The 71,282-nt window shown below is 42.8% G+C and overlaps 3 protein-coding genes and 1 long non-coding RNA gene across 4 annotated transcripts in view; all 4 read right to left on the bottom strand.

Moving 5' to 3' along the window:
• Nucleotides 1-10,679, bottom strand: part of NOXA1 (NADPH oxidase activator 1) — a 20,805-nt gene extending 10,126 nt beyond the window's left edge. The window contains exons 1-3 of the mRNA XM_070758539.1: nt 10,405-10,679; nt 2,371-2,453; nt 1,228-1,336 (exon numbers count right to left, since the gene is read on the bottom strand). Coding sequence (XP_070614640.1) covers nt 1,228-1,336; nt 2,371-2,453; nt 10,405-10,578 — 366 coding nt within the window. The 5' untranslated portion in view covers nt 10,579-10,679. The remainder of the gene's footprint in view (nt 1-1,227; nt 1,337-2,370; nt 2,454-10,404) is intronic.
• A 5,913-nt stretch (nt 10,680-16,592) lies between these two features.
• Nucleotides 16,593-44,518, bottom strand: LOC139170924 (discoidin domain-containing receptor 2-like). The gene is made up of 17 exons (XM_070758540.1): nt 44,267-44,518; nt 37,563-37,707; nt 35,818-35,920; nt 34,354-34,582; nt 33,054-33,201; nt 32,815-32,920; nt 32,300-32,486; nt 29,753-29,999; nt 27,875-27,979; nt 27,585-27,745; nt 25,208-25,403; nt 23,078-23,322; nt 22,782-22,903; nt 21,664-21,861; nt 19,753-19,987; nt 19,066-19,215; nt 16,593-18,345 (listed from the first exon to the last, which is right to left on the bottom strand). The coding sequence occupies exons 2-17, from the start codon at nt 37,627-37,629 to the stop codon at nt 18,196-18,198; spliced, it is 2,649 nt and encodes an 882-aa protein (XP_070614641.1). The 5' UTR covers nt 37,630-37,707; nt 44,267-44,518; the 3' UTR covers nt 16,593-18,195.
• Nucleotides 44,519-52,902: 8,384 nt separating this feature from the next.
• LOC139170700 (uncharacterized) lies at nt 52,903-56,788 on the bottom strand. The gene is made up of 2 exons (XR_011559655.1): nt 56,611-56,788; nt 52,903-53,820 (listed from the first exon to the last, which is right to left on the bottom strand). It is a non-coding gene; the product is annotated as an uncharacterized lncRNA (long non-coding RNA).
• Nucleotides 56,789-63,849: 7,061 nt separating this feature from the next.
• Nucleotides 63,850-71,282, bottom strand: part of TOR4A (torsin family 4 member A) — a 12,781-nt gene continuing 5,348 nt past the window's right edge. Inside the window, exon 2 of the mRNA XM_070758191.1 lies at nt 63,850-66,323. Coding sequence (XP_070614292.1) covers nt 65,071-66,294 — 1,224 coding nt within the window. The 5' untranslated portion in view covers nt 66,295-66,323 and the 3' untranslated portion in view covers nt 63,850-65,070. The remainder of the gene's footprint in view (nt 66,324-71,282) is intronic.

Below are 71,282 nucleotides of genomic sequence, written 5' to 3' on the forward strand. Positions count from 1 at the left end.
CTCCTCCCTCCATTCCATGGTGGCCCAGTGGTTAGAATGCAGGACTGCAGGCTAACTCTGCCGACTGCTAGCAGTTCGATCCTGACCGGCTCAAGGTTGACACAGCCTTCCATCCTTCCAAGGGGGGTCAAATGAGGACCCAGATTGTTGGAGGCAATAGGCTGAATATTTATAAACTGCTTGGAGAAGGCTGTAAAAATACTGTGAAGTGGTATATAAGTCTAAGGGCTCTTGCTAAGTGCTAAGGGGTTGCCAGGCGCCTGGATTTTGATGGCGGGACATTGGACAATGGCCATAAGTACGAGAACTAGTGGTAAGCCTTTCTTACACCTGTTGTGGTTCAGCCTGAGCAAGATCAAAGACCAGCTGCGTCTTTGCTGGCTCCATGCCCAGGGGAGGCTGAGAGCGAAGAGGAGAGTTCTTGGCAGCCAGACTGGGGAGATAACAATCTGGAAAGTGACGAGGAAGAGGGGCCTGGGAGCCCTGGGGAGGGGCTCTCTCAAGCCAGTAGCTTGGAGTCTCTGGAGTCATTGGATGATGAGGCACAAGCTATCATTAATATGCGACAGAGACGCATAGATCAAAGGAGGCAGCAACTGAATAGATATTATCAGCGTTGAATGAGGAACAACAGGGGTTGGGTGTAGCCCTCATTAGCAGGGAAGGGTTTATAAGGCAGGCGAACCATTCCAGCAGCATGGAGAGTTATCACAGTGGAGTTGGAGTTATCTGCCTTTTCTCTCAGCGTTTTGTTCCTGGCTCGTGGCCCAGCAGTCTTGAAGGCCCGTGGGAGGTTTGTGCCTGTTAGCAACAGCCTCTTTGTCATCAAGGATCCTGTGTTTTTGTATGAACAATTGCCTTCGTGTATCTATTTGGAGTTCCAGTGCTTTCCTGACTTGTAAAGACATTTCCTGTTGGCTTCTTTTCTCTTTACCATTATAAAACTGTGTTTGGATTCAACCGGTGTGTCTGGCTTATCTTTTTGGGTTGGTCATAGCTTCCGGAGTGACCCAGACAGAACAATACCCCAGTGCTGCAATTTCAGAGGGTTATTAAATGAATGTTTGGAAGTTAAGGACCAATGAAAAGTGAGAAAATATATTTCCCCCCACCCAAATTTGGATTCAGCTGAGATGCAAGTTCAGAGGGACGCTGCTAAAGAAACATGGAAATCCCACTCTTCCAGTTTTACTCCAACGTTACTCAATCCTGCTTCTCATCCCTCACCTCCGAGGTGCAGAGCACAAAAGCCAAACCTAGCGGTTTGTAATTGATGCAGGAATTATTCCCAAGAAAGTGCAGCGCCCGCTTCCCATCTTCCAAAGCTTCCTGGTACCTGGGGTCAGAAGAGAGGAGAGAAAAAGGAGTAGGAAAATGATTTATTTATTTATTTATTCATTCATTTATTCATTCATTCATTCATTCATTTATTTATTTATTTAGTCCAATACACAATGAGGGTTTTAGTGGGTATACATCTATATACACATAGTAAAATACATGATGAAGGTTATAGAGGACATACTCATAGTAAAATATATCTAAGAAATAATAGAAAAGAAGATATAGTAATAGAACATATCAATGAAAGAATAGAAGAAGAGATATAGGAATAGAAGAAAGGTAGAGGAGATATAGGAGAACAATAGGACAGGGGACAGAAGGCACTCTAGTGCACTTGTACTCGCCCCTTACTGACCTCTTAGGAATCTGGATAGGTCAACCATAGATAATCTAAGGGTAAAGGGTGGGGGTTTGGGGATGACACTATGGAGTCCGGTAATGAGTTCCACGCTTCGACAACTCGGTTACTGAAGTCATATTTTTTACAGTCAAGTTTGGAGCGGTTAATATTAAGTTTAAATCTGCTGTGTGCTCTTGTGTTGTTGTGGTTGAAGCTGAAGTAGTCGCCGACAGGCAGGACGTTGCAGCATATGATCTTGTGGGCAATACTTGGATCTTCTTTAAGGCGTCTTAGTTCTAAACTTTCTAGGCCCAGGATTGAAAGTCTAGTCTCATAGGGTCTCATTTATTACACTGGGGGAACAGCAATTTCGTTGTCTTAAATCATGACTTATTTTCAACTAACCTTTGGCCTCTGGGTACAAAAATAACCAAAGTTTTCGTCTATCCATATTTATATAGTAATTTATTCCTATTAGACACATGCTTCTATATTGTTTCATTCTTTTTAACATTGTAAGCATTGTAAACATTGTGATCGCTTAAGAGCTGCAATGATGGACTTAAAACCACGGCATAAAGTCACCACATCAGGTATTACTGGAAGTAATTGTGGCTTGTTCCATAATAATAATCCTAGGTTTACCGTGTTATGTGAATGCAACATGGGAGGTGACGATTGCTTACCTGCCCAGCTGCAAATGAACGTAACTTCTTTGGAAGAAGCCGACGGCTAAGCAATTGTCTTTGAAAACAGTTTGATCAAAAGCCTAAAAGGAAAAATAGAATAGCTGGTCAACAGGATTGAAGGCCAAGTAATTTTCCCTTTGCTTTTAAATCATAGTTTGTCTTGGAGGAAGAAATAGGAAGCACACACACACATACCAACACACACACAAAAAAAAAACATTCCGGCATCATTTCTGCATTTCAGAATTGCTTATGGGCTAAGGAACATACCATAAAGAGTTGAGTTATTCTAAAGAATTGTTTTAAAGTTTTATTCTAAAGAATGCTGGGGGCTGCATGAACGGAGGGATAGCATCACAATCAGGAGACATAACAACAACAACAACAACAACACAACAACGAGTTAGCAGGGACTTTGAAGGTCTTCTAGTCCAACCCCTGCTTAGGCAGGAAACCTACACTACTTCAGACAGATGGTTATCCAACATCTTCTTAAGAACTTCCAGTGTTGGAGCATCCACAACTTCTGGAGGCAGGTTGTTCCACTGGTTAATTGTTCTCACAGTCAGGAAATTTCTCCTTAGTTCTACGTTGCTTCTCTCCTTGGTTAGTTTCCACCCATTGCTTCTTGTCCTACCCTCAGGGGCTCTGGAGAACAGCTTGACTCCCTCTTCTTTGTGGATCTTATGAGATGCTGGAACAATGCTGCACACGGCTGGCTCCTATTTAGATGGTTGTCCACTAGGACTCCAAGATCCCTTTCACAGTTGCTACTGTTGAGCAAGGTACCACATATACTTTACCTGTGCATTTTGTTTTTCTTGCCTAAGTGTAGAACCTTACATTTTCCACCATTGAATTTCGTGCACAATGCAGCTGCGCGAGCAGTTATGGGCAGTGAACGGCTACCAAAATTTTTATTACCACACTGTGGACGTGGCTTATGAAGGATGCCCGGCATTTTCTTTCAACTTTCAGTGCAAATTGGGTGCTCTGGGGTGGAACTCCATTTTTGCTACCTCACTGTGTTCCCCCTCCCCATCCGGGCAGCAACCCACCCCAAGTTATTGTTGTGGTTAGCTCTGGCCCAGCTCCTGCCCCAAGGACTGTGGATGTGGGGGAGACATCCCCATGCTGCAGGCTTGTTTTGCCCCCGGTGGAATCTGCTGATGAAGACTCCTCTGACCAAGAAGACATGAGTGACAGGCAGGAGGAGAGTGTGGCAGACAGCCCAGGAGGAGATCAATTCTCTAGCTCCTCCTTGGACTCAGAACAAGAGTTAATGATACAGTCACGCATGCGGAGAGCGATGCATAGGCAGCAACAACTGAGAGATTATTATCAAAGAAAATGAGGCCACCTGTGGTTGGGTGGGGCTGTGGTCATTAGTGAGGCTGCTATAAATAGCAGCCTGTGGGTTTGGCCATTGTGGAGGATTATATGATCATTGTGGTTCATGCCTGCTTTACTCACTTTGACCTTTTGTGTGCTGATATTTCCCCGCTTGGAAACTAACCCAGAGCAAAGTGCGTTTCACTTCGTGAAAGAAGAAGGACTGTGAATTGCCTCACAGCTGCAAGCTAAGTATCGCAGAACTGATAAGGGACTTGTACAAATTACCAGTTTGTTTGGAGACCGGTGCTCTTTGCTATACCAAAAGAGGGCTTGGTTTAAGTGAATTTTCATTATAAAGAACATTGTTTTGAATTTTCAAACGTGTGTGTCTCTGAAATTTGTACCTGTGAATTTTTGGGAGGAGTGTACCAGAACAGTTATGGGTCTTCCCAGATACACCCATGTTTCTCCAACACTCCGCAGGCTGCACTAGTTGCCAATTAGTTTACGGACACAATTCAAAGTGTTGGTGATGACCTATAAAGCCCTACATGGCATGGTACCAGATTACTTACAGGACCGCCTTCTGCCGCATGAATCCCAGCGACCGGTTAGGTCCCACAGAGTCGGCCTTCTCCAGATCCCGTCAACCAGACAATGTCCTTTGGCGGGGCCTAGGGGGAGAGCCTTCTCTGTGGGGGCCCCGGTCCTCTGGAATCAGCTCCCCCTAGAGATTCGCACTGCCCCCACCCTCCTCGCCTTCCTTAAGAGTCTCAAGACTCACTTATGTCGCCAGGCTTGGGGCAATTAGATCTAACCCCCCCCCTGACCAATTAAATGTGATGTATGGTTGTGAGTGAATTGGTTGATTGATTTTAATATACAGTGTTCCCTCGATTTCGGCGGGGGATGCGTTCCAAGACCGCCCGTGAAAGTCGAATTTCCGCAAAGTAGAGATGCGGAAGTAAATACACTATTTTTGGCTATGAACAGTATCGCAAACCTTCCTTTAACACTTTAAACCCCTAAATTGCAATTTCCCATTCCCTTAGCAACCATTTAGATTATTACTCACCGTGTTTATTTATTAAAGTTTATTTTTAAAAAAAATTATTAAAGGCAGACGAAAGTTTGGCGATGACATATGACGTCATCGGGTGGGAAAAACCATGGTATAGGGAAAAAAAATTTAATTAATATTTTTGAAAAACCGTGGTATAGACTTTTGGTGAAGTTCGAACCTGTGAAAATCGAGGGAACACTGTACTGGGTTTTTAGTTTGTAGTTTTTAACTATTCGATTTTATTTTGTACAGATTGTTTTGTATTGTATCTTGTGACCAGCCCGAGTCTTCAGAGAAGGGTGGCATACAAATCTAATACGTAAATAAATAGATAAATTTTGTCTCCTGCCTTGAGTAGAAGGTTGGAGTAGAAGTTGAACGGGTCCAAAGACGGGCTACAAGAATGGTGGAAGGTCTTATGCATAAAACGTATCAGGAAAGACTTAATGAACTCAGTCTGTATAGTCTGGAGGACAGAAGGAAAAGAGGGACATGATCGAAACATTTAAATATGTTAAAGGGTTAAATAAGGTCCAGGAGGGAAGTGTTTTTAATAGGAAAGTGAACACAAGAACAAGGGGCCACAATCTGAGGTTAGCTGGGGGAAAGATCAGAAGCAATGTGAGAAAATATTATTTGACTGAAAGAGGAGTAGATGCTTGGAACAAATTTCCAGCAAACATGGTTGGTAAATCCACGGTAACTGAATTTAAACATGCCTGGGATAAACATAGATCCATCCTAAGATAAAATACAGGAAATAGTATAAGGGCAGACTAGATGGACCATGAGGTCTTTTTCTGCCGTCAGTCTTCTATGTTTCTATGTTTCTATGACCTCCAAGGTCCCTTCCAACCTTATAATTCTATTTCTTTCTTTTTTTTAAGTGAGCTGGCCAACCTCACTGAGCCTGAAGTTCGTTGCCCTGCGAAGCAGTGAATCAGAGGCTGTTGAAATGTTTGGAATTGAGAGGGGGGGAAACGGCTTGGGGTTTCAGTGGAGGCAGCTTGTTTATATTGCATTTCTGGGAAGGGCTCCATCAACTCTTTCAAAACTAGGGCACGGCACGGTCCCAAATCTTTTCTGCGAGCCCAGAGGGATGCTGAACTTAGCAAGGAGCCATTTCAACGGAGTTTGAGACACACTCTGCTTATTGTACGAAGAGAAGTAAATTTGGAACTTTCCTCGTAAAGGGCAGTTATATTAAAATAATAATAATAATAATAATAATAATAATAATAATAATTATTATTATTATTATTATTATTATTATTATTATTTATTAGATTTGTATGCCGCCCCTCTCCAAGGACTCAGAGGTTTAAAAAACATGCATGAGATAAGTAAGAATATAAGAAATGGACCGGAGTACTATGGCATAGTTTTAGTAGAGAAAAGCAAATAGCCAAGAGAAATTTTGATAACTAATAGCATTTTGAGCCCAAATGAGAACAGAAAACAATCTTTGAAATCCGGATGACAAAATTAGAAGAGGAGGTAGCATCCGGGTTTCAAAGATTGTTTTCTGTTCTCATTTGGGCTCAAAATGCTATTCAATTTGGCAATTGAAATTATATTGTATTATATTCTAATTTGAAGGCATGTGACTTTGTATTTCTGTAAGGTGTGGAGGAAAAAAAATAAAAAATTTATACCCCAGGGACACACTCTGCTGCATTGTATCTTTTGTCGGCTGGAAAGAGTTGTGGGTGGGTGCTCTTGAGCATGGACAAAGTGCCTTTGGGAGAAGGGAAAGTATTTACCACTGTCTCTCTTTCTACATCCCTGTGTTGACTCTTTAGCAAGAAGTCATTTCAATGGAGCTTGAACAGAGATAGAGAGAAACGCTGCTGCTTTGTGTCTTTTACCGGTGGAGAAGGTGAGGTGCCTCTGAGCATGGACAAAGCGCCTTTGGGAGAAGGGATCCCAGCTGAGCGGGGGAGTGTTTATTCTACACACTGTCCCTCTTTCTACATTCCTCTGCTAGGTTTATATTTGAACTAAACAGAGGAATAGTTGGTACATTGTGACACACACACCCTGAGCCATTTTTCACCACATGGCAATTCAGAATAAACATACGTTTCAAAATTGCGCAAGGAGAGGAGGCCTAACATTGATGCGAAAGACATATCTTTATTAGCTGAAGCAAAAGTTTGCAAAACCGGGGGGGGGGGGTGTTGTTTAATTTCCACCAACAATTCAGCAATTGAAGAAGCTTTTTTTAAAAAAATCCCAGAATGCAAGCAGGAAAAAGAAACATTTATATATATATATATATAGATTTGTGGTGCTTAAATCATAAGCAACACAGATTGTTATCCTGGATTGTAAATCATAACTGAAGCCTTGCAAACCCCAACTGTTGAGCAAGTCACAATTAACTGGGTCAGCTGTCATCACAAACCATCATCCAGGGGTCACGAATCCAGATCGACTCAAGCCAAGCAAATGACACGACGGCTTAATTTGATGTAAGGACAAAATTGTTTGGATTTTATTCCAGAAATCGCCGCCAGAGAAATAATAGAATATCTAAAATGTTAACTTTTTTTTTTTAGGGCTCCCTTGAGAACACAAGCTTGAGCAGAATTAGGTAATTTGGAATACACTGTGTGGGAGTAACCGTTGCATTTTTATTAACCAGCGTTTAAGGCTTTAGCAATCGGACCCTTGCCAGCGCTTAGAGATTTGGGATTAAATTTTTTCTCCCTTTGCAAACATTCTAAGTGCAAAGTCCATTAAACTTCGTGATAAGAAAAGGGGATTTCGTCTTTGCTTTTAAAATTATATTTGAAAAGGAGGGTTGGCAAACCATGTTTCTTTGACATGGAGAACTTGGTTTGAAGGACCACAACTATTGGTTTTGTGCTGGTTCAACATTGGAAGATTTTAAGAAGATGTTGGATAACCATCTGTCTGAAGTAGTGTAGGGTTTCCTGCCTAAGCAGGGGGTTGGACTAGAAGACCTCCAAGGTCCCTTCCAACTCTGTTGTTGTTGTTGTTGTTACTATTGGGTGTGGCTTGGTGGGTGTCCCCATTCCCTCCCAACTCCTGGGGGAAAGACATTGAAAAATCTCACTCCACTCTGGGGCCAGTCAGAGGTAGTATTTGCCAGTTCTCTGAACTACTCTACGCCAACTCAGGACGTTCAAAACTGCCTAAGAAGCTGCTGACACACTTCTACAGAGGAATCATTGAGTCTGTCATCTGCACCTCCATCACTCAGTAAAAGACCTTGGAATACTAATATCAAATGACCTAAGTGCTAAAGCCCACTGCAACAATATCGCCAAAAAGGCTTCTAGAGTTGTTAACCTGATCCTACGTAGCTTCTGCTCCGGCAATCTCACACTACTCACAAGAGCCTACAAAACTTTTGCCAGACCCATCCTTGAATACAGCTCATCTGTCTGGAACTCATATTGCATCTCGGACATCAACACCCTTGAAAAGGTCCAAAGATATTTCACCAGAAGAGCCCTTCACTCCTCCACTCGAAACAGAATACCCTTCGAAAATAGACTAACAATCCTGGGTCTAGAAAGCTTAGAACTACGGCGCCTAAAACACGATTTAAGTATTGCCCACAAGATCATATGCTGCAACGTCCTACCGGTCAATGACTACTTCAGCTTCAACCGCAACAACACAAGAGCACGCAACAGATTCAAACTTAATATTAACCGCTCCAAACTTGACTGTAAAAAATATGACTTTAACAATCGAGTTGTCGAAGCGTGGAACTCATTACCGGACTCAATAGTGTCAACCCCTAACCCCCAACATTTCTCCCTTAGACTATCCACGATCGACCTCTCCAGGTTCCTAAGAGGTCAGTAAGGGGCGTACATAAATGCACTAGTGTGCCTTTCGTCCCCTGTCCAATTGTCTTTCCTTTCTCTCATATATCATATATATTTTCTTCCTTTCATATATCTTCTCCTCTATTTTTACATATTATCTTTATATATAATACTTCATGTCTATTCTCTTCCATATGTATTGTGTATTGGACAAATGAATAAATAAAATAAATAAAAACTGTCTGGTTCGGTTCTGCAACCCAACAAGACCGACACAGACTTCAGAGGAGAATCAGAACTGCAGAAAAAAACAATGGCTGCCCACCTGCCTTCCATTGAGGACCTATATACTGCAAGAGTCAAAAAGAGGGCTGTGAAAATATTTACTGACCCTTCGCATCCTGGACACAAACTGTTTCAACTCCTACCCTCAAAACGTCGCTACAGAGCACTGCACACCAAGACAACTAGACACAAGAAGAGTTTTTTCCCTAATGCCATCACTCTACTAAACAAATAATCCCCTCAACACTGTCAAACTATTTACTAAGACTTCACTACTATTACTACTAGTTTTTTCCTCATCATTCCTATCCCCACTTCCTCCCACTTATGACTATATGACCGTAACTTGTGGCTTGCAGCCTTAAGACTTTTATTAATATTAATTGTTTCCTCATTGCCTATTTGACCTCTATGACGATCATCAAGTGTTGTACCTCATGATTCTTGACAAATGTCTCTTTTTCTTTTATGTACACTGAGAGCATCTGCACCAAAGACAAATCCCTTGTGTGCAATCACACTTGACCTATAAAGAATTCTATTCTACTCAAAATTTCTATTCCACTCAAAATCTCCAGAACTTGTTAGAACCTGGTGTATTTCACACCTGGCTTGATCCCCTCCTCAAGTATTGGAAGACTGCTATCTTGTCTCCCCTGGTCTTTCTCTTTACTCGACTAGCCATGCCCAGTTCTTGCAACCGTCCATCGTATGTTTTAGCCCCTAATCATCTTGGTTGCTCTTCTCTGCACTCTTTCTGATCTGTTGGACTCGCTGGTAGAATCCTCCCAAAATTCACAGGTACAAATTTCAGACACACACCTTTGAAAATTCAAAACAATGTTCTTTATAATGAAAATTCACTTAACCTAAGCCCTCTTTTGGTATAGCAAAGAGCACTCGTCTCCAAACAAACTGGTAATTGGTACAAGTCCCTGATCAGTTCTGTGATACTTAGCTTGCAGCTGTGAGGTAATTCACAGTCCTTCTTCTTTCACAAAGTGAAACACACTTTGCTGTGGTTTAGTTTCAAAGTGGGGAAAAATCAGCACACAAAGATCAAAGTCAGCAAAGCAGGCACGAAACACAAGGATCAGATAATCCTCCACAATGGCCAAACCCACAGGCTGCTCTTTATAGCAGCCTCACTAATGACCACAGCCCCACCCAACCACAGGTGGCCTCATTTTCTTTGATAATAATCTCTCTGTTGTTGCTTCCTGTGCATCGCTCTCCACATGCATGGCTGTATCATTAACTCTTGTTCTGAATCCAAGGAGGAGCTAGATAATTGACCTCCTTCTGAGCTGTCTGCCACACTCTCCTCCTCCCTGTCACTCATGTCTTCTTGGTCAGAGGAGCCTTCATCAGCAGATTCCACCGGGGGCAAAACAGGCATGCAGCATATGGATGTCTCCCCCACATCCACAGTCCTTGGGGCAGGAGCTGGGCCAGAGCTAACCACAACACTTTCTAGAGTCCCAACATCTTTTTTACAGTGTGGTTGAATCCCAGAGTGCTTGAGAAAGTTGCTTTCCTTACCTCCAGAGCTTGATCCAGATTTCCTTGCTGGAGATACAGAGAGCCAATGTTGAACTCTATCTTGGAAGGAGGATTCTCAATGCCGCAAAATATATCCAAGGCAGAGCCGAGATTGCCTTCCTCAACGGCTAGGACACCTTTGCCCCAGTCTCTTACTAGCTGTTGATAAGACATCAGTCTCCGTTTCTAAGAGGCGGTGATCTGACAATAACCTTGCGTTGGCCGTTGGAGTATTGATATCCAGTCTTTGTTCTGACTGATTTGGCTTCTAGAATGAAACCAACCAGGAAGTTGAATATCTTTTTTTTTTTTTTGCTCACGGAAGGAAGTGTAGCTGGTGAAGGGAGGGAAAGTCCTCCAAGGTAATAACCTTATCTTGATAAAATAAACTGTAAAGGACTCCTGGGGGTTACTATTATCCAGAGAGGCACTAGGTGGCATCAGAGAGAGACACAGAAACCTCTTTGTCGCCATCTAGTGACCGTGTTGAGGTTTTGCAGCCAGTTAGGGTGGATTTAGATGTGTGTAGTTAATTCTGAAATAAACTTTATTAAGTTTAATAAGCCCCAGGCTCAGCTAGTTATTTTTATTTGTGTTTCACCTTTATTATTATTACAGTGTTCCCTCGATTTTCACGGGTTCGAACTTTGCGAAAAGTCTATACCACGGTTTTTCAAAAATATTAATTAAAAAATACTTTGCGGTTTCCCCCCCTATACCACGGTTTTTCCTGCCCAATGACATCATATGTCATCACCAAACTTTCATCTGCCTTTAATAAATATTTTTAAAAATAAACTTTAATAAATAAACAGGGTGATTAATAATCTAAATGGTTGCTAAGGGAGTGGGAAATTGTAATTTAGGGGTTTAAAGTGTTAAGGGAAGGCTTATGATACTGTTCATAGCCAAAAATAGTGTATTTACTTCCGCATCTCTACTTCGCGGAAATTCAACTTTCGCGGGCAGTCTCGGAACGCATCCCCCGCGAAAATCAAGAGAACACTGTATTCATTTACAAATAACTCAAAGCAAGGAACAAATACTGCTTTTATATGTTGTAAGCCGCCTTGAGTCTTCGGGGAGGGGCGGCATAGAAATCCAATAAATAGATAAACAAAATATCCAACACACTTTCCTCATCCTATTTCTCCACAACAACCATCCTGTGAGGTGGACTGAGAGAGCGGGACAAGTCCAAAGTCACCCAGCTGGATTTCAAAGCTAAGGAGGGACTTGATTTCCTCTGTTTGCAGAGTCGGTTCATCTAAATGCCAAATCCATTAACTTAACCGGTTCATGCATTACAATTTACAAATCTATTGGAACGACAGTGCAATTCACCCAGCTATGAACCACAAAGAACGCAGCGCACACAAATTCTGTCCAAACCTTTGTTTACTAAATTAAACACTGCTAATGCGCTTTCTTAGTACTTGGCAAACACAAATACAATGTGAAACAAGGGGAGGGGGTTTTGCTGAACACTGGCTATTAATTCAACTTCATTAACAGCCGGCATGAGTCCATGAAATAATAAATCAAGTCTGAGTAAACTGGCTTGGAGATATCAGGAAGCTTACAATAGTTGGCAAAATGCCCTGAAGCAATTTGCAGGAAGAATGCCAAAAGAACGGGAGCCGAACAGACATTTCTGAATTCAAACCACATATGAAGGCACAGGAACAAACTGTTGTTCCATGCAAATTGTTTGGCTGCATCATCCTTCCTTAAATAGGCTAGGGGAGTGGTCAATTATGGCTCATGATTCTTGTACCTTGTGATTCTGGACAAATTTATATTTTCTTTTTTGTACACTGAGAGCATCTGCACCAAAGACAAATCCCTTGTGTGTCCAATCACACTTGGCCAATAAATAATTCTATTCTATTTTTCTTTTCTATTCTAATTAGCCCTGAGCCTACTCTTGAGGAGACCTCCTCCTGAGGAACCACTCCCGCCTTATTTATTTGTCTAAATGTATATGCTGCCCAACTCCCAAAGTAATAACAATAATAATAATAATAATAATAATAATAATAATAATAATAATAAAATAAACCAGCTGCAACCCACCACTCATAATGAAAAAATGGATATCTCGGTGAGTGATCACCAAGCATTTGACCCCAACGCTGATGTAGCTAAAGGACCTTTGTGCAAAAATGGACAAAGATAGAAAGAAGAGGCAGGTTGAGAAAAAACAACAACAGACTTTATTGGTCATTTGTCAATGTATAAAAATGGTCATCAGAATAAAGAACAGTGATTACAGAGGAATTCCTGGTTAAATTCATATATTATATTATGTACACATCTGAATGCCGTTTCTAAATACAAAATATACAGGGCTGAGGAGCCAAAATAGATTTTAAAAAACCAGGTGGTTAGCAAAACCAGAATAGAAAAAGGAAGGTGTGTATGGAGGGGATCTTTTTTTCAGGGAATCCTATGTGCTCTGCGACAAAGTGGTTACCGGTATATATCCACAGTTTCAAACTTCAAGTAAGATGGAAAGACCCTCAAAAGTTAGAGGAAATAGTCAAAAGAGAAGGGGGGCATCATTATTGCTTTTAATTAGACATTTTGATTGATTGATTGAGATGCACCAGAAAGGTTTTAGAAGTGGCCAGTTGTTGTTGTTGTTGTTGTTATTATTATCATTATTATTTTTAAAAGGCAAGACTGATCTTTGCACAGAATTGGGGAAAAAGAAAACATAACAACAGAACAAAGGGTGATTAGAAAAATATTAGGATGTGCAAAAATGAACAAAATTACACTAGAATTGAGGAACAAACAGGAAAATGTATACTATACCATCTGGGGGAAATTTTACAAATGGACAGAGGAGAAAATGGAAATAAAATAACTAAGAACTAAGTAAAGCAAATGCAGAAACAGAAATGTAAAAATTATCATATTTCAAATGTGCCAATGTTGTTGGAATTTGGTGTATTGTTTACTTTTTGTTTTTCTATGTTTCAAAAAATTCAATTTTTTTTTAAAAAAGGGCGGTTTGATTCTTTTGCATTTTTATTTTTATTTTAAATTAGCTCCATGCAGCAAAACCTGTAGGTGGAATGCTCTTTTGCATGGATCTGATCCTGAAGACACGGGAACAAAGAGTTAGCAAATATTGACCTCTTTTGCTCCTCAAGCATGCTGAGGAATGTTTGCTAACTATCAAGGAAAAGGTGAAAAGCCCGGCCAGTATTTCTGGATTTATTTGGAAGATGGGTTATCGAAGCAAGGAGACTAAGACAGTTGCGGGAAGATGAGAAAGAAAATGTCCCATTCGTAGGACAGTTCTTGAAATGATCTGTAGACCAGTCATATCTAGTCAAAAGCCAAGTAAAGATTATGCATGAGTTTGGATAGATGGGTTGAGGGTTCATTCACACGAAAAAACCTATAATGGTTGCCGATCAGTTTCTGGTCACAATTCAAAGTGTTGGTTATGACCTTTAAAGCCCTACATGGCACTGGACCAGAGTACCTCCGGAACTGCCTGCTACCGCACGAATCCCAGCGACCGATAAGGTCCCACACAGTTGGCCTTCTCCGGGTCCCGTCGACTAAACAATGTCGTTTGACGGGCCCCAGGGGAAGAGCCTTCTCTGTGGCGGCCCCGACCCTCTGGAATCAACTCCCCCCGGAGATTAGAACTGCCCCCACCCTCCTTGTCTTTCGTAAGCTACTCAAGACCCACCTATATTGCCAGGCATGGGGGAACTGAGACACCTTCCCCAGGCTTTTATACTTTATGTTTGGTATGTATGTGTTGTTTGGTTTTAAATGATAGGGTTTTATATGTCTTTTTCTCTTTTAATATTAGATTTGTTCCACTGTAACATTGTTTTTATTATTGCTGTGAGCCGCCCTGAGTCTTCGGAGAGGGGCAGCATACAAATCTAATAAATTATTATTAGTAGTAGTAATGGTTTCTGTTGAGCCAGGTTCCATGGATAGCTTGAAGCTATCAATTATTGGACTCTAGTGAGCCCACCTCAACCAAAGAGATAGCTCAATTCTCAACCAAGTATTGACCTTTCTCGATTCTTTGAATTCCAGTTATCTCCAAAGACCTGTCTCCCTGAATATATCATGCAATTTGGTGATGTCACCAACACCATCCTCGCAGAGGAAGCCACTGTATAAATGCCTCTCTTTCTGAGATCTATCTCTTTCATAGAAACATAGAAGATTGACAGCAGAAAAAGACCTCATGGTCCATCTAGTCTGCCCTTATACTATTTCCTGTATTTTATCTTAGGATGGATATATGTCTATCGCAGGCATGTTTAAATTCGGTGACTGTGGATTTACCAACCACGTCTGCTGGAAGTTTGTTCCAAGCATCAACTCCTCTTTCAGTCAAATAATATTTTCTCACGTTGCTTCTGATCTTTCCCCCAGCTAACCTCAGATCGTGCCCCCTTCTTCTTGTGTTCACTCTCCTATTAAAAACACTTCCCTCCTGAACATTATTTAATCCTTTGAACATATTTAAATGTTTCGATCATGTCCCCACTTTCCCTTCTCTCCTCCAGACTATAAAGATTTTGTTCATGAAGTCTAACCTGATCAGTTTTATGCTTAAGACCTTCCACCATTTTTGTAACCCATCTTTGGACCTGTTCAATTCGATCCATCTCTTTTTTGTAGGGGAGGTCTCCAGAACTGAACACAGTATTCCAAATGGGGTCTCACCAGCGCTCTATACAGTGGGATCACAATCTCCCTCTTCCTGCTTGTGATACCTCCAGCTATGCAGCCAAGCATCCTACTTGCTTTCCCTACCACCTGACCGCACGGTTCACCCATTTTGAGACTGTCAGAAATCACTACCCCTAAATCCTTCTCTTCTGAAGTTTTTGCTAACACAGAACTGCCAATACAATAATTTCAATTGTGGAGATGAGTCTTCATCAAACTACAGCAAGGTTCTTCTTGGTCAACCCAATGGATACAAGGGAGATGTCCCTTCTAAGATGTAGGGAAGAGGTTGCTCTGTTACTTCTTCAATGATACAATGCCGGTCTGTTATACCTGCTGGCCACATCTACCATTTGAGGTGGTCTTTAGGAAAACAGCATGCATGATGGGACTATGAAACGAGATGGTTGGGTCTACAGAAGAGAAAGTAGTCTTCTCCCCTATCAAACTAATTTGAATCTTCATGGTATTAAGGCAGGCGATAAAGTCTTCTGTGTCATCAGATTCCCCAAAACAATTTGCATTTCCTTGATCTTAATTTTAGAAAAAGAGAACAAAGAACTTAATTATTTGAATAAGGCACCAGGTGTGGTGCTTCTGTAAAATCTTTTAAGTCAAGTTTACTCCCTTGTTCCAACCGGTAGTTTGCCTCATTCAAAGTTCACCAGGTGGTTTCCCCAACAAAGTTTATCTGTTTTTCTCCAGGTCGGCTGGGATGAAAAGGGTTGATGGTTAAACAGTTCAAAGGGTCGTTTTCCTTTCCCGAAATAAAAGTCGTAATTTGGAAAGGAATGTTTGCAAAAAAAGTCTCCAGCAAAGACATTTGTCTTCTTCTTCCTCCTCAAAAATCAGTCCAGTTGCCTTTTCAAACAAACCTTTTGACATGTCCCCAAGCAAAGAATTCTCCTGGCATGGGGAAATGGAGTTATTTACCAAACTTCTTTGCCCTAGGTTTGCTCAGATATTGTTTCGTGCAATTAAACAATAACCTTAAGCACCATCCAAAGAAATAAACCAGGTTGTAATGATAATCATTAATTTGAAATCACGGTCTGGTTAAAAAGTGGAAGAGTTTGCAAGATAGACACTGCTCATGCAAAGAAGGGGGGGGAAATGAAAGAAAAATCCATAAATAAACATTTTTTTTAAAAAAAAAATCCCAAATAAAGATGATGGCGTCCATAGACCTGCATTGACAGAACCGGTTTGGTGATGCCATCATGATGTCCCCAGCAGCTTGCTACCAGTTTGGGTGAACAATTTGAACTGGGAGGAGCCCACCTCTTTTGGGGGGATACAGAAGGAGATATTCAAGGCATTAAGGATTTTCTTTTTCTTTGGTCAAATCTTTCTTCTCCGAGTCTTTTTCAAGACTCAACCCCCCCTCCCCCAATTTTCAAGCTTAAATCCTCACGAGCTAGAAACCCAGTTGGCTAATTTTCAAATTAAAAAAAAATACCTAGAAATTAAAGCAACTGGTGTTTAAGAGATTTAAAATAAAGAAGGGAAGAAAGGCTGAAATTGAGATGTTCTATGGTAGGCTAAAAGTTCTTTGGCATCTTCACAACCTCAATACACCATCAGTCCGTTCGGGCTACCGAAGATTCATTTTGCCTTGATATTAATCACAGTGTTGGTTAAGCCTTCCTATGACAATGCCTGTTCCCCCCAAAGTAAATCCCTTCCACTTGGTTAATATCTTAGAAGGCTTTCCTATAGACCTTGACATTCATTTTTGTTTTGCTCTTCATAAAAGTAGTTAAATCCAGTGCAGAGAAACTTCAAATGTCTCTCCTTTCGGTGAATCGGCAGTCGCAAGTATCCACTGACGCCCCCAAATTTGATTGAAAGATAGAAAGGATAGTAGTTGGTGATCCAACAGAAAACAGGAACTAGAGATCTCACAGGATGCACTAAACATTGTGTTAGTATTCTGTCCAAACAATTGGATTGGTAACATATAAAGAAGCCAACAATGTATGGTTGTATGGTTTGATGTAATATAGCTTTAAAATGTATGCTATGTTCTAATTGGTTGTAGTATTGCAAGTTGCCATAAGAGGGAGCTAGAGGTCATGACTCATTCTCTCTGTTGTTTCCTTTCGGGTTGACTCTTTGACTTGATAAGTGATCTCTGTTATTCCGATGCTTTTGGAAGCTGCAATATCTTTGTTGAATGTATATGACAAAGATAAACTGGTAAGAAGATTATTGTACTTCTAGAGATTGACTGATTTGAACATGTATGACTTGAACTGTTTATTTGGACTGTTCTGTTTCTTAAAGTAAATACTATATGCACTTTAGTTTATCTGTATGTGTGACTGGATAATATCTACTGCATATCTACTGCAATACCTCGTTTCTATGCGCATGTTTTTGAAAATTCAAGAGTTGCTCTGCACTTCCCTCCTGAACCTTATTTAATCCTTTCACATATTTAAATGTTTCGATCATGTCCCCCCTTTCCCTTCTGTTCTTCAGACTATACAGATGGAATTCATGAAGTCTTTCCTGATCAGTTTTAGGCTTAAGACCTTCCACCATTTTTGGTGTCTAAGTGTCTTTCAGGAAAGGTGGACAGGTATCTCAAGAAGTTGAGTCTTCTAAAGAGATGGAATGTTATTTGTCTTTCATTCTGGAGACCGTGAATTTTGTTGAGGGCTAGGAAGGTGGCACAAAGCAGAGGAAGAAGATCTTCTCCATATTTCAAGAAAAGAAGGCAAAAAACAATATTCCATGAGATGTTTAGTTTCTCAGCTGTCTGGAACTCCGAATCATGCCTGAGAAAGGAGCAGCTTCCAAGAGGCCCCCGTGGAGAAGGCAATACAGAACATGGATCCTTCTCACCAAGGTGATGTAGTCACCTTAACTTGGGGCCTTGGCTTCTTCTCAGGATGGCCACCCAACCACATGACAAAGAGGCCCCGTCATGCCACCTCTCGAAGAGATCTCAAGACTTAACCCCTTTGGTGGTCCGTCTGACTTCACCTGGTCTTGTCCACAGGAAAAGAAGGAGTCAAACAGAGACCTTTGACCCAACGAGGGCAGTCTTTCAACAGTCCTGCCTTCTCATAAAGGTCCGATGCTTCCATCCATTTGTTCGATGAGAAAGAGATGGATTGCGTCGAAGGCGGGGCGGTCTTTGATATCACGACTCCAGCATTTCATCATCAAGGAAAACACAGGATTTGAACACAGAGGCGGCTGGGATAAGTAAGCCTGTGGACCAGAAAAGCAGAAGGAGGTCACAGAGGGATTTGGGAGTCATTCATTTTTCTTTTCATAGAACATAGAAACATAGAAGATTGACGGTAGAAAAAGACCTCATGGTCCATCTACTCTGCCCTTATACTATTTCCTGTATTTTATCTTAGGATGGATATATGTCTATCCCAGGCATGTTTAAATTCAGTGACTGTGGATTTACCAACCACGTCTGCTGGAAGTTTGTTCCAAGCATCTACTCCTCTTTCAGTCAAATAATATTTTCTCATGCTGCTTCTGATCTTTCCCCCAACTAACTTCAGATTGTGTCCCCTTGTTCTTGTGTTTCTTATTAAAAACACTTCCCTCCTGAACCTTATTTAATCCTTTCACATATTTAAATGTTTCGATCGTGTCCCCCCTTTCCCTTCTGTTCTTCAGACTATATAAATGGAATTCATGAAGTCTTTCCTGATACGTTTTAGGCTTAAGACTTCCACCATTTTTGTAGCCCGTCTTTGGACCCATTCAATTTGATCACTATCTTTTTGTAGGTGAGGTCTCCAGAACTGAGCACAGTATTCCAAATGGGGTCTCACCAACGCTCTTATAGGGTTGAAAGAGACCTTGGAGGTCTTCTAGTCTAACCTATATCACTCTGGACACTGTGGCTGTTCTTTTTCCAACAACCCAAGAAGGAGACCCAAGATAATTAATTGATTTGAGGTATCTTACCTGTCGGCCTTGATCTCGGAAGAATTCCCCCGTATTCTCAATGACCTCTTCATCGGAAAGCCAACTATAGGGCTGCTCTTTGCATAAGGTGTACATCTCCCACAATGTCACACCAAAGGCCCACACGTCACTGGCGGTGGTGAACTTTCCCTAAAGAAAAAACAACAGTCCCTGATTATTATGTTTGATGGAAAAGGAAAAGAAGAAAGGAGAAAAATGAGAAAGATGAGTAGAAGGAGGAGGAGATAGAGACAGGATGATGATGACAGATGGAGATGATTGAGAAGAAAAGTTAGAAGGTGAAGGAGGAGAAGATGGAATGAAGATGGTTGTTGTTGATGATGGTGGTGGTGGAGGAAGAGGAAGAGGAAAAGAAAGGAGAAAGGAAAGGAAGAGAAAGAGATGGAGCAGGATGACTATGTTTGAAGGAAAAGGAAAAGCCAGGAGAAGAATGAGAAAGATGAGTAGAAGAAGGAGGAGGAGAAAAGGAGATAGAGACAGGATGGTGATGGATGGATGGAGATGATTGAGAAGAAAAGTTAGAAGGTGTTGAAGGAGGAGAAGGCTAAGGGGAAGAAGAAGGTAGAGAAAGAGATTGAGATGAGTTGATAATGACCAATGAAGAAGGAAAAGAAAGGCGAAGGAGAAGAACACAATCTTAGTTGGTCTACAATTCCACCTTCTTACCAACAGAATGCTCTCCCAGGCCATCCAACGGATCGGTAACACAGCCCTGCCCTGTATCCGGTAATAATCGCCGCTGTACAGATTCCTGCTCATGCCAAAATCGGCAATCTTGATGGTGTAGTTATTTCCAACCAAGCAATTGCGTGTGGCCAAATCCCGGTGGACGAAGTTGAGGGACGCCAAGTATTTCATGCCGGAAGCAATCTGAGTTGCCATGAGTAAGAGATGGAGGTTGCTGAGGAAAGAAAGAAGAGACAACGCAAAGGATCAAGCAAAGGATCTCGAAGATCTCACTGACGTCTGTCTTCAATGCTATGGATTCTTCCATCAAGTAGATCTTCTCAGCTTTGCATAGACCTCCTGGTTTCTCGCACAGAGACAACCTAAACTTTGCATCCAAAATATCGGCTCTTAGTTGAAATGCAAACTTTATCACATCTCCCCAAAGTCCTTAGAAACCAATTATGAAGACCTTAATTAACCTTGGAAATTTTGGTATCAATGGATAAAGGAAGTCTATGCTAAGAGTTAGAAACGTGGAAATTAGTCCTACCAACTAGCCACAGATTAATAAGAAACTCTAAGTAACAGACGTCTTCAAAGAAAGAAAACACTGCAACGGGCTTTCTTGTAAGAAATATACATTGCTCAAACAAATAAAGGGGACACTTAAACAACACAATATAACTCCAAGTAAATCAAACTTCTGTGAAATCAAACGGTCCACTTAGGAAGCAACACTGATTGACCGTCAATTTCACCTGCTGTTGTGCACATACAACTTTGTACAGAACAAAGTATTCAGTGAGAATATTTCATTCATTCGGATCTAGGATGTGTTCCTTGAGTGTCGCCTTTATTTTTTTGAGCAATATACAAATAAATAAGATAATGAATTGCCACTGAGATAGATAAGTTAAAGAACCAATAGTATTACCGATATAATGGGTTTTTAGCCCTTTATTTTTTTTGGAGCAATATATTTTACTGTTCTTCTTACCAAAAAAGTGTGTCTTTAAATAAATGATCACTTTTACTCTATATCACAAACTCTTTAACTATTAACCAACATAACAAACCACCCACAATACTATCATACGACTACATGTAACTACTAAACAACTATTACAAGTACCACACACATGCAAGAGTGTATTTTACTTTTATATAGTTCCCAACCAATCAGGTTGCAACACAATTAGTAAACCTATGAGTACACACAAATTATTGCTTACAGCAGTCACCACTGTGGTTACAGACCATTTTTCCTGCATTGTAATATTATCTCAGGGCTGTACTTACTTCTGACAGTCAACAAGCAAACTAACCCTAACCAGGTGCTAATGATCTTCCCAGCTCTTACCACTTGCAAGCTCTTTCATTGTTACTCTCTGCTAATAGTATTTTCCAAGCCATGTCTTTGCAGTTTTTTTCCATTGCTCTAACTAGCTCCAAATGTTTCTTTCCAGCTCTAACCAGGTGCTAACAATGTTCCCGGCATTTACTGGCTTGCAAGCTCTTTCATTGTTACTCTCTGCGAAGAATGTTTTCCAAGCCCTAAATCTTTGCAGGATTTTTAAAATTGCTCTGCTTGCTCCAAATTTTTCCTTCCAGTCCTAACCAGGTTCTAACAATGTTCCTAGCTCTTACTGGCTTGCAAGCTTTTTCATTGTTACTCTCTCCAAATGTTTTTTTTTAAAGCTCTAACCAGGGGATAAAATAATGTGCTGAAACTGACCAGACTAAGGACGCTGGCCAGATGAATACCTGGTAAGCAGAGTCTTTTCTCTATTTTCCTCCCCAAAAACTAAGGTGCGTCTTATACTCTGAAAAATCCAGTATTTAGTTTTATCCCACCTTTATTGTTCTCGATTCTAGTTTGGGCCCACTCTTCCCCTTCCCCTCTGTCACCTGACACAAGGAACATTGCTGGAGCGTGTGAAAGTGCTTCTACTCTGCCGTTGCAGGAGGAATTGATGAAGGTCCCCGTTTTCCATGTATTCGGTGATCATGCAGAGCGGATCATCCTTCACGCACACCCCCAACAAACGGATGATATTTGGGTCGTTCAGCCGAGACATGATCTTGATCTCTTTTAGGAAATCATTCCTAGGAAGGGTAGAAGAAGAAGGATAGAGGGCCAAACGTAGAAAGTGTAGAAAAGCTGATAAGACATCATCCGGAGAGGGGCGGCATACAAATCTAATAAATAATAATTTAATTTAATTTAATTTAATTTAATTTAATTTAGTTTAGTTTAGTTTAGTTTAGTTTAATTTAATTTAATTTAATTTAATTTAATTAATTTAATTTAATTTAATTTAATTTAATAACTTAACTTAACTTAACTTAATTCAATTCAATTCAATTCAAGTAGTACCTCTACTTAAGAACTTAATTCATTCCGTGATCAGAAAAGTTTGTAAGTAGAAGCAATTTTTCCCATAGGAATCAATGTAAAAGTAGTGCAAACCCATTAGCTCGGAATTTGGGTGGGAGGAGGAGGAGGAAGAAGAGGAGGAAGGAAGAAGGTGAGGTGAAGGGAATAAAAAATATCCAAAATTTTAAGGCTTAAAAAAAAAAGAGGGACTCCGAGGCAGTGAGGAGGAGCACCCGCCTCCCATGCACCCGACATGAGGCTACCTCCCATACACTGCGCCAGAGAGAGAAACTCAGGGGGAATGGCAGGAAACTGGCCGGGCCTTCATGCCGCTCTCAAACTTCCTGGGAAATTTTTCTGGGCTCGGGTTCTTAAGTAGAAAATGGTTCTTGAGAAGAGGCAAAAAAAATCTTGAACACCTGGTTCTTATCTAGAAAAGTTCGTAAGTAGAGGAGTTCGTAGGTAGAGGTACCAGATTCTGGGAGTTGAAGTCCACAAGTCATAGAAGAGCCAACTTTGTCTACCCCTGACCTAGGACCATCTCTACATCTCCATACCATAGGATGATAGACAACAGTGAGCAAGAGAGACTGGCGTGAGATCTTCTCGGGTCTTTGAGAATTTTACCGATTCTGTCACTCAAGCTTACCTGGCTGTCTTGGTGACATCAGCTCTCAACATTTTCACAGCCACCAAAATTGTCCGGCTGGAACTTTCTGGAGAAGCACGGCCCAAGAATTCAGGAAGACCAACAGCTTCACAAAGGTGGACCTGTCCATGTGAAGAGCCAACCCATGAAAGCAACAATTAGGCTAAGCTACAAAATATCTGCAGAGTTCGACCTAACCAAATGGTGGACAGCCAATGATGTGCCTTACGTCTCCTTGGGTTAACTGATTTCTCACTGGGAAATAGGATCTGCTCACTTTACCACACTGCCCTCACCTCGCCAAATTGTCCTTCTCCCAACTTCTCCTTGAACTGCAACTGGTGCCGGGGAAACTCAGCGATGGAGATGTCCTTCTTGGTCAACGAATCAACAGTGATGGCCGGCACGGAGTATGTATTGTTTCCAGTCACCCCTTGCAAGTTAACGATGTCCGTCTCGGCGTAATGGGGAACGTTATTCTGGAATCCTTGGTGCGGGGTGCACTTTGTGACGTCGGGCTCCGCATAATCACCACTGCAGGCTGAAAGACCACGGGAGACAAAATGGGTTTATATCAAGACTTAATGTTGAGAAGAAATTTCTCAGAGATATAGAAAAATAGAAGATTGGTGGCAGAAAAAGACCTCCTGGTCCATCTAGTCTACCCTTAGACTATTTCCAGTCTTTTATATTAGGATGGATCTATGTTTATCCCAGGCATGTTTCAATTCAGTTCCTATGGATTGACCAACCACGTCTGCTGGAAGTTTGTTCCAGGCATCTACTCCACTTTCAGTCAAATAATATTTTCTCATGCTGCTTCTGATCTTTCCCCAACTAACCTCATGTTGTGTCCCCTTGTTCTTGGGTTCACTTTCCTATTAAAAACACTTCTCTCCTTAACCTTATTTAACCCTTTAACATATTTAAATGTTTTGATCGTGTGTCCCCCCCTTTTCCCTTCTGTCCTCCAAACCAGAGGTCTCCAACCTTGGCAACTTGATGAAGCGAGGTCTTCAAATCCCAGAATTCCTCAGCCATCTATGCTATGCATATGCCTTAGCTATGCTGCCTGGGAATTGAAGTCCATATCTCATAAAGTTGCCGAGGTTGGAGACCTCTGCTCCAAACTATACAGATTGAGTTCATGAAGTCTTTCCTGATAAGTTTTATGCTTAAGACCTTCGAACATTTTTGTAGCCCGTCTTTGGACCTGTTCAATTTGATCCATCACTCTTTCTAGGGGAGGTCTCCAGAACTGGTGAAAGACATAATCTGTCCCATTACACGTCAGAGAAAAGAGATCCATTCCTTCCTGCTGCTACATGGTCCTTGGTTGATGCCTGTTGATGTGCATTGCACAATTATTCATCCATCACCCCATCTCGACCTACTCATTAGTGGTGACTGTGGCCTCGCCCTGTGCAAATTACTCAAGGAAAAGGCTTGTAAAAAAAACCATTCTCCATGGGCAGCTTTCAATTAGAGCAAGATCTGCTCTTTGTCCATGCTTGCAAAGGATACCAATGGCCAAAGCAAGAAGAACCATGCTCTGGATCCCACAATCTGTCTCTTTGTTTATTAGATTTCTATGTCACCAGCAAAAACAAATACAAAATATGCAAGAAGTCTCACCTTTGCTGCCAACCTGCCTTCCCTTGAGGACCTGTATACTGCACGAGTCAAAAAGAGGGCGGGGAAAATATTTACTGACCCCTCACATCCTGGACACAAATTGTTTCAACTCCTACCCTCAAAACATCGCTACAGAGCACTGCACACCAAGACAACTAGACACAAGAACAGTTTTTTTTCCAAACACCATCACTCTACTAAACAAATAATTCCCTCAACACTGTCAGACTTTCTACTAAATCTGCACTTCTATTCTACTAGTTTTTCTCATCATTCCTTTCACCCATTTCCTCCCATGTTGACTGTATGACTGTAACTTGTTGCTTATATCCTAAGATTTTTATTAATATTGCTTCTTCATTGCTTATTTGGCCCCTATGACAATCATTAAGTGTCGTACCACATGATTCTTGACAAATGTATATTTTATTTTATGTACGCTGAGAGCATATGCACCAAGACAAATTCCTTGTGTGTCCAATCACACTTGGCCAATAAAATTCTATTCTATTCTATTCTAAAATTCTAAAAAGCATCAATTCTAAAAACAGATAAAGAATCTAACTTAATTCATCTTCTAAAACCCAATTGCACAGCTGCGTTCCAGACTACCTGCAGTCTCCGAACGTTCTTCAAAGGTAGCCCCATGTAGAGAGCATTGCAGTAGTCGAACCTTGAGGTGATAAGAGCATGATCACCAACTCAGGGACACACGCTCATCGCTTAAACCTCAACTCAAGCAGAAATGTATTGTTCAAACTCAGTTCAAGCCACAGTAGAAGCTTCCCTACCCGAATCTTCGGCGCTTTGAGATAACTCTGGCAGTTTCTGGAGGAGAGTGAGCGGCTGGTGGTATTCCAGATCCAAGGGGAAGACCCTCTCGTAAGTGGGGTTGGTCTGGTGGATCTGTGTCTGGCCATTGACAATTCTGGAGCTGTAGAAGGAGAGACGGACCGTGGCGTCTTCTTCCAGGATTCGCCGGGGAGCCTACAAAGATCATTTGAGAAGTAACCTTGTAATCAACAGCGAAGCACACGGGTTCTTTTGTTCTTTCTCCAAAGCTTGAGAAAGTTCTAGGTGTTCTGCCTAGACCACCCACTGATCAGAATAAAAAGTCCACATGCTGACGGGATAATACAGTGATACCTTGTCTTACGAACTTAATTGGTTCCGGGAGGAGGTTTGTAAGGTGAAAAGTTCGTAATACAAAACAATGTTTCCCATAGGAATCAATGGAAAACCGATTAATGCATGCAAGCCCAAAATTTACCCCTTTTTCAAGCCAAAGTGCCCGTTTTTGCACTGGTGGGATTCTCCTGAGGCTCCCCTCCAGGGGAATCCGCACCTCCGGACTTCCACGTTTTTGCGATACGGTAGGGAAATCCCAAGAGGGAAATCCCAGGATTGCAAAAACGGGCGCTCCGCTGGCAACGGAAGTCCGGAGGTGGGGTTTCCCAGCAAGGGAAACCTTAGCCAAATTGCACCATCGCAAAAACACAGAAGTCCGGAGGTGGAGTTTCGAGGACATCCGTGTTGTTGCGATGGCCTTCTCCAGGTCCCGTCGACTAAACAATGTCGTTTGGTGGGCCCCAGGGGAAGAGCCTTCCCTGTGGCGGCCCCGGCACTCTGGAACCAACTCCCCCCGGAGATTAGAATTGCTCCCACCCTCCCTGTCTTTCGTAAACTACTCAAGACTCATTTATACCACCAGGCATGGGGGAGTTGAGATATTCCTTCCCCCTAGGCCATTACAAGTTATGCATGGTATGTCTGTGTGTATGTTTGATTTTATAATAAGGGTTTTTAGTTGTTTTATTATTGGATTGTCACATGTTGTTTTTATCATTGTTGTTAGCCGCCCCGAGTCTACTGAGAGGGGCAGCATACAAATCCAATAAATTATTAATTATTATTATTATTATTATTCATGATTCATCAGGAAAGCAGGAACCGTAGGAATCCCGGCAGAGACGGTGAGCTCTTTCATCCTTGCACTGGAGCGGACCCCAACCTCTGCAGACTAGTCACAGATAGCAGCCGGGCTGGTCACAGACAGCGGGCAGGCCAGATGCAGCCTGCGGTCCGCCCCTTGCCCAGGTCTGGTCCATACACTAACTCAGGGGGCGCTACAGTCTCTAATTGATCCTCAGTTTCTGACCCCACATCGCTTTCAGACTCAGGTGACAAGAACCCTGGCCTACGATACCAATAAGCATCCTCAAAATCTTTAACCTATTTGGACAGGGAGTCATTGCTCCCAGTCACTCATGCCCTCATCACCTCGAGGTTCGATGACTGCAACGCTCTCTATATGGGGCTACCTTTGAAAAGTGTTCAGAAACTCCAGATTGTGCAGAACGCAGCTGCGAGAGCCATCGTGGGGCTTCCCAGATTCGCCCACGTATCTTCAACACTCCGTGGCCTGCATTGGCTGCCAATCAGTTTCCGGTCACAATTCAAAGTGTTGGTCATGACCTTTAAAGCTCTACATGGCATTGGACCAGAGTACCTCCGGAACCGCCTGCTACCGCACGAATCCCAGCAACCAATAAGGTCCCACAGAGTTGGCCTTCTCCGGGTCCCGTTGACTAAACAATGTCGTCTGGCGGGCCCCAGGGGAAGAGCCTTCTCTGTGGCGGCCCCAGACCGCTGGAATCAACTCCCCCCGGAGATTAGAACTGCCCCCACCCTCCTTGCCTTTCGTAAACTACCAAGACCCACCTATACCGCCAGGCATGGGGATTTGAGTCTTCGGAGAGGGGTGGCATACAAATCTAATAAATTAATATTATTATTATTATTATTATTATTATTATTATTATTATTATTATTATCTTCCCCCAGGCTCACTATTATTTATGTTTGGTATGTATGTGCTGTTTGGTTTTTAATTATGATAGGGTTTTTAGTTATTTTTAATATTAGATTTGTGCCATTATAATATTGTTTTTATCGTTGTTGTGAGCCGCCCCGAGTCTTCGGAGAGGGGTGGCATACAAATCTAATAAATTGAATTGAATTGAATTGAATTGAATTAACCATCTGAGCTGGATGTGGACCAGTCACAACACTAGTAGTTCAATTTATTTAATTATTCATTATATTTCTATGCTATCTCTATTTATTTATTTATTCATAGATTTCTCAATGAGGGTTGCACCATGGTACCGTCTCCCGACGCTTTTGAGCATACTGTCTCCACAGGATGGCGATGATGACGACCAAAAGGAGAAGGATGATGGCCACCAGACAGCTGATGAGACTGGAAGAGTTGGAGCCCTCAGCCTTCTGCTCGACCCTGGGACTGACGGACGCCGGGACGGTGTTGCCTGCAAAGAACGTTCACGGTTGATCAGTCCAAATCAATCTAGAATAGAAGAGTTGAAAATAGCTCGGGGGGTTTCCCAATCCACCACCCCTCCCTCTCCTCAGAGGAGGCCTAAATCATTTGTCCTTACCCAAAGCTTCCTGTGTAGTATTGGGTGTCTCTGATGGTGAAAACGACTCTGTGATGGGACTCCAGGCAGAAGTAACCAGGACTGGATCAGGAGTATCCATATTGACTACAAAATTGAAAGGAATAAAGGCATTATCTCAATTTATCAATTCTAGCCTGAGGCAATCTCCGAGTACAGTGTTCCCTCGATTTTCGCGGGGGATGCGTTCCGAGACCACCCACGAAAGTTGAATTTCCGTGAAGTAGAGATGCAGAAGTAAATACACCATTTTGGGCTATGGACAGTATCACAAGCCTTCCCTTAACACTTTAAACCCCTAAATTACCATTTCCCATCCCCTTAACAACCATTTACTCACCATTATTACTGGTACTCCCCATTGAATAAGACAATTAGTGATCCTGATATTTATAAACATAATTATTTATTAACAATATTTTTTTTGTTATTTATTTGCAAAAATTATTAGTTTGGCGATGACATATGATGTCATTGGGCGGGAAAAACCATGGTATAGAAAAAAACCCGCAAAGTATTTTTTAATTAATATTTTTTGAAAAACCGTGGTATAGGCCATTCGCGAAGTTCAAACCCGCGAAATATTTTTCTATCTCTCTTACTTGCTTCTTCTCTCCATGTCTCCTCTCTCTATTTCTATATCCATCAATCCATCCATCATATTTGTACACTGCTCAAAAAAAAATAAAGGGAACACTTAAACAACACAATATAACTCCAAGTCCATCAAACGTCTGTGAAATCAAACTGTCCACTTAGGAAGCAACACAGATTGACAATCAATTTCACCTGCTGTTGTGCACATACAACTTTGTACAGAACCAAGTATTCAATGCGAATATTTCCTTCATTCAGATCTAGGATGGGGTCTTTGAGGGTCCCCTTTATTTTTTTTGAGCAGTATATAAATAAATAAGATAATGAATTAACACTGAGATAGATAAGTTAAAGAACCAATAGTATTACCGATATAATGGATTTTTAGCCCTTTATTGTTTTTTGGAGCAATATAACACTTAAAGAACACTGCATCTGAATGAATGAAATATTCTCATTGAATATTTTCTCTCTTTTTTTCTCTCTCCCTTTTCTCCCCTTCTATCCTTTCTCTTCCCACATTACTGTTGGATTATCAAATATTACAGCTATAAGATACTTAATTAAGAACTCTGAATACGAAATATTTACATATGGACAAATACCCAAAATGTATATACAATAATATATATAAGCTGTGATATAACAATATTGTTTATCCCACTCCCCTCCCACTTTTCTTTTCTGTATTCCCATCCCCCTTTCCCCCTGTTTTATTCCTTTTTGTATAAATTAATAAAGTATATTAAAAAAAAGAAAGAAATATTCTCATTGAATACTTTGTTCTGTCCAAAGTTGAATGTGCACCACAGCAGGTGAAATTGATTGTCCATCCGTGTTGCTTCCTAAGCGGACAGTTTGATTTCACAGAAGTTTGGTGGACTTGGAGTTATATTGTGTTTTTTAAATGTTCCCTTTATTTTTTTTGAGCAGCGTATATATGTGTGTGTATGTGTGTAGGTCTTGGCATATTTGGGTTTCTTCCCGTGTAAGTTTCAGAGAATCCTGGCGATGTTTCAACGAGGTCCTACTCTTCATCTTCTAAGATTTATCTAAGATTTATCAACTGATTTATCTACTCCCATTTGAAGGCTTTCGAACTGCTAGGCTGGCAGGAGCTGGTGCAAGGAATGGGAATTCACCCTGTCATGCGGTGCTCGGTCCTGGAACCTGGGCTCTTGGCTTTCTAGCCGACAAGACTAGCGTCTTAACCACCATGCCTCCTTGCAAATCAAGCCCATTGGTTGATGCCTGGGTGCTCACCGGATTGAAAAGAGACCTCGCTGATCATCATCCAGGTATCGGCGAAGTAGAAATGGCAACGAATGGCTTTGCCAATGTGGTGGTTCAAGGGAACGGTGACGAATCGGGCGCTGGGATTCTTGTCATCCAAAACGGTGTCCAGTCCCACAGGCTGAGGGTCCCACTCGGCGGCCCCCTGTGGCTTGAAGAGACACTCCACCCTCTCGAAGATCTTCACCCCTCTGGAAAACATGTTGTTGCAATGGACCTGTGGTCGTGCGGCAGTGGGGAAAGAAAACAATGGCAGCCATCAGATAACCATGTTGGCTTTCCGTTGCAGGGAGTGGTACGTCCCACTGAAATACAGGTGTTGGTCATCACCTATAAAGCCCTACATGGCTTAGGGCCAGACTATCTTCAGGAGCGTCTTCTGCCCAAAGGGTCAGCCTTCTCCAAGTCCCGTTGACTAAGCATCGGTTGGTGGGGCCGCAGGGGAGGGCCTCCTTTGTGTTGGCCCCGGCTCTCTGGAACTAACTACCTCCTGAGATCCCTACTGTCCCCACCTTACTGGCTTTCCAGAAAGGCTTAAAGGCCTGGCTGTACCAGCAGGCCTGGGGGCCGTGATTAATTGATACACCTTTAAATCCGGCCACAATAAGATTATATGACTGTATGAATTGGGTTTTATATTAGGTTTTTTAAAATATTGTTTTTATACTGTTTTTTAGTTGCTGTAAGTCGCCCAGATTCCTTCGGGAGTTGGGCAGCATACAAATTTAATAAGTAAGTAAGTAAGTAAGTAAGTAAGTAAGTAAGTAAGTAAGTAAGTAAGTAAGTAAGTAAGTAAATACCATATTTTTCAGAGTATAAGAAACAGTGGAGTATAAGATGTACCTTAGTTTTGGGGGAGGAAAATAGGGGGGGGGATCTGCCTACCAGATATTCACCTGGTTAGTGTCCTTAGTCTGGTCAGATTCAGCACATTATTTTATCCCCTGGTAATGTTGTGGTTGGCTCTGCCCCAGCTCCTGCCCAAGGGAATGTCACAGGCCTGTGTTATTGCCGACAGAATCAGTTCAGAGTTTAGTTTCCTCGGATGAAGAAGAAGGTGGGAGTGACTTGGAAGAGGGGGGCTTGGCACACAGCCCAGGCAGTCAATCTCCCTTATCTTCCATTGATTCGGATGAAGACGTCTTGGACCCATGCAAGCACAGAATTATGCGTACAAGAGACCAAGTAAGGACATATTACAGGAGATAAGAGAGGCCACCTGTGTTTGGTTGGGGCTCCAGTAATTAGGGCTGCTGCTATAAATAGCAGCGTGTGGGTTTGGCCATTGTGGAAGAGAATCTGACCACAATTCTTCAGGAATTGTGTCTTGCAGTTTTGATTTTTCACGCCTTTGAAACCAAAGCAGAGCAATGTGTGTGTGTGTTTCTCACTTCGGTGGAAGAAGAAGGGGTGTGAAGTTTCTTCACAGCTGCTAGCTAAGTACTTAATGACTGCTTAAGGGAAATTGTATAGACTACCCGGTTATTTTGGGACGAGTGCTCTTTGCAATACAAAAAGAGTGCTTAGTTTATTTTGAATTTTGAATTTTGTGATGAAGAACATTGTTTTGAATTTTCAAACGTGTGTGTGTGTCTGAAATTTGTACCCTTGAATTTTTGGGAGGCTCCTACCAGAGAGCCCGGCAGAACAGGTTAGGGCTTAAAAAAAACTTATTCAGAGAGAGTAACAATGAAAGAGCTTGCAAGCTGCTAAGAGCTGTGAACATCATTAGCACTTGGTCAGGGCTGGAAAAAAACATTCTGAGTAAGTAAAGCAATGAAAAAAAAACCCTGCACAGACATAGGGGCTTGGAAAGCATTCTTTGCAGAGAGTAACAATGAAAGTTTGCAAGCTGCTAAGAGCTGGGAACATCGCTAGCACCTGGTGAGGGCTGGAAAGAAACTTACTTGGAGCAAGTTAGAGGAATGGGGAAAAAATCCCTGCAAAGACTTAGGGCTTGGAAAACATTCTTCGCAGAGAGAAACAATGAAAGAACCTGCAAGGTAAGAGCTGGGAAGATCGTTTGCAGGTAGTTAGGGCTGGGGGGGGGAAAGCTACATTCAGAGTATAAGACGCTCCCTAATTATCAGCCTCTTTTAGGGAGGAAAAAAGTGTGTCTTATACATTGAAAAATACAATAAATAAATAGGTAGATAAATAAGTAAATAAGTAAACAAGTAAACAAGTAAACAACTAAAGTAAATAAGTAAGTAAGTAAGTAAATAAGTAAATAAGTAAATAAGTAAATAAGTAAATAAGTAAATAAGTAAATAAGTAAATAAGTAAATAAGTAAATAAGTAAATAAGTAAATAAGTAAATAAGTAAATAAGTAAATAAGTAAATAAGTAAATAAGTAAATAAGTAAATAAGTAAATAAGTAAATAAGTAAATAAGTAAATAAGTAAACAAACAAATAAATATCGATAGGCTAAATGTTAACCTGGGGAGGTTGCTTAGTCCACCTGGCATTGCAGAGAGGCAAGCCTCCAAAATGTCCCACCAGGAAAAGGTTCTACCTTCATGGAGGTGAAGTTCCTCTGGTGATCAAACTGGAACTCCATCTCCACAGCGCCATTCCGGAAGCTGTCATTCCGCCAGCCGATGTAATCGTAGCCCGGCCACACGCGGTATTGGTGGCTCTTGGTGAAATCGTCCAGTCCCAGAACACCATCTGTAAGCTGGCCCAGCCCACCCTGGAGGAACCTGTCACAAGAGTCAGAAGGATTGGTGGAGATGCTATCTAGGCATTGGGTATTCTTCTGCCCATTGAAGGGCTACAAAATATTTTACTACCACGCTGTGGGCGTGGCTTATTTTGGGGGTGTGGCTTCCAGCCATGTGACCAGGTGGGAGTGGCTTGATGATCATGTGACTGGGAGTGGCTTAAATGTCATGTGACTGGCTTAAAGGTGGCCAACTTGACGTCACTCACGTCAAGGGTTTGGGTTAGGCTGCCTGGCCTCTCCTCGCCTCAAAGAGATACAATTTCCCTATCTATTTACTCTTACTGAACATCGTGGCTCCGTCTTACTTTCGTTCCTGGTGACCGTCGTAGATTGAGTCGTTTAGATAAACGATAGGATTGCCAAAATCCATCATGGTTTCTCCTTCGGGCATGCTGTAGGACTCCAAGCCATCTAGGAAAGGAGACAGTTAAACATCAGAAAAAGGACACGATTCTGCAACCCAACAAAACTGACAGAGACTTCAAAGGATCATCAGAATTGCAGAAAAAAACAAATTACTGTCAACCTGCCTTCCATTCCTTACCAGACCAGACGCAACCGTAGAGTTCCACTCTCATGCAGACGGTCATGGGCTGCTCCGTCACTGGAATGACACGGATGTAGCGGGCGATGACAGGTGGGCGAAGATCTTTCAACACGACCTCGTAGGTGTCTGTGTTGCCTTGGATCACCTGGAAGGGATTTGGCCATCTTTAGAGGCACTGGACCTGGAGAATTGTGAGTCTTGAGAAGGAGAAGCCCATAGGGGTCGCTTTGAGTCTACCTGGCTGGGACAGTCTAGCTGGAAACATGTGAGAAGGTTGGAGAAGGCTACTGCAAAGATCTCAAGCAAGGAACGGGCCCACTGAGAACTTGATCATGAATGAATTGGGGAGGGAAGTCCTTAAGTACATTTTAATAATTATTATTATTATAACAACAGAGTTGGAAGGGACCTTGGAGGTCTTCTAGCCCAACCCTACATTACTTCAGATAGATGGTTATCCAACATCTGCTTAAAAACTTCCAGTGTTGGAGCATTCACAACTTCTGGTGGCAAGCTGTTCCACTGATTAATTGTTATAATTGTCAGGAAATTTCTCCTTAGTTCTAGGTTGTTTCTCTGCTTGTTTAGTTTCCACTCATTGCTTTTGTTCTACCCTCAGGTGCTTTGGAGAATAGCTTGAATCTATAGGAACACTGCTATCATGTCTCCCCTGGTCTTTCTTTTCATTAAACTAGCCATGTCGTCAGGTATAACAAGCAGGAAGAGGGAGATTGTGATCCCCCTGTATACGCTGGTGAGACCACATTTGGAATACTGTGTTCAGTTCTGGAGACTTCACCTACAAAAAGAGATGGATCAAATTGAACGGGTCCAAAGACGGGCTACAAAAATGGTGGAAGGTCTTAAGCATAAAACTCATCAGGAAAGACTTCGTGAACTCCATCTGTATAGTCGGGAGGACAGAAGGGACATGATCAAAGCATTTAAATATGTGAAAGGGTTAAATAAGTTTCAGGAGGGAAGTGTTTCTAATAGGAAAGCTGAACCCAAGAAAAAGGGGGCACAATCTGAGGTGAGTTGGGGGAAAAGATCAGAAGCAACGTGAGAAAATATTGACTGAAAGAGTAGTAGATGCTTGGAACAAACTTCCAGCAGACGTTGTTGGTAAATCCACAGTCACTGAATTTAAACATGCCTGGGATAAACATAGATCCACCCTAAGATAAAATACAGGAACATAGTATAAGGCCAGACTAGATGGACCAGGAGGCCTTTTTCTGCCGTCAATCTTATATGTCTCTATGTGTCATCTGCAAAAATTTCCTGTCTCACCTACCTGCCTGTTTTGGCGATCCTTCCAAGCGAGCCACCGTTCGCCGTTGCGGCTGTAATTGATCCGATAGGCGCGGGCGAACTCCTTCCCCGTGGCTCGGGCGTGGCGGCCTTGGGTCCCCACCAAGGTGATGAAGTAGAGTTTGTGAAGGTCGATCTGAAGAAACTGCACATCTTCCGGTTCCAGGAGTCCCGCCGGGCACCAGGCTCCATCGCCCTCTTCCCTGAGCAAACTGAACCCGCGAGGGGCAGAAATAGAGGCAGGTGAAACAGTAGAACCCATCACTCCAAAAAGACCAGATCGACAAACTTTATAGACACAAATGACGAGAGAGAGATTCTCCATCGGACCAGTTCTTTAGAACCAGTAGCGGAGATTTGCCGCCACTCGCCGGATCAGCAATGACGACCGGCGGTCCATGCTCCCGAATCGGTTCTCTGGTTGCCACAGCTTGCCAAAAAACCCACTCTACACATGTGCAAAGGCTTCTGTGCATGCGCAGAGATTCATTTCTGGGTTTTTCATACGACATGTTGTGGTCGCGCTTCTGTCGCGATGCGAACCGGGTACGGAAGGTAAGTGGAAGCCACCCCTGGGCCCAAAATACCGTATTTTTGGACTATAAGACGCACCGGAGTATAAGGCGCACCTTTGTTGGAAGAAAATAAGGATGGGGGAATTCTGCCTGCCAGCATTCATCTGGCTGGCGTCCTTAGCAAACATCTTGGAACGGGTATATTAGCCTTGCAAAGCTCCATCTGAGAGGCTGTTTTCAGCTTTGCAAAACTCATTTCCAAGGCTCCTTTTTTAGCTTTGCAAAGCTCCATTTGAAGGGTTGTTTTCATCCTTGCAAAGCTCTATTTGAGATGCTGTTTTCAACCTTTTAAAGCTCCGTTTGAGAGGCTGTTTTTAGCCTCCAAAAGCTCCGTTTGAGAGGCCAAGTGGGGCTCCATTCAGTGTATAAGACACACCCAGATTTCCACCCTCTTTTAGGAGGGAAAAGGGCACATCTTATACTCCGAAAAATACAGTACAGTGTTCCCTCGCTTTTCGCGGGGGGTGCGTTCTGAGACCGCCCGCAAAAGTTGAATTTCCGCGAAGTAGAGATGCGGAAGTAAATACACTATTTTTGGCTATGAACAGCATCACAAGCCTTCCTTTAACACTTTAAACCCCTAAATTGCAATTTCCCATTCCCTTAGCAACCATTCAGATTATTACTCACCATGTTTATTTATTAAAGTTTATTTTAAAAAATATTTATTAAAGGCAGACGAAAGTTTGGCGATGACATATGATGTCATCGGGTGGGAAAAACCGTAGTATAGGGAAAAAACCTGCAAAGTATTTTTTAATTAATATTTTTGAAAAACCGTGGTATAGACTTTCCGCGAAGTTCGAACCCACGAAAATCGAGGGAACACTGTATATTGTACCAAGTCCAACTTTGGAAGAAATTCCACGCACCGGGCATACTGGGGTCCAGTTGAATCATACCACTGACTGGAAGCAGTAATGTCTTCGTCTCTGATGGTTCCTTCGTACATCCCCAAAGGGTACCGACAAATTGCTGAGAAAGGGGAGAGAGGAAGAGAAGGGCACAAGGTTTGCAGTGGGGGGAAAAGGGCAAAGACCCCCTTCATCAAAGCCCTTGAAAACTCCGCGACAAATAGTTTGTTCCCTGCCTTGAAGCTCACTGCTTATTTTCTCAGCTTGGTTTTTCTTTTTTAAATTTAATTTTTAAAAGAGTTTTTTCTTCTTCTAACAAATCAACCCATCAGTGTGTCCTCTGGGCAGATTTTATTTGAACCTGTGCAGAATTGCACGAGTGGACATGCGTGAAACGTCACAGTGTGAACCGATGGTGAAAGTAAGTGGACCCCACCTCTGCTGCATATGTCTAGCCAACTGAGTTAACCAAATTCAGCAGGGGTTGGGTTTAAACCATTTGTGACAACGTTAAGGGTTCCGGGCTGATTCCTCCCTTGACTCCACCCGCCTGTTCTCCTCCAAATGGTGGAGACCAGTAAACTTTGCCGTACGACCACAAGCAAGCTCAAAATTTCCACCAGAAAGCGAAACAATTTGTGAATTCTGATGTCTACGTTTCCTAAATTTATGGGACGAATGCTTTACGTCTTGCATCATCAACATTGCAAAACTTAAAACTGTAACTGATGGACTGGGTAGAAATAGAACGGGAAACATTTAACATTAGAGAAACACCTTTCAGCTGTGGCGAGGGGGGCGTTCGCCCAGGTTCGCCTGGTGCACCAGTTGCTGCCCTATTTGGACCGGGAGTCACTGCTCACAGTCACTCATGCCCTCATCACCTCGAGGCTTGACTACTGTAATGCTCTCTACATGGGGCTACCTTTGAAGAGTGTTCAGAAACTTCATTTCGTGCAGAATGCAGCTGCGAGAGCAATCATGGACTTCTCTAAGTATGCCCATATTACTCCAACACTCCGCAGTCTGCATTGGTTGCCGATCAGTTTCCGGTCACAATTCAAAGTGTTGGTTATGACCTATAAAGCCCTTCATGGCACCGGACCATATTATCTCAGGGACCGCCTTCTGCCGCACTAATCCCAGCGACCAGTTAGGTCCCACAGAGTGGGTCTTCTCCCGGTCCCGTCAACTAAACAATGCCGCTTGGCGGGACCCAGGGGAAGAGCCTTCTCTGTGGCAGCCCCGGCCCTCTGGAACCAACTCCCCCTAGAGATTAGAACTGCCCCCACCCTCTTTGCCTTTCGTAAGCTACTTAAAACCCACCTCTGCCATCAGGCATGGGGGAACTGAGATACTCTTTCCCCCTAGGCCTTTACAATTTTTATTTATTTTATTATTATTTATTTATTATTTAGATTTGTATGCCGCCCCTCTCCGAGGACTGTTTTGCATGGTATGTCTGTTTGTATGTTTGGTTTTTATATTAATGGGTTTTAATCGTTTTTACTATTGGATTATTTTGTATACTGTTTTATTATTGTTGTTAGCCGCCCCGAGTCTCCAGAGAGGGGCGGCATACCAATCCAATAAATCAAATCAAATCAAATCAAATTGAAAAAATGGCATCCACCCATAAAAGGTGTACCCATTTTTTGTGGAGACTTAAAACTGTAACTGATGAACTGGGTAGAAATGGAATGGGAGACATTTAAGGTTGAATGGAAGCGAGGGATGTTTCCATTTACCTATGAGGTTCATACCTGGATTGACTTCAGACCCCGAACATGTTGAAAATCCAGCCAAGAGCAGAAGAGATAAGCAGAACATCCTTAGCTAAGGTAACCTTGGAATGGGTACCCTCCGTTGGACAGTTTGACGGGTCCTTAGTCACTGCCATTCATGATTCTGAAGAAACAGAGAAGGAACTTGATTAGAACTAGATGGTCAGGTTCTAGATCAGATGTCAAACACCAGGAGAATCAGCAGACCCAGGCGGTTCACATGGGTTCAAAGATTTATTGTGAACTTAAAGTTTCTACATGAATCTGAAGTACTAACAGTCAAAGAGTTGTAAACCTAATCCTACGTAGCTTCTGCTCAGGCAATCTCACACTACTTACAATAGCTTACAAAACTTTTGCCAGACCCATCCTCGAATACAGCTCATCTGTTTGGAACCCATATCACATCTCAGACATTAACACCCTTGAAAATGTCCAAAGATACTTCACCAGAAGAGCCCTTCACTCCTCCACTCGAAACAGAATCCCCTACGAGACTAGACTTTCAATCCTGGGCCTAGAAAGCTTAGAACTAAGACGCCTTAAACAAGATCTAAGTATTGCCCACAAGATCATATGCTGCAACGTCCTGCCTGTCGGCGACTACTTCAGCTTCAACCACAACAACACAAGAGTATACAACAGATTTAAACTTAATATTAACCGCTCCAAACTTGACTGTAAAAAATATGACTTCAGTAACCGAGTTGTCGAAGCGTGGAGCTCATTACCTGACTCCATAGTGTCATCCCCAAACCCCCAACACTTTACCCTTAGATTATCTACGGTTGACCTATACAGATTCCTAAGAGGTCAGTAAGGGGTGAGTACAAGTGCACTAGAGTGCCTTCCGTCCCCTGTCCTATTGCTCTCCTATATCTCCTATACCTTTCTTCTATTCCTATATCTCTTCTTCTATTCTTTCATTGATATGTTCTATTACTATACCTTCTTTTCTATTATTTCTTAGATATATTTTACTATGAGTATCTCCTCTATAACCTTCATCATGTATTTTACTATGTGTATATAGATATATACCCACTAAAACCCTCATTGCGTATTGGACAAAATAAATAAATAAAAAGCAAGGTGGCGGTTGATAAGGAATTCACATTGTGGTGGACTGACCGCACGAAGGGATTCATAGGCCGTCCACATGGGTATAAAGATTTATTGTAAGCTTAGGGTTTCTTTTAAAAAAAAAATATTGGTTATTTATAAAAAATAAAAATAATTTATAATTATAATTTATTATAGTTTATAATAAAAATAATAATTTTTATTGGAATATATTTATAAGCAAACACAAACAAACTACATAGAAATACAGAAATAAAGTATAAATACAATGTATATAGAAATAAAATATAATTGCATTGTATATAAAGTAATCTCTATTGTATCAGAAATGTAACACAAAACAAACAAACCACACAAAGTGTCAACTAATGAGATGACTGTCATTTGAGTTGACTGCCTAAATATAGAGCATATTCTTCTTCTCTATTTTTATTGATTTGATATTTGCCTTATCCATTCCGTACTAGTTATGAAATGAAAAAGAGTATTGAATTGAATTTAGGGTTTCTACATGAATCTGAAATACTAACAGTCAAAGCAACTTGGCGGTCAATAAGGAATTCACGGTGGGCTGGACTGAGGTCTCTTGAGGGCACGAAGGGTCTCATAGGCAGTTCAAATGACAAGTCCTCGGAGAGTGGCAGCATACAAATCCAATAGATAGATAGACAGACAGACAGACAGACAGACAGAAAGACAGACAGATAGATAGATAGTGTTCTGTCGGGCTCTTTGGTAGAATCCTCCCAAAAATTCACAGGTACAAATTTCAGACACACAGATGTTTGAAAATTCAAAACAATGTTCTTTATAATGAAAATTCACTTAAACCAAGCCCTCTTTTGGGATAGCAAAGAGCACTCGTCTCCAAACAAACTGGTAATTTGTACAAGTCCCTTATCAGTTCTGTGATACTTAGCTTGCAGCTGTGAGGCAATTCACAGTCCTTCTTCTTTCACAAAGTGACACACACTTTGCTCTGGTTTAGTTTCAAAGCGGGGAAAAATCAGCACACAAAAGGTCCAAGTCAGTAAAGCAGTCACGAAACACAAGGATCAGATAATCCTCCACAATGGCCAAACCCACAGGCTGCTATTTATAGCAGCCTCACTAATGACCCCAGCCCCACCCAACCACAGGTGGCCTCATTTTCTTTGATAATAATAATCTCTCTGTTGTTGCTGCCTATGCATCGCTCTCCGCATGCGTGGCTGTATCATTAACTCTTGTTCCGAATCCAAGGAGGAGCTAGATAATTGATCTCCTTCTGAGCTGTCTGCCCCACTCTCCTCCCTGTCACTCATGTCTTTTTGGTCAGAGGAGCCTTTATCATCAGATTCCACCAGGGGCAAAACAGGCCTGCAGCATGTGGATGTCTCCCCCACACCCACAGTCCCTGGGGCAGGAGCTGGGCCAGAGCTAACCACAACACCTTGAGTCCTTCGGGATTCGGCAGCAAAGAAGTCGAATGAATAAATAAATAAAAGAAAAGAAAGAAAGAAAGAACCCACCCACTTCCCCGCCCTCGAAAATCATATCCTGGAGGAGATTAATTTTCCACTTCCTTCCACCCTCCCCGGTCGGTGCTTCTAAACACAATGGAATTCCTTGGCGCTCCTGGGCGTGCGAGTCCGCGCTTCCAAACTTCCATCCCCACCAAGCTTGCAAGGTGCAAAGCAAAGAGTCCAATCCTAGCTTTCCTTTAAGCAGAAAAGCGTTAAAAATTTTGCCGTGGGTCGGGCGGGTGTGTGTGTGTGTGTGTGTGTGTGTGTGTGTTTGTAGGGCCGGGCGGTTTCTGCCGCTAATTGCTAACAGCTGCGAGAAGTGTATATTTGAAAACCATACTACAAGGAGAACGGCGGTGGTGATAGCAGAAGGCAAGCGAGCAGGGTTTGGCCAAGGTCACACAACACACACACACACCATACCATACACACTCTGCTCTGACCTGGAGAAAACTTCAACCTTCTTCCATTGCAAGGGGAGAGAAGGACCACCTGCTTTTGAGGTCCCTGGCAAGGGTTTCCGGCTCTAATCTGCCCTGCGTGTGCCACGTTCTCTCGCCTGCTTCACACACACGTCGGATTTGCTCGTATTTCTGCGCCTCCTCCCCGTCCCGTCCCATCCCCGTCTCAAGTCCTGCTCAGAGAAATATCTCTGGAAGGCAGTAGAACCCCACCATCTGCCTGCCTTCTGCTTCCCCCTTCAAGCCTTTGCGGGCTAAACGAGACCCGTGCCCCATCTGTGCTTCTCTGCCTCCAACTTTGAGGAAGGGGCTGCCTTGGAGGCTTTGTCCTGCCCCTTGGATTTCCCCCCCCCCTTCTTTCTTTCTTTCTTTCTCTCTCTCTCTCTTTCCTTCCTTCTTCTTCTTCTTCTTCCTTCTTCCCTCCTCCTTCCCTCCTCCTCCTCCTCTTCTTCTTCTTCTTCCTTCTTCCTTCTTCCTTCTTCCCTCCTCTTTCTTCCCTCCTCCTCCTCTTCTTCTTCTTCTTCCTTCTTCCTTCTTCCCTCCTCCTCCTCCTCCTCTTCTTCTTCTTGCTCCTCCTCCTCCTCCTTCTTCTTCCTTCTTCTTCTTCTTCTTCCCCCTCCTTCTTCTTCTGATTCTCCTTCTCCTTCTTCTTCTTCTTCTTCTCCTTCTTCTTCTTCCTCTCCTTCTCCTTAAGTTCCAGCTTCTCCCAAGGAAGAATATTTCAGCTGGCTCTGCCTTACGGGAGCAACAGAATTGGAAGGAGCCTCGGAGGTCTTAGCAATAGCATTTATACACCGCTTCCTAGTGCTTTTACAGCCCTCTCCAAGCGGTTTACAGAATCAGCCTCTTGCCCTCAACAATCTGGGTCCTCATTTGAAGGAAGGAAGGAAGGAAGGAAGGAAGGAAGGAAGGAAGGAAGGAAGGAAGGAAGGAAGGAAGGAATCAGCGGTTTACAGAATCAGCTTCTTGCCCCCAACAATCTGGGTCTTCATTTTACCCACCTCGGAAGGATGGAAGGCTGAGTCCACCTGGAGCCGGTGGTGAGATTTGAACCGCTGAACTACAGCTAGCAGTTAGCGGAAGCAGCCTGCAGTGTTGCACTCTAACCACTGCGCCACCCCATCTCATAAATAGATAGATAGATAGATAGATAGATAGATAGATAGATAGGTAGGTAGGTAGGTAGGTAGGTAGGTAGGTAGGTAGGTAGGTAGTCCCCTCATAATCTTTTTTGCTCTTCTCTACACTCTTTCTAGAGTCTAAAAATCCCTTTTGCATCGTGGCAACCCAAACTGAATGCAGTATTCCAAGTGTGGCCTTCAAGGCCTTGTATAGTGGTATTAACCCTTCACGTGATCTTGATTCTATCCCTCTGTTGATGCAGCCTAGAACTGTGTTGGCTTTTTTGGCAGCTGTCTCCAATTTAAATGGTTGTCAACTAAGACTCCAAGATCCCTCTCACTGTTACTACGGTTGAGTTTAGTTTCCCCCCATTGCTTCTTGTCCTACCCTCAGGTGCTTTGGAGAATAGCTGGACTCCCTCTTCTTTGTGGCAAGCCCTGAGATATCAGAAGGCTGCTATCTTGTCTCCCCGGGTCCTTCTTTTCATTAAACTAGACATTTACCCAGTTCCTGCAAACGTTCTTCACCTTTGTTGCTCTTCTGCAGTATAGCTGCACTCTATACAGGGAGAAATGCTTTCCCCTTCCATGCCTAAAATTGTGAAAACTTCTCATCCTGTGACCTTGGGTGACCTCCCCCTACTGGGTCAAGAAAGCAAAAAGGGTGTGTGAGGATGACTTTATCTGGGCCTCCATGAACCAGACATTAATTTCTCAATCCTTTGTGAGCCTTTGCAGAATGGTGCAGAGTTAGCACAAAACCTCCTCTTCTCAGCCAAGAGGAACACAACCACAGCCTCTCCTGACCCACGACCACACTGATGTTGTGGGGGTTGTGATTGCTCTTAGCTAGAAGGCAACAAGGGAGCTGTGGCCCTGTCTGTGGGTGGAGGGGTTGGACCATGGAACTGGGGGAAGTTGAAGCTGTTCTTTCTCTTTCTTGTGAGTTTTCAGCCTTTTTCAATTTTATATCTATCTATCTATCCATCCATCCACCCACCCACCCATCCACCCATCCATCTATCGTCTGTCTGTCTGTCTGCCTATCTACCTACCTACCTACTATCATCCATCTATCTATCTATCTATCTATCTATCTATCCATCCATCCATCCATCCATCGTCTGTCTGCCTGTCTATCTGTCTGTCTATCAGCTATCTATGTATCTATGTATCTATCTATCTATCTATCTATCTATCATCTATCTACCTATCCTTCTATCTATCTATCATCTATCTACCTATCCTTCTATCTATCTATCTATCTATCTATCTATCTATCTATCTATCTATCTACCTATCTATCTAACTATCTAACTATCTATCTATCATCTTTATCATATTTCTTTCCCTCTATCCATCCATGTATCATTTCTATCCTTTCTTTCTTTCTTTCCTTCTTTCTTTCTTTCTATGTCTTTCTCTCTGTGTCTTTCTTTTTCTTTCCCTTTCTCTTTCTTTCTGTCTTTTTCTATCTCTTTCTCTTTCACTTGCTCTCTCTCTCTCTCTCTCTCTCATCAAGCATCTCTGCCTCCAACTGAACCAAGGGCACTTTTTGGTCTTTCAAATTTTTTAAAAAAACACGGATACTCTGTCCCTCTTCCAGGCTAGAAGGGAGCCAAGAAAAAGGCAGCCACTCTTCCTTCCTGTAAGCCAGGAACAAAAGAGAGGCAGCTGTGTACCCTTCCGGCTACCCTGGGCCATGCCTCCTGCCTTCCCCTACGATGCCCCATGGGGCAAAGATCTCAAAAACATGGTTTCCAAACTCTCCTTTCCTAGCTCTGCCTTCCTTTCCCTTTGGAGGGGAGGGAGGGGGGAGGGGTGGGCAGGCCTCAAGTCCCCGGAAGAGGAGTGAGTGGCTGAATTGGACAAAGCCAAGGGAAAAAAGTATGTTAGGGAGTTGGAGAGAGAAGAGGAGAGGGGAGGGGAGAGGAGATTAGAGAAGAGAAGAGAAGGAAAATGAGAAAGGGAAAGAAAAAAGACAGAAAGGGGGGAGGGAGGGATGGAAGAAAGTAAGGAGAAGAGAAAAAGAAAAGAAACAAAGAGGGAAGAAGGGAAATAAAGAAAGGAAGAAAGGGAGAGAGAGAGAGAGAAAAGAAATAGAGAGAGAAAAGCAAGGAAGGAAAGAAAGAAAGAGAAAGAAAGAAAGAAGAAAGGAAGGAAGGAAAGAAAAAGAAGGAAGGAAGGAAGAGAAAGAAAGAAAGAAAAAGAAGGAAAGAAGAAAGGAAGGAAAGGAAGAAAGGAAGAAAGAAAGAGAAGGAAAGAAGGAAGGAAAGAAAGAAAGAGGAGGAAAAAAGGAAAGAAGGACAGAAAGAAGGAAGGATGGAAGGAAGGAAAGAAAAAAGAGAAAGAAAGAAAGAGAGAGAAGGAAAAAAGAAAGGAAGGAAAGAAAGAAAGAAAGAGGAAGAAGGTGGGAGGGAGAAGGAAGGAAGGAAGGAAGGAGAGAAAGAAAGAAAGAAAGAAAGAAAGAAAGAAAGAAAGATAGCCCACCCCCCTCGTGCCACAGGCCTTACCTCCCCGGCCGCCTTAGCCGTCCTGCCACCCGGTCCATGGTGGGGTGAGGGAGCCTCAGGCGCTTGAGTTCCATGGATCCAGCCGGGCTCCTTTCCCCACCATCCCTTCTCGGGGAGGGGCCCGAGCAACTTCGCCAGCGGTGCTGAAAAGTTGTCGGCCGAGGTCCACAGTTGTTGCTCCTGGCTGCTCCGTCCCTCCGCCACGGGCCCTGGAGACTCTTCTCCCTTCTTCTATGTCACTCCGGTTCCTATGGCAACCCCTGACGGAGCAGATGTGCATGTGTGTGTGTTGGTGCGTTGTGTTGGGGTGTGTGTGTGTGTTGGTGTGCAAAGCCAGAGAGGCTGCCTCTGGCCCGCTCTCCCCTCCTCCTTCCTCTCTCATCCCCTCCTACTCCAAGCTGCTGTTGCTCAGCCCACGGCTGGACGCTGTCCAAACTTTGCATGCAAAGAAATGAGGAAGCCACAAAACAAGGGGGGGGGCTAAGTGGGGCTGGCCGTGGGGCAGAGGGGGGGCTAGAGAGAGGCACTCTCCCACCCACCCTTCTCCCAGCCCGCTGACCCCTACAGAAATGGGGAACTGCACCACAGGCGCCAACGCGAGTTTGCAGCTCGCGACAGGAGAGGGAATTGAACTTTTGGCCTCCTGCTCGAAGGCAAAGCAGTTCCTAGAAGTGGGGGGCTCGGAGGTGTAGGGCGGCCGCCACTCTGGGGACGGGGAGGCGATCCATCAAAAAATGTCTCTCTTGCAAAGTCCTCCTCTGGGGAAGAGCCCTTGGCTTGGAAAGCCCTTCTCTTTGTTTGCTTTCGTTCTTGGTTTCCATCCCAATGAGGGTCAGGAACGGCTACGGTATCTTGAGAATACTCTGTGTGTGTGAGAGAGAGAGAGAGAGAGAGAGTGTGTGTGTGTACATAACAACAACAACAACAGAGTTGGAAGGGACCTTGGAGGTCTTCAAGTCCAGCCCCCTGCTTAGGCAGGAAACCCTACACCACCTCCACTTTCAACTGCTTTTGCAAAATGCAAGTTTTGCATCGCCGCTGGTTTGTTTCATTTAGAAGTACACAAGAACAAGGGGACACAATCTGAAGTTAGTTGGGGGAAGGATCAAAGGCAACATGAGAAAATATTATTTTACTGAAAGAGTAGTAGATCCTTGGAACAAACTTCCAGCAGACGTGGTTGGTAAATCCACAGGAACTGAATTTAAACATGCCTGGGATAAACATAGATCCATTGTAAGATAAAATACAGGAAATAGTATAAGGGCAGACTAGATGGACCATGAGGTCTTTTTCTGCCATCAGTCTTCTATGTTTCTATGTTTCTAGTTTAGTTTAAATAATAATAATAATAATAATAATAATAATAATAATAATAATAATCCTTCCCCTGACACACCCACCAAGCCACACCCAATAGTAACAACAACAACAACAACAACAACAGAGTTGGAAGGGACCTTGGAGATCTTCTAGTCCAACCCCCTGCTTAGGCAGGAAACCCTACACCATTTCAAACAAATGGTTATCCAACATCTGCTTAAAAACGTCCAGTGTTGGAGCATTCACAACTTCTGGAGGCAACTTCTGTTCCAGGGATTAACTGTTCTCACTGTCGGGAAATTTCTCCTTAGTTCTAAGTTGCTTCTCTCCTTGTTTAGTTTCCACCTGTTGCTTCTTGTTCTACCACCAGGTGCTTTGGAGAATAGTTTGGCTCCTTCTTCTTTGTGGCTACCCCTGAGATACTGGAAAACTGCTATCGTGTCTCCCCTGGTCCTTCTTTTCATTAAACTAGACATTTACCCAGTTCTTGCAACTGTTCTTCCTATGTTTTAGCCTCCAGTCCCTTCATCATCTTTGTGGCTCTTCTCTGCACTTTTTCTAGAGTCTCAGCATCCTTTTTGCATCGTGGTGACCAAACCCGAATAAAGCATTCCAAGTGTGACCTTACCAAGGCCTTATAAAGTGGTATTAACACTTCACATGATCCTGATTCCATTAATGCAGCCTAGAACTGTGTTGGCTTGTTTGGCAGCTGCTGCACACGGCTGGCTCCTATTTAAACGGTCGTCCACTAGGGCTCCAAGGTCCCTCTTACACGCCCACCATAATTGGTGCTTGGTGGGATAGAAACGGTCACCAGAGCAAAGTGACTTATGACCGTTTTTCACCCTTACCACTGTTGCGGCTTCCCCAGGGATCACCGTCAAAACAATCCCATCTAAGGTTATTTTTAACCCCGAAACGTTCAGCACGTGTGCTATTTAATTTCAAACGCGATTTTCCACACACCCCGAGGGCTGAAATAATGATACGAGTAAATATGTTGGCTGGCTCTATGAGTTGCCCACACATCAGTGAGAACTTGTGAATCTGAGTCTGTGAGTCATTTGCTCAGTGTATTCCTTCTGGGTTTCCCAGAGTATTTGACGGAGCGAAATTAGGAGAAGTTGCTAATGATCTCAAAAAATCAGAATAACAATCTTCTAGACCAATCCTGTTATGTTTGCAAGTTGTTAGAATAAATGTGATCACTTTAGATGTTCCTGATTATTAAATAAAGAGCTGTTATCCTCTTCATCGGCCTCCAGCCTCTGATTTAACAAATCCCTTGCTCAAACAGGTGACCGTACACTCGTATGCCAGTGATGGACTCCTATGGGTATGGTCAAGTACGCAGAACCGGTAGAAATTTTTTTTCTTTTTTTCCCTTCTGGGCTCTCGGTATGTTTTTCCTATCGCAGTAAATGAGGTTGAATGTGTATAATTTTAGAAGAGCTGTGCGTGCGTGTGTTTACATATACTTTATATAGGAGATAATGTCTATTTTTGTGTGCCTCTGTGTAATATGTATGTACACCTATGGCATATATATACATAGAATTAAATAGTATATTTTGGAGGTTCAGTAATAGTAAATAGAGAGGGAAATTGTATCTCTTTGAGGCCAGGAGAGGCCAGGTATCCTAACCTAACTTTTGATGTAAGTGACGTCAAGTTGGCCACCTTTAAGCCAGTCACATGACCTTTAAGCCACCCCTGGTCACATGGTCTGCAAGCCACACCCACTTGGTCACATGGTCAGCAAGCCATACCCACAAAATAATCCACGCCCACAGTGTGGTAGAAAAACATTTTGCAGACCTTCACTGGTCTGGGGTATGGAGGGATATCAAAACCGTGGATTTTTTATTATTATTATTATTATTATTATTATTATTATTATTATTATTATTTATTGGTACTCGCATTTTAATACTGGAAACAGCCCAGAGTCACCTTGAATGAGTTGGATGGCCATATAAATTTTCTAAATAGAATAGAATAGAATAGAATAGAATTCTTTACTGGCCAAGAGTGATTGGATACACAAGGAATTTGTCTTGGTGCAGATGCTCTCAGCATACATAAAAGAAAAAGGTACATTTGTCAAGAATCATGAGGTCCAGCACTTAATGATTGTCATAGGGGTCAAATAAGCAATGAAGAAACAATCAATATTAATATAAATCTTACGATACAAGCAACAGTTTACAGTCAGAAGTGGGAGGAAATGGGTGATAGGAATGATGAGAAAAAACTAGTAGAAATAGAAGTGCAGACTTAATAAAAAGTTTGACAGTATTGAGGGAATTATTTGTTTAGCAGAGTGATGGCGTTCAGGAAAAAAAACTGCTCTTGTGTCTAGTTGTCTTGGTGTGCAGTGCTCTGTAGCGACGTTTTGAGGGTAGGGGTTGAAACAGTTTGTGTCCAGGATGTGAGGGGTCAGTCAATATTTTCCCCACCCTCTTTTTGACTCGTGCAGTCTACAGGTCCTCAATGGAAGGCAGGTTGGCAGCCATTGTTTTTTCTGCAGTTCTGATTCTCCTCCGAAGTCTGTGTCGGTCTTGTTGGGTTGTAACAAACAGAAGTCCAGCACAGGCGATTGCGTTGGGACAAGACCTTACAAGCGTGTTCTATTTTCATCTGGGCCGTGCTAAAATGAGCACGAGCGTGCGCCCCATAACACCCTGGGCACATGGTCCGACTTCTCAACAAACTCGCAGCCCTGCCAGAGGAGAAATAAGAAGCGGCTTATTCGAGTAGGCGAGATCTTTGCACGCAACCCTGCTCTCTTCTCCTTCCCCTTCGTCCCCAGGTGCTTTCTCTAAATAGCTGGAGCTATTTCTGCCTCCCACTTCACCACTTAATAATCCTAATTGGAGGCCCGCGGATAAAAAGTCTCCCCCTTTAATTTCCCGCAGAACAAATACTACGAGTCCCGTAACTCCTAGACAGTCTGCCTCGTAAGCTCACAGAGATAAGAGAGTTTTGGATGGAAGAGAACCACAGGCTGTGGGTTTGGCCCGTTCAACATTTCTCCCTTTCTTTCTGTGGTTTCTAAGGTCACGGACTTGTTTGAGGAGCACCCCAAAAGCCAGAGTCAGCAAAGTCCTCACCTCCTGCTCCCCCTCCCAGAATGTTCTTTGTCAAGAGAGGAAGAGTTGGACCTTTAGCTAAAGAGCCCGTCTTTTGACCTTCTTGCCTTGTTTATAGAAGTTTATAGGAGAACTGGCATCTTCAGCCAGAATTAGAAAATAAAATTTTTAAAAAAGCAGAGGAGGAGTAAGAAAAGGTCAATGGATGAAATCTAATTATCATCTCCAAGGCTTTGGAGAGTGCGATACCTCCTGGGTGCAGAGGTTTTTTTTATTTTTCCTTGATCGAACCCCTACGACCCCGTCCAGCTTTGAAGAAATAAAAAAGAGTTTTGCTAAGGGGAAGCAAAATTTTATCCGCCTCTTTGTTCCCACTCAGGCTGTCCTTTCGTTGACCCTCCTCTCATTCCCTTCAAGATTTCATAGGGGAATTAATTCTTCTTGTAATTCTTCCATTCAGCGAACAATTCTTGGAGAGTAGATGAGTAGAGTTGGGGGTCCTCCAGGTGTGGAGCATGAGGTCAGCTCCTGCTGACCTGAATGTGGACGATAGGCATTGTAGTCCAAAAGAACCAAACCCCAGGAGTTTGCGACGGGATAATTCGGTAACGAAGGAGATGACGGGTAGCTTTTGATATGTGGGTAGGGCAAGAAGCAATGGATGGAAACTAGTCAAGGAGAAAAGGAACCTAGAACTAAGGAGAAATGTGCTGACAGTCAGAACGATCAACCAGTGGAAGGACTTGCCTTCAAAAGTTCTGAATCCTCCATCACTGGAGGCTTTTGAGAAGAGAGAAGCTTCCTGAAGCCTTCGAGGGTGAAAAACCACCCAACGGGCAAACCTTCAAAAGTTCTGAATCCTCCATCACTGGAGGCTTTCGAGAAGAGAGAAGCTTCCTGAACCTGAATTTTCAGTCTCTTTTAGGGAGGAAAGCGGTGCGTCTTATACTCCAAAAATACAGTAATCTATTGTTTCAGCAAGAATATCTGCCACCCTATTGCTTGGATCACAAATCGACCCCCAGCCCATGAACCAAAGTATTCCGATGTTACATGAATCGGAATAAACAATGAGTGACAAGTCCTGTCTAAAGCTTTATCCTTCAAATTCCCTCGCTACATTCTTCGGATTCTCTACAAATCTTCCACTGGTTTAATTAGCTCGGAGCGCTAAAAGACAGCCTCCGTTTTTTTCATGGGCTGCTAACATCTGTTAGCAGGCAAAAAAAACCCAACATGGAGGCAGATTCTTGCCATTTTCCAAGAGGGCTGGGAGAATGCCAGTCTGAAATCTTTCAAAAGCCACCCAGGGTCAATATTGACAAATACAGATCTGGAACAGAACTCGGCTGAACTCTGCCGACACTTCCCTTGCCCTGTTTTTTAAAGCCAAACATGTTTTTTTAAAAACAAAAGAAAACATGGGTTGCTAAAGCTATAGAGAAGAAAGTAAGTAAGGAGAGAGAGAGATTGATTCTGAGAGTGAATGGGAAAGAGGGAGAAGAAGAGGGAGGGAGGGAGGACCGAAGGAGGAAGGGAGGAAGGAAGGAAGGAAGGAAGGAAGGAAGGAAGGAAGGAAGGAAGGAAGGAAGGAGGAAGGACATTCTGAGAGTGAATGGAAAAGTGGGAGAGGGGAGAAGAGGGGGATGGAGGGAAGGATAGAAGGGAAGGGAAGAAGGAAGGAAGGAAGGAAAGGATGGAAGCAGGGAGAAGGACAAGAGTGGGGAACAGGGAGAGGGAGAAAGAAAGGAAAGAAAGAGAGAGAGAAAGAAAGAAAGAATGAATGAAAAAAAGATGGAAAGAAAGTGAGCTGATTTATAACAAAGTGCTTTTCATTCTTTAGCAGACACAGCTACATCCCGAGGAAGGAAAGGATGGAAGCAGGGAGAAGGAGAAGAGTGGGGAACAGGGAGAGGGAGAAAGAAAAAGAAAGAAAGGAAAGAAAGAGAGAGAGAGAAAGGAAGGAAGGAAGGAAGGAAGTGAGCTGATTTATAACGAAATGCTTTTCATTCTTTAGCAGACACAGCTACATCCCGAGGAAGGAAAGGATGGAAGCAGGGAGAAGGAGAAGAGTGGGGAACAGGGAGAGGGAGAAAGAAAAAGAAAGAAAGGAAAGAAAGAGAGAGAGAGAAAGGAAGGAAGGAAGGAAGGAAGTGAGCTGATTTATAACGAAATGCTTTTCATTCTTTAGCAGACACAGCTACATCCCGTGGATTTATGGATGCCCCCTGAAACCCAACCCAGCCCAGACCTTCAATTCCTCGAAATGGTGAGGATGGATCCGAAAATGGAGGATGAACTGCTTGCAAAATTCACAGTTAACACCTCGAACTGAGGCCGAAAAGAACATGAAAAACAGAAACAGAAATTCGGGTACCTGAAAAGAGAAGTCGTCGACAACTGGGATTACCACCGCATACAGTGTTCCCTCGATTTTTGCGGGGGATGCGTTCCGAGACCGCCCGCGAAAGTCGAATTTCCGCGAAGTAGAGATGCGGAAGTAAATGCACTATTTTTGGCTATGAACAGTACCACAAGCCTTCCCTTAACACTTTAAACCCCTAAAGTGCAATTTCCCATTCCCTTAGCAACCATTTAGATCATTACTCACTATGTTTATTTATTAAAGTTTATTTAAAAAAATATTTATTAAAGGCAGATGAAAGTTTGGCAATGACATATGACATCACTGGGCAGGAAAAACCGTGGTACAGGGAAAAAACCCGCAAAGTATTTTTTAATTAATATTTTTGAAAAACCGTGGTATGGACTTTCCGCGAAGTTCGAACCCGCGAAAATCGAGGGAACACTGTATAAACAAGTAAGTGGCACCAATCAGAACCATCAAGGTTTAGATCACTAAGCGGCAAGATAACACAGGACTACTCTGCGACTTAGTTTGGATTCTACAATGAGAAACGTAGCACAGGAATCATTTTTTTTGGTTCTTTTCAGGGCTAGGTGCTTTCCCAGTATCCCCCCTTAGAGCTTGAAGACCACCGTGTTTCAGTAAAAAAAATATAGATTCCTTTTGCTCTAGGAAACTTTGTCAAATATTTCTGCCACTTCTTCGAGCAGACGAAGTCTGCTTTTCTTGACCAGCCCCAAAAGCCTTTTATTATATTTATTTATTTAAGTTATCAGGAAAGACTACATGAACTCCATCTGTCTAGTCTGGAGGACAGAAGGGAAAAGGGGGACATGATCGAAACATTTCAATATGTTCAAGGGTTCAATAAGGTTCAGGAGGGAAGTGTTTTTAATAGGCAAATGAACACGAGAACAATCCGAGGTGAGTTGGGGGGAAGATCAGAAGCAACGTGAGAAAATATTATTTTAACAAAAGAGTAGTAGATGCTTGAAACAAACTTCCAGCAGACGTGGTTGGTAAATCCACAGTCACTGAATGTAAACATGCCTGGGATAAACATAGATCCATTCTAAGATGAAATACAGGAAATCCCAGCGACCGATTAGGTCCCACAGAGTGGGCCTTCTCCGGGTCCCGTCAACTAAACAATGCCGGTTGGCGGGCCCCAGGGGAAGAGCCTTCTCTGTGGCGGCCCCGGCCCTCTGGAACCAACTCCCCCCGGAGATTAGAACTGCCCCTACTCTTCCTGCCTTCCGTAAACTCCTTAAAACCCACCTTTGCCACCAGGCATGGGGGAACTGAAACATCTCCCCCGGGCACGTTTAATTTATGCATGGTATGTCTGTGTGTGTGACTGTTAGCATATGGGGTTTTTTAAATATTTAAATATTTTAAATCTGTCTGATTGCTTATGATTTGTTTTTTACATGTTGTGAGCCGCCCCGAGTCTTCGGAGAGGGGCGGCATACAAATCTAAGTAATAAATAAATAAATAAATAAATAGTATAAGGGCAGACTAGATGGACCAAGAGGTCTTTTTCTGGAAAATGGTTCTTGAGAAGAGGCAAAAAAATCTTGAACACCCGGTTCTTACCTAGAAAAGTTCGTAAGTAGAGGCATTTGTAGGTAGAGGTACCACTGTATCAATGTCTCTTTTGTAGTGTGGTGACCAAAACTGAATGCCGTACTTTAGGTGTGGTCCAGGTAGGGCATTATAGAGTGGTATTAGCACCTCCCTTGTCTTTTGATGGGTGATGGGTTTATTTATTTATTTATTTATTAGATTTGTATGCCGCCCCTCTCCGGAGACTCGGAGCAGCTTACAACCCCAAAACAATACAAATTCAATAGTTTAAAAAGACAATTTAAAAACCCTTAATATAAAAAACAATCATACATCTCATACAAACCATACATAAAGCAGAAAGGACCCAGGGGAATTAATTCCCCCATGCCTGATGACAGAGGTGGGTTTTAAGAAGTTTGCGAAAGGCAAGGAGGGTGGGGGCAGTCCTAATCTTCAGGGGGAGTTAGTTCCAGTGGGTCGGGGCCGCCACAGAGAAGGCTCTTCCCCTGGGTCCCGCCAAACGACATTGTTTCGTCGATGGGACCCAGAGAAGGCCAACTCTGTGGGACCTAACTGGTCGCTGGGATTCGTGCAGCAGAAGGTGGTCTCGGAGATATTCTGGTCCGATGCCATGAAGGGCTTTATAGGTCATAACCAACACTTTGAATTGTGACCGGAAACTGATCAGCAACCAATGCAGACTGTGGAGTGTTGGTATGACATGGGCATACTTGGGGAAGAGTTATTTCGGACCCTTTTATCATGGTTGGAGAAATTCCGTCGGTGGCATCTTGCATAAACAAGTCTCCTCCAAAGCCCATCCTGGAGTAGTTTCTTCAAGCGGCGCTTCTTCGTCCCTTGAGGAATTGTCTGGAGGCCCGAAGGTCTGGAAACAGGTTGGTCCAGCCAGCCAACGGTCCTCGCCAAAACCTTCTTCAGGTCCCTCCATCAAGATCTGCAGAAGAACCACTCCCGTCAAGAAGAAAAGCCATTTTTTGGTGGCATCCGTTTCCTTCCGCTGTGGACGTTTCTTCACCAGTGGGGGGTACAATATCCGGCTTGGCTTCCTGCCTTTCCGTTTTACGTATGCCGAATACTTTTCAGATGGGGATGAGAAAGTGTTTCCCAAGGGAAAGTTTGCTTTCGAATCTCCAAATACAGGCGTGGTTTCTACCAAGCTGGGCATCTTCTTCTTCTTCTTTTTTTACACAAAACAGAGAGAAATAAAAATTTATTTAAAGTACATTTTATTTCTTTATTAATCAGATTTATATGCTGTCCCTCTCTGAAGACTCACTTACAACATATAGAAAAACAATGTACGATGAAATCCAATTAATTAAAGTTAAAATCTGAAAACCTAAAAACCAATTAAAATACACTCCTACCCATTCAACCAGAGACAAGAACACCAAGACAACTAGACACAAGAACAGGTTTTTTCCCCCGAACGCCATCACTCTGCTAAACAAATAATTCCCTCCACACTGTCAAACTTTTTACTAAGTCTGCACTTCTATTTCTACTAGTTTTTTTTCTCATCATTTCTATCACCCATCTCCTCCCACTTATGACTGTATGACTGTAACTTGTCGCTTGCATACTTAAGATTTTTATCAATATTGATTGTTTCTTCATTGCTTATTTGACCCCTATGTCAATCATTAAGTGTTGTTCCACATGATTCTTGACAAATCCATATTTTCTTTTATGTACACTGAGAGCATCTGCACCAAGGCTAATTCCTTGTGTGTCCAATCACACTTGGCCAATAAACTATTCTATTCTATTCTATTCTTCTTATCTCCTCTCCTGTCCTCTCCTCCTCTACTCTATTTTTATTCAATTTTCTATTTTCTATTCTATTCTATTCTACATTCTACTCTCTACTCTACTCTACTTTACCCTACCCTACTCTAATTCTATTCTATTCTATTCTGTACACTGAGAGCATATGCACCAAGACTAATTCCTTGTGTGTCCAATCACACATGGCCAATAAAGAATTCTATTCCATTCCATTCCATTCCATTCCATTCTATTCTATTCTATTCTACTCTATCACAAACTCACCATACATTCACCGGCCAGGGGGCAGAGTCTAATGACCCCAAGCCTGGTGGCATAGATGAGTCTTCAGACTCTTACGAATGGTGAGGAAGATGGGGGCAGTACGAATCTCCAGGGGGAGCTGATTCCAGAGGGCCGGGGGCCCCACAGAGAAGGCTCTTCCCCTAGGTCCCGCCAAGCGACATTGTCTAGTTGACAGAACTTGGAGAAGGACAACTCTGTGGGACCTGACCAGTCGCCGGGATTCGTACGGCAGGAGGCGGTCCCGTAAGTAATCTTGCCCGAAGCCATGTAGGGCTTTATAGGTCATAACCAGCACTTTGAATTGAGTCCGGAAACCAATTGGCAGCCAATGCAAACCACGGAGTGTTGGAGAGATATGGACATGCCTAGGCAAGCCCATGAATACTCACATGGCTGCATTCTGCACAATTTGTAGTTTCCGAACGCTCTTCAAAGGTAGCCCCATGTAGGGAGCATTGCAGTAGTCTAATTTTCATTATGAAAACAGCTTTTTAGAAGAGCAGAGATATTATTAGCCTTAAATACTATGGTTTTTAATTGTTTCAGCTGAAGACAGCTAAATCTAAAGAAGAAACCATTCCCATATATTGTGGAAATCAAATTAGTAAAGGGGCATATTATTATTATTATTATTATTATTATTATTATTATTATTATTATTATTATTTGTCTAACACAGAAGAAAAGATGCCATTCGATTATATAATTAGCAAAAATGCATCTTCGCACACAGTACGCTTAAAATATACCTTTGACAAACTATAATTAGAATTGCTACACAGCTTTAGGTTTTTCTTGGAGGATCTATATTAATTTAACTAAACATAAAACAAAATTCTGAAATTTCATTTAACTAGCTGCTGAACACCCCTTGCAGGACTGTCCAAATATGCTAAACCAACTTTGACATATAATGTTTAAATTATCAAGAGCTATTGCTTATGAACACCCTTCGAAATTATTAAGCACTTGGCAACCCTCAAACTAACCCAAGACAAAATAATGTCAGAGAAGCAATACATGATTAATCTTAAGCAAGCATTTTAAATAACTTAACATAGTTGCCTAGGATTGAGGATGGTACGATAATCACAAAATATTTTGAAGTGATTTTGAGGTAAAAACCGAAATAGAAACATAGAAAATTGACGGCAGAAAAAGACTTCATGGTCCATCTAGTCTGCCCTTATACTATTTCCTGTATTTTATCTTAGGATGGATCTATGTTTATCCCAGGCATGTTTAAATTCAGTTACTGTGCATTTACCAACCATGTCTGCTGCACGTTTGTTCCAAGCATCTACTACTCTTTCAGTCAAATAATATTTTCTCACGTTGCTTCTGATCTTTCCCCCAACTAACCTCAGATTGTGTCCCCTTGTTCTTGCGTTCACTTTCCTATTAAAAACACTTCCCTCCTGAACCTTATTTAAACCTTGAACATATTTAAATGTTTCAATCCTGTCCCCCCTTTCCCTTCTGTCCTCCAGACTCTACAGATGGAGTTCATGAAGTCTTTCCTGATAAGTTTTATGCTTAAGAACTTCCAATATTTTTTTAGTCGGTCTTTGGACCCGTTCAATTTTATCAATATCTCTTTGTGGTGAGGTCTCCAGAAATGGACACAGTATTATTCCCTTCTGTCCTCCAGACTAGACAGATGGAGTTCATGAAGTCTTTCCTGATACGTTTTATGCTTAAGACCTTCCACCATTCTTGTAGCCCGTCTTTGGACCCGTTCAATTTTATCAATATCTCTTTGTGGGTGAGGTCTCCAGAACTGGACACAGCATTATTCAAAATGGGGTCTCCCCAGCGCTCTATGCAGCGGGATCACCATCTCCCTCTTCTTGCTTGTTATACCTCTAGCTATGCAGCCAAGCATTCTACTTACTTGAAAGTGAAATTACTGAAAAACACTGGGCATCTTCAATAGGATGAGCTGTTTCTCCCAGGAACTGATCTTGAAAGCAGCAAATTTTTAGTTCACCCCTCTCTCTTTCCCTCTCTCTCTCTTTGCAACGGGAAAGGCAGAATTATGAAGACGGAGTTGCTAGCCATAATTTCACTCTGCCAGCTATAAATACTGTTCGTGCCCACTGCTGTTGGTTCAGGAGGGAGGTGTTCTGACTCACAGGTGACTGTTTGCATCGCTCCACCTGTCTACACCCATCACATCAACAAGACCTTTGTACTCTGAAGCTATAAGGTCCTCATTACACTCAGGAGAAGCAAGGTAGCAAATTGAAGGACCTACTAGTAAAGGGCAATAAGGTCCCGCAGAGTTGGCCTTCTCCAGGTCCCATCGTCTGGCGGGCCCCAGGGGGAAGAGCCTTCTCTGTGGTGGCCCCGGCCCTCTGGAATCAGCTCCCCCTGGAGATTAGAACAGCCACCACCCTCCTTGCCTTTTGCAAGTTACTTAAGACCTACCTTTATTGCCAGGCATGGGGTAACTGAGATACCCTGAGCATAGATAGTTTTATGAATGGTATGATTGTATTGAATGTTTCTTAATGATGGGCTTTTTAAATGTTTTGTTTCTTTTTGAATATTGGATTTGTATATTGTTGTGATTGTTGTGAGCCGCTCCGAGTCTCTGGAGAGGGGTGGCATACAAATCTAATAAATAATAATAATAATAATAATAATAATAATAATAATTATTATTATTATTATTATTATTATTATTATTATTATTATTATTATTATTATTAATTAGATTTGTATGCCACCCTTCTCGGAGACTCGGAGCATAATTGGAGACAAATCCAACTATTATTATTGTTGTTGTTGTTGTTGTTGTTGTTGTTATTATTATTATTTTGTCAATACAACACAGCAAACGAGATCACTATGCTGGATTTCGTATTTCATCACCAGTCGGGCACTTCCCAAGCATCTAAGACTGTGTGATGTAGCAGCGAATTATGTGTGCCGATCCCAGTAAAGTGGCCTTTTGCAATTGACCGATGGAGATTTTGTCAATTCCGATGGTTTTCAAATGTCCGCTGAGATCCTTTGGCACTGCGCCCAGCATGCCAAGTACCACTGGGACCACTTTCACGGGCTTATGCCAGAGTCGTTGCAGCTCGATTTTTAGATCTTCGTATTTCACTAATTTCTCTAGCTGCTTCTCCTCCATTCTGTTGTCCCCTGGGATTGCGATGTCGATGATCCATACTTTCTTTTTCTCCACAATCAGGATGTCAGGTGTGTTATGCTTCAGAATTCGGTCAGTCTGAAGTCGGAAGTCCCACAGTAGTTTTGCTTGCTCATTTTCGACCACTTTTTCAGGCTTATGATCCCACCAGTTCTTTGCCACTGGTAAATGGTAGTTCCGGCACAAGTTCCAGTGGATCATCTGTGCCACAGCATCATATCTATGCTTGTAGTCAGTCTGTGCGATCTTTTTGCAGCAGCTGAGTATGTGATCGATTGTTTCATTTGTTTCTTTACAGAGTCTGCACTTTGGATCGTCTGTTGATTTTTCAATTCTGGCTTTGACAGCATTTGTTCTAATATTATTATTAATAATAATAATAATAATAATAATTATTATTATTATTATTATTATTATTATTATGTTATCGGATGCTATCATGATATCACTACAGGTGTTTTTTCCAGAGCTAAGAGGTCCTCAAGCAATGGAGAAGAAGAAAGAAGATGATGAAAGTTCCTTCTTTCAGGTGATGGTGTGGAGGAAAGGCTAAAGTCTTAGAATCATAGGGTTGGAAGCAGTGAAGGGCTGTATATTTTTTTACTACCACACCAATGATGGGCCCCTACGGGTATGGTCAGGTATGCAGAACCGCTGGAAAAATATTTTTTTCTTGTTTTCCCTTCTAGGCTCTGGGTATGTTTTTCCTATTGCAGTAAATGAGGTTGAATGTATATAATTTTAGAAGAGTTGTGCTGGTGCATGCAGTTTATATAATAGATAATGTATATCTTTGTGTATCCTCTATAACATTGTATCTTTTCTATATCTTGTATTTCTTCTCTACTGTTGTGATTCCGTCTGAGGCCCCTCAGGGAACGGCTGATCCTCTGCCGGCTTCCTGCTCAGAGGGGGAGGATGAGGAACAGGAGGTTCAGGCAGATGGGGAGGAGGAATCTCAGGCTGAGGGAGAGGGAGGACAGCCAGAGTCCCCCGAGAGGGAGCTCTCCCCAGCAAGCAGCCTGGATTCCTTAGATGAAAATGCACAAGCAATAATCGATCTCCGGCAGAGAAGAGCAACACAACGAAGGGGACAATTAGCCAGGTACTTTCAGCACTAAAGAGGCAACAGCTGGGTTTGGGTGTGGTGCTCTCTGGAAAGGCTGAAAAGGCAGACCCACCCTTCCTGGCTTGTGGAATATTATCTTTGGGAGTCCTGGGACCTGGCTGTGATCTTTGGCGTCTTGGAATTCTGGTTTGTGACTTTGAATACTGAAACCTTGGGGGGAAAAGGTGTGGGTCTTATTCTCTACAGTGGTGGGTGTGCCAGCAAGAAGTCTGCTGTATTGTCTGGCCATCAGGACTCTGCTGTGAAGTCTCATAGCCTGCCTGTTGGGAAGAACAGGTTATTCTCTGTGTTTATTTTTCAAACTATAAAGTGCTTTTGCTTTTACCAGCGTGTCTGGCTGCTTTTTCCAGTTGGTGTTGAAGTCTGGGGGTACCCAGGCAGAACATCTACTATATCCTCTATTGTGTATTATTGTGTATTGGACAAAATAAATAAATAAATAAATAAATAAATAAATAAAAATAATATATTTTTTTGTAGGTGAGGTCTCCAGAACTGAGACTAGACATGCCGTCTAATCATCATTGTTTCGAAAATAATCATAGCAATAACCGTCGACTGCCTTGAAGGCACCTGACGAATCTCTCCCCACCACCCCGTTCCCCAGTTCTGTTTTTCCAATTAAAAAGTAAGTATCCACCCTCCCGTGCATAATGCTGTTTATCCCCAAGGAACAGAATGGATAATGGAAGAAATGAAAGAAGAAGAAGAGAAAAAAAGTCAAATGCAATATTCAGGCGGAGGGAACGGCTACTTTTTGGGGTCAGCGACACCCTCGTGGGGGAAGGAAATATTTATGAAACATTCCTGAAATCATTCATTAGGGTGGAGAAACTAGGAGAGTGATGCAATTCTGCCTTTCTGTAGTTTATCACGAGCTTGGAAAGGATGAAGATGGAATTTGGAAAAAATGTGGATTTTTAAAAAATCCCCTTTCCCCCTGAGAGCACGATTGGACTGCCTGGGTTTAAAGAAAGAGGCGTATTTTGGAGGGTGTTGAGAAACACAATATAAGGGGGTTTTTTTTGCTTCTTGGAGGATCTCTGTAGAAGTCCCTGATAAAGATTTCATGCATATAAGCCAGTGGTGAAATCTATTTTTTTTACTACCGGTTCTGTGAGTGTGGCTTGAGGAAGGATAGTTCAAAATTTCCATTCCCACCTCATTCCTGGGGAAAGGATACTGCAAAATCTCTATTTTCTCCCCGCTCCTGTGGGAAGGATATGGCAAAATCTCTTCCTCCCCTTTCTTTCTCTCTTTCTTTCTCTTTTTCTTCCTTTCTCTCTCTCACTCTTTCCTTTCTTCCTTTCTCCCCTTCCTTCTTCCTTCCTAACATTATTGCTGTGGCTTTAGACTCCTTTCTTTCTTTCTCTCTCTCTCTCTCTCTTTCTTTCTTTTTCCTTCCTTCCTCTTTCTTTCTTTCCTTCCTTCCCTTCTTTTTTCTTTCTCTCTCTTTCTTTCCTTCCTTCCTTCTCTCCCCTTCCTTCCTTCCTTTCTTTTTTTCCTAACATTATTGATGCGGCTTTAACTTCCCCTCTCCCTTTCTTTTCTTTTTTTCTCTTTCTTTCTTTGTCTTTCTCTCTCCTTCCTTTCCTCTCTCCTTCCCTCTCCTTACTTCTCCCTTCCTTTCTTTTTTTCCTAACATTATTGCTGTAGCTTTAGACTCCCCCTCTCCTGTTCCTTCCTTCCTTCCTTTCTTTTGCTTTCCTTCGTTTCTTCCCTCATTTCCTTTTCTTACTCCTTCCTTCCTTTCTTCTTTCCTAACATTATTGTTGCAGCTTTAGACTTCTTTCTTTCTTTCTTTCTTTCTTCCTTCCCTTTCTTTCTTTCTTTCTTTTCTTTTTCTTTCTATATTGCCAGGCATGGGGGAATTGAGACATCTCCCCCAGGCTTATATAGTTTTATGTATGGTATGTTTGTGATGTATGGTTTTTAAATGACAGATTTTTAGATACTTTCTTTTAAATACTATTAGACTTGTTAAATTGCACATTGTTATTATTATTGTTGTGAGCCGCCCCGAGTCCGCGGAGAGGGGCGGCATACAAATCTAATAAATTATTATTATTATTATTATTATTGTTGTTGTTGTTGTTATTGTTATTAGTGTTATTAGTATTATTATTTTCTTTCTTTCTCTCTCTCTCTTTCCTTCCTTCCTTCCTTCCTTCTTTCTCTCTGTCTTTCTTTCTTTCTTTCCTTCTTTCTCTCTCTCTCTCTCTTTCTTTCTTTCTTCCTTCTTTCTTTCTTTCTCTCTGTCTTTCTTTCCTTCTTTCTTTCTCTCTCTCTCTTTCTTTCTTCCTTCCTTCCTTCTTTCTTTCTTTCTTTGTGTACACAAGCCCAGCAGCTTTCTTCCCACTGGAAAAGGATCCAGATGTTGCTGCTGACTATGCCATGGGTGAGCAAAGCTTGGCCCGGGGAGTAAGGCAAAGAGGAGGGTTAGGGATGACTTGTGAAAGCCGGAGGGCTTTGCGAGGATCACCGCCTTCTCCCATCTACTCAACTTTCAAAGGAAAAAATTAATTTAGCCGGGGTTTGGTTACCTTCTCAAGCTGAATCTCATTTTCCTTTCTTTGAATGCCAGTTGGAGGGAAAAGGTGGGTGATTTCCCAGGGGTGATTAATCCCAGCAGGTGCTGCTATGAGTCTTAGCTTCTCGCTCACCTTATCCCAGGTAACCGAAAATAACAGAAGAAGAGGAAGTGGATGGGACCTTGGAGGTCTTCTAGCCCAACCCCTTGCTCAAGCAGGAGGCCCTATAGCAGTGATGGCGAACCTATGACACACGTGTCAGCACTGACACGCGTAGCCATTTTCGGTGACACGCGGCCGCCGAAGAAACAGGGAGCTTTAGGGAGTGCAATTGCAACCGCAATTATTATTATTATTTTTCCTCTCCCCTTAATTAAGAGGCCGGGCGATTTTCGCCCGACCGATATTTGCGATGGCTGGGAAGGACGAGAACTCCGCCTCCCAGCTGGGCGCGCCTGCGCAGAGCGCAGGCTCGCCCACACGCTGCTGAAGAATCGCCCCGGCCGGACGTCAGTTTCAGCTGGGGGGGGGGCCGCCTCCCAGCTGATTGGCGCGGCGCCAATCGTCGGAGCCCATCACGAACGGTGGTTGGCTCGCAGGGGCCGCTGGGAGCGAGGGGAGGGGTTGCAGGCCTATTTCAGGGTCTGCACCCCTCGCCCCTCTGCTCCCTGCTTGCCTTCCAGAACGGTGTTACAGGAGACGGTGCTAAGGTAAACCCTTACCGGGTTATTAATTTGTAATTTTAAAAAATCATGCCGGGCTCGCAAAAAAGAGAGTCTGAAAAAAAAACCTGCGTGGACGTCGCACCATTTGCTTCCTCCTTTGGCGGCTCATAACTAGATTTTTACAACCCCCCACCCCCCTTGATAAGCTTTTTCTTGAATCTGAACAGTTTGGGGGTTCGCCAAAGAGAGAAAAGTGAACGAGAGGGAGAGAGAAAGGGAGGAAGAGAGAAAAGTGAAGGAGAGGGAGAGAGAAAGGGAGGAAGAGAGGAAGGAAGGAAGAGATAAATATAAAGGGAGAGAGGGAGAAAGAGAGGGAAGGGAAGAGGGGAAGGAAGGAAAAGAGAGAAAGAGAAAAAAGTGGAAGGAAGAGAAAGAAAGGAAGGGAGAGAGAGAGAAAGAGAAAAAAGTGGAAGGAAGAGAGAAGGAAAGAAAGGAAGGGAGAGAGAGAGAGAGAGTGAGAGAGAGAAGATAGGAAGAGAGAGAGAGAGAAATGATAGAATAAAGGGGAGAAAAAAAAGAGAAATGAGAAAATGATTGAGGCAGAGAATGACAGGAAAGAGAGAGAAAGAGAGAGAGAAGTGACTCTTGATTTAAAGCATATGGTAAAAGCACTTAAATAATAACAGAAAAAACCCCCAACCCTCACCTGTTTTTATTAATAGTTATGTTTTTGAATTTGGTTGTTTTAGTTTTAATAGTAATAGAATTTGGTTTTGTTTTATTATTAATTTCTTTTAATAAAAAAGGGATTTATTATTTATTTATTTATTTATTTATATTTATATTTTGTTTGTTTATCTGTCTATCTACCTACCTACCTACCTACCTACCTACCTACATATACTTCTATGCCGCCCAGTTTTGTTCTCAAGGTGACACACCACCCGAGTTATGCTCAGTTTTTTGGCGAATTTTGACACACCAAGCTCAAAAGGTTGCCCATCACTGCCCTATAGCCTGTGATGGCGAAAATAACTTGACCCTCTCTTTTTCCTGGCAGCTCCTCAAATATTGACACCCTGCTATCATGTCCCCTGGTCCTTCTTTATTAGAAACATAGAAGATTGACGGCAGAAAAAGACCTCCTGGTTCATCTAGTCTGCCCTTATACTGTTTTCCTGTATTTTATCTTAGGATGGATCTATGTTTATCCCAGGCACGTTTACATTCAGTTCCTGTGGATTGACCAACCACATCTGCTGGAAGTTTGTTCCAAGCATCTACTACTCTTTCAGTAAAATAATAATATTACACTGGTCAACACAAAAAAAAATCATCAGCATAAGTAATATGTCTGTTTTATGGAGTTTGATGCGTTGATTCCAAAAATATGCTCAGTTTTGCTCTCTCGCATAAAGTTTCTTATATAGAAGCATTTTTGTTATTACGTTATTTCTGATATGTAGATTACTGTTTTCTTAATGTCACCAGTATAGTTCTTATACCTTATAATAATGATGCTGCATCAGGGAAACGATACCTGTTATGGAAAAACTATATACATTTTGGAAATCAGAACAAAACAAATGATTCAGAAAAGTACAAGGACAACTGCGATGATTACAAAAAATATTTTTGTAGACCTGTGTTATTATATTAAACCTTTATTAAACCAGACCTACCCAATTCCTGCAACCATTCTTCATATGTTTTAGCCTCCAACCCCCTGGACTTCTTGCGTCACAATCCGAAGGTTGTGAGTTCGATCCTAGGTAGAGGCAGATGTAGGGGCTGTAGATGTAGGTTGGACTAGAATAGATGACCAGCGAGGTCCCTTCCAACTTTGTTAATCTCTTGGTGTCATATTTGCTGCTTGCTCTTCTCTGCTGCTTTCATTGGTCACATCTGGAGAGCAGTGATGGACTGCCAATATTTTTACTGCCACAGTGTGGGTGTGGCTTATTTTGTGGGTGTGGCCTGATAGTCATGTGATGGGATAGGAGTGGCTTGCCGGCCATGTGACCAGGTGGGAGTGGCTTGACAATCATGTGATCGCGGGGGCGGCTTAAAGGTCATATGATATGGGAGGATTCCAGATGTGGCAAACATGAACATCTGGATTCGTGGTAAAATTGTAACGACTGAGGCAAAGAGCTCTCGTGATTTGAACTTACAACCAACCGAACCCCAAAATTATTATTATTATTTATTAGATTTGTATGCCATCCTTCTCCGAAGTCTCGGGGCAGCTCACATGATACAATATAAAACAGTGAATACAAAAACAATTCTCATTAATTAAAACACTACGTAAGCTAAAACCCCCAATATATTAAAATCAATCAAACAAATTCAATCGCAGCCATACATCACATTTATTGGCCATGATGTCTAGATCTAATGGCCTCAAGCCTGGCAACATGTCTTAAGACTCTTGTAGAAGGCGAGGAGGGTGAGGGCAGTGTGAATCTCCGCGGGGAGCTGATTCCAGAGAGCCGGAGCCCCCACACAGAAGGCTCTTCCCCTAGGTCCCACCAAGCAACATTGTCTAGTTGACGGGACCTGAAAAAGGCCGACTTTGTGGGATCTCACCGGTCGCTGGGATCCGTACGGCAGAAGGAGGTACCGCAAGTCATCCCTTTTCCTAAGAGACACTTGATTGAGCTTCGTCCCGTTTTGTGACCTCTTGCCACGGGTCAGTAAGCGAATCCCTGCAGCTGTTATGTCAGTAGCACATTTGTTAAGTGAATCTTGGTCACGTGACCACGGAGGAACGCCACCCATCGTCTACATGTCACTTTTTTTCAGCGCCGTTTCTAACTTCGCTAACCGAACCGTTATAAATCAAGGACTGCCTCGATACCCATCCTTAAAGGAGATTGACTTTGGCGACCACCTGTTTACAGCCACTTCTGCCAAATTCCTTCCCCGCCTTTTCGTAATAGCTGAGCTGGCCAGCTAACAGTTCGATGTGACTCGCGTTGGGGTAAATCCCTTCGCTCATCATTTCCTCGTAGAAGCAGTTCAAGATGTGGCGTCTCTCCAGTAACCCGAAAGGGACGATGTCCACCTCCGTCCAGAAAGAGTGGACGTGGCTCAAGACGGGCCGAAGAGTGGACTGAAGCTCCTCCAAAGTCTTCTGAGGCCGCGAGGAGTCGTCGTTGGAGATGTTCTGGAGGAAGTTTTGGGTGATCTCCTCACCTCCCAGGTTGCTGATGAGGATGTAGACGGCGTTGAGGTATTCGTTGGTTTGGTTCTTTCGGAAAAAACCGCCCAGCGTCTCCAACAGAATTCCGGGCATGAATTCCACCTCGTCCAAAATAAACACGGGGATGATTTCTTCTATCTCGGCTCGGGCCACCATGTCTCCGATGGTGTCCGATAACTCCAACTGGCAACTGGAGACCGACGTTTCGACGGGGCAGTGATGCAGGGTGAAATAATGGAGCACCGACTGTGGTCCCATCACGGAGCGGAAGTGCTTTGCCAGAAGCCAACCGAGGTGGCTCTTCCCGACGCCACTCGGACCATTGAAGGAGACGACCAAAGGCTTGTTGTGGACATGGGTGGCCAGGTAATCTTTCAGCAACGCCATGACCTTTTCGACGACCAAGGGCTGCCCGAAGACTTCCCGCCCCATGGTCTTCTCCAAGCCATCCAGGTCGTACTTCAGGAGGTTGTCGTCCAAGTTCTCGATGGCGTTGAGGATCTGGAAGCAAATGATGGCCACGAACAACAGGAGGAAGCGCGTGGCTTTGCTCCGGTGCTCGGCAGGAAGGTATTTCTTTGAGCTCTCCGGGTACAACACGCGCGGATTCTTCAATTTTTTCTTACGCCGCTTGAGCTTAGTCACCGGGAACGGGCCAGCGGGGTCGAAAGTGAAGTACTGGGAACTGTTTAAAGAGGCTTGGTTGGCGACGCTGGTTAATTTGCTTTTCCCCAAGGAAATCTGCCTCTGCAGAAGTTTGTCTCCGGTCAAATAGCCCTTTTTGAACGCGTGGGCCGTCTTCCGAAGACGGACCACGGCCCGGACCGGGGAGGACATCAAAGAGAGCTTCTGCGGGCTTTTGACGGGACTCTTTCGGCTCTCCATCTTGGTCTCTTCCCACTGGATAGATTTTTCTGTGGATAAAGCAAAACATATATAAGGGGGGGATTAAATAAACGATGGGAGCACTGAGTCAGAGATTATTATTACTACTATTATTTATTATTATTTATTAGATTTGTATGCTGCCCTTCTCCGAAGACTCGGGGATTCTCCACCAACCCGCTTCCCTGAGCAAGTCAACCTAGCAATTGCAATAGTATTTAGACTTATATACCACTTTATAGTGCTTTTACAGCCCTCTCTAAGCGGTTTACAGAAACAGCATATTGCCCCCCAACAACCTGGTCCGTGCGTGCCACCATCTTTTTTTCCTAAATTGTCAACAATTTTTTGGGCTTTCTGAGCATGCACAGACGTACGATTGTCCCTCTGCGCATGCGCAGAAGCAAAATTGGAGAGATAGGGAGAAGATAGATAGATAGATAGATAGATAGATAGATAGATAGATGGTAGATGGTAGATACATGGATAATAGATAGATAGACAGATAATAGATAGATAGGGAGAGAGGGAGGGGAGAGAGAGAGACAGAGAGAGACAGACAGACAGACAATAGATATGTAGATAGATGGATGGATGGATGGATGGGTGGGTAGGTAGGTAGATGGATACGTGATAGATACACGGGTAATAGATAGACAGATAATAGATAAATGGATGGATGGATGGATGGATGGATGGATGGATAGATAGATAGGTAGGTAGGTAGGTAGGTAGGTAGGTAGGTAGGTAGGTAGGTAGATGGATAGGTGGTAGATAGATACACGGAAAATAGATAGAGAGATAATAGATGGATGGATGGATAGATTGATAGGTAGGTAGGTAGGTAGATAGATAGATAGATAGATAGATAGATAGATAGATAGATAGATAATAGACAGATTCATAGATGTAAATAATAGATAATATTTTTCTCTTTCTCTCTCCCATTTTGAGTAATGATCGAGAGAAGGGGAAGTGGGAGAGAGAGAGAAAGGAGGGAGGGAGGGAGAGAGAGAAAAAAATAGATCACACCATTTCTGCCCTCTCTCCCATCCACGGTTTCCCAAGGTTGGTCGCAGGGGACCAGCTTTTTCAGGACTTTGGCACTCCGCTTGAAGCCCATTTTGCAATCTGGACCTGGCACCAGGCGCCTAGCAGTAGAGCAGCGCCCCCTTGTGGCTGGCCACGATGGGCCACCCTTTCTCCTCTCCATCAGAGGCCTGCTAGGCTGCAAACTTCTGGATGGCCATTCTGTGGTCTTCCCTGCCCTCTGCTGGCCATATGAATTTCTGCAGTCCAGCTGGGGCAACTTAATTTAACGGATTAACAATATTCGGAAGGGGCCTCGCAGGTCATCTAGTCCAACCCCGCTACCCAAGCAAGGAGACTCTACATCTGTCTCTGCCTAGGATCGAACTCACAACCTCCTGATTGTGAGGCAAGTGAACCCTGGACCTTGCAACCACCTTAAGTACATGCCAGTTTCCAAGCCTATATATTTTGATTGTGGGATGTCTCAAACGGTCGTGTAAAAAACAGTTCCAGGTCACTTTTTTTCAGTGGCGTCGTAATGTCAAAGAGTCACTAAACGAATTGCTGTAAGTCCAGGATAATGGTAGATGGACATGTCCATCTACTACAGCTTCCATGTCAGAGGTGGGCTTCTTCCAGTTTGGACCAGTTCCTCCGAACCTGTAGCAACCACTGGTGATGTCATTGAACCAGTTAGACACCGCCATCTTTTTAAAATAATAATAATAATAATAATAATAATAATAATAATAATAATAATAATAATAATAACAACAACAACAACAACAATTTTTAAAGTTTTTTTCTTCTTGTGCATGTTGTGGTTAGCTCTGGCCCAGCTCCTGCCTCAAGGACTGTGGATGTGGGGGAGACACCCACATGCTGCAGGCCTGTTTTGCGCCCGGTGGAATCTGCTGATGAAGGCTCCTCTGACCAAGAAGACATGAGTGATAGGGAGGAGGAAAGTGTGGCAGACAGCTCAGAAGGAGATCAATTATCTAGCTCCTCCTTGGATTCAGAACAAGAGTTAATGATACAGCCACGCATGCGGAGAGCGATGCATAGGCAGCAACAACTGAGAGATTATTATTAAAAAAAATGAGGCCACCTGTGGTTGGGTGGGGCTGTGGTCATTAGTGAGGCTGCTATAAATAGCAGCCTGTGGGTTTGGCCATTATGGAGGATTATCTGATCGTTGTGTTTCGTGACTGCTTTACTGACTTTGATCTTTTGTGTGCTGATTTTTCCCCACTTTGAAACTAAACCAGAGCAAAGTGTGTTTCACTTTGTGAAAGAAGGAGGACTGTGAATTACCTCACAGCTGCAAGCTAAGTATCACAGAACTGATAAGGGACTTGTACAAATTGCCAGTTTGTTTGGAGACGAGTGCTCTTTGCTATCCCAAAAGAGGGCTTGGTTTAAGGGAATTTTCATTATAAAGAACATTGTTTTGAATTTTCAAAGGTGTGTGTGTGTCTGAAATTGTATCTGTGCATTTTTGGGAGGATTCTACCAGAGAGCCCGACAGAACACTGCACAGGTACAGAAGCCAAGATTTGGGTGCTACGTATGCGTCGCCATCTTGGTTTTGATTTTTTTTTTGTGGGATTTTTTTTTTATTTTTTTAAATTATCTTACGAGCAATGTGCATTTATTGCCATCTTGCTTTTGGGTTTTTCTGGGATTTTTTTTATTTTTAAAAATTATCTTTTGGGCACTGCGCATGTGTTGCCACCTGGTTTATGGCTTTTTGTGGGTCTTTAAAAATTTTTAAAGTTATATTATGGGCACTGCGCCTGTGCCGCCATCTTGTTTTTAGTTTTTTGTGGCTTTAAAAAAAATCTTAAAATTATTTTACTGCGCATAAGTCGCCATCTTGTTTCTGGTTTGTTGTGGGGGGGGGTTATTTTTTTAAACCATCTTATGGCGACTTTGTTGTGGGTTTTTTTTTATTTTTTATTTTAAATTATCTTACGGGCACTGCGCATTTATCGCCCTCTTGTTTTGGGGGGTTTTGTGGGATTTTATTTTTGATTTTTTTAAAAAAATATATTTTGGCCATTGTGCATGCACCGCCATCTTGTTTTTGTTTTTTTGTGGGTTTTTAATTTTTTAAAAATTATCTTATGGGCACTGCGCATGTATTGCCATTCTTATTTTGGGGGTTTTTTGGTGGGATGTTTTTTTAAAATTATCTTTTGGGCACCGTGCATGTGTGCGTGAAAACGCACCCACGTGGCGCGGTAGGAAGCGAACCGGCGGTGAGGTAAGTTAGAACCCAGCCCTGTTCCCGTTATACCTCTGCACTAGTTACTGAACCGAACTTTGCGTGTGCGATTTCGGCCATTTTTGGTGATTCTTTGCTTCTACACATGCGCGGAAGCAAAACAAAAAAAATCTCTGAAATTTCACGCGCCCGTGCATCTTCTCATGAGATTTGCTTCTTGCGCATGCTCAGAAGCAAAATCCTGTGAGAAGATGCGCACGTGTGTGGGATTTCGGCGATTTTTGGTGATTTTTTGCTTCTGCCTGTTCTGTCGGGCTCTCTGGTAGACTCCTCCCAAAAATTCACAGGTACAAATTTCAGACACACACACAGATGTTTGAAAATTCAAAACGATGTTCTTTATAATGAAAATTCACTTAAACCAAGCCCTCTTTTGGTATAGCAAAGAGCACTGGTCTCCAAACAAACTGGTAATTTGTACAAGTCCCTTATCAGTTCTGTGATACTTCGCTTGCAGCTGTGAGGCAATTCACAGTCCTTCTTCTTTCACAAAGTGAAACACACTTTGCTCTGGTTTAGTTTCAAAGCAGGGAAAAATCAGCACACAAAAGGTCAAAGTCAGTAAAGCAGTCATGAAACACCACGATCAGATAATCCTCCACAATGGCCAAACCCACAGGCTGCTCTTTATAGCAGCCTCACTAATGACCACAGTCCCATCCAACCACAGGTGGCCTCATTTTCTTTGATAATAATCTCTCAGTTGTTGCTGCCTATGCATCGCTCTCCACATGCGTGGCTGTATCATTAACTCTTGTTCTGAATCCAAGGAGGAGCTAGATAATTGACCTCCTTCTGAGCTGTCTGCCACACTCTCCTCCTCCCTGTCACTCATGTCTTCTTGGTCAGAGGAGCCTTCATCAGCAGATTCCACCGGGGGCAAAACAGGCCTGCAGCATATGGATGTCTCCCCCACATCCACAGTCCTTGGGGCAGGAGCTGGGCCACAGCTAACCACAACACTGCCCATGCGCGGAAGCAAAAAAAAAATTGCCGAAATGTCATGCGCCCTCGTGAGATTTGCTTCCTGAGCATGTGCAGGAGCAAAATCTCGCTCCGATGTGCCCACGCCCCCACCAGTCGCCGCATATTTCCCATGCACGGGCAGCCCTGGGAGGCAAACTAATTTCTCAGGAACCTCGCAGGCTTGTACAAACATTGCCGCTCGCTCCCAGATCTCGGTCACGCTAGGCGGCTTGTGAAAAGCTTGCGTCAATCTCTGACTGCCGAGATCAAATCTGGCGATTATCTCTGCTGAGAATCTCTCTCCCCGATAATTATTAACTTGGATTGTTGGGGTGGGGGCTTTGGAGAACTCAGCAAACCAGTTGGGTCTCATTCCGGCCATGCAAACCCAGTCCCAGGGCTGCCCCGTTTCTTACAGAAGGAGAAAGGGGCGAGTTCGAATTCCGGCTCCTTAAAAATTTGCAGAAGAAAATTTGCAGCAATTTTCTCTGCAGAGAAAGAGGAGAGGCTCCTGAAAGCTTTTTATTTACTATAAATGAATAAAAATATGTCCATAATATGTGCATAAGTGCACCAGAGTGCCTTCTGTCCTAGTATCATGTATACAAATATTATTATATCTTTGTATACCACCAATACGTACTTAACAAAACAAACAAACAAATAAATAAATATGTTTTTAATATGTTTTTTTGTGTGTGTA

Source organism: Erythrolamprus reginae, chromosome 8, assembly GCF_031021105.1.
Source record: "Erythrolamprus reginae isolate rEryReg1 chromosome 8, rEryReg1.hap1, whole genome shotgun sequence".
In the NCBI taxonomy this organism is placed as follows: Eukaryota; Metazoa; Chordata; class Lepidosauria; order Squamata; family Dipsadidae; genus Erythrolamprus; species Erythrolamprus reginae.

Bases quoted from the DNA above. Each gene is read 5' to 3' on its own strand.
- LOC139170924 (XM_070758540.1), bottom strand. From the start codon at position 37,629: ATGTTCTGCTTATCTCTTCTGCTCTTGGCTGGATTTTCAACATGTTCG. The intron at 30,000-32,299 runs GTAGAACCTTTT...GCACGACCACAG, and splicing joins GGAACTTCACCTCCATGAAG to GTCCATTGCAACAACATGTT. The intron at 27,980-29,752 runs GTGAGCACCCAG...TCAATTTTGTAG, and splicing joins CGAGGTCTCTTTTCAATCCG to TCAATATGGATACTCCTGAT.